At 46.5% G+C, this 72,089-nt stretch overlaps 1 protein-coding gene across 1 annotated transcript; it reads left to right on the top strand.

Annotated features, from left to right (window-relative positions):
* The first annotated feature begins 61,643 nt into the window (after positions 1-61,643).
* LOC125533762 (probable methyltransferase At1g27930) lies at positions 61,644-62,993 on the top strand. The gene has a single exon (XM_048697120.1). The coding sequence runs from the start codon at positions 61,796-61,798 to the stop codon at positions 62,681-62,683; it is 888 nt and encodes a 295-aa protein (XP_048553077.1). The 5' UTR covers positions 61,644-61,795; the 3' UTR covers positions 62,684-62,993.
* The last annotated feature ends 9,096 nt before the right edge of the window (positions 62,994-72,089 follow it).

Below are 72,089 nucleotides of genomic sequence, written 5' to 3'. Positions count from 1 at the left end.
CATGATTACTTGCAACATGATTTCTCCCGTGACCTCAAGAACAAAAGTAACTACTCAGAAATGATAAAAATGTTCATGATCATAGGAGTATTAAATAGCATAATGGATCTGAACATATAACCTTCCACCAAACAAACCATATAGTAATCAACTACAACATGTAATCAACACTACTAGTCACCCACAAGCACCAATCTATAGTTCGGTAACAAGATTGAACACAAGAGATGAACTAGGGTTTGCAAGGACATGGTGCTATTGAAGATGTTGATGGAGATTTCCCTCCCCAAGATGGAAGAGTTGTTGGTGATGATGATGACGATGATTTGCCCCTCCGGGAGGGAAGTTCCCCCGGCGGAATCACTCCGCCGAAGGGCAAAAGTGCTCCTGCCCAAGTTCCGCCTCGAGGCGGCGACACTTCATCCCAAAAGTCTCCCCATTATTTTTTCTAGGTCAAAATAACTTATATACCAGAAGATGGGCACCGGAGGTGGGCCGAGGAGGCCACAACCCACCAGGGCGCGCCTGGGGGGCCTGGCCCGCCCACGTGGGTTGTGCCGACCTGGTGCCCCTCCTCTGGTGTTTATTGGCTCCAGTATTTCTTAAATAATCCATAAAAAATCACCATGAAGTTTCAGCTCATTTGGAGTTGTGCAGAATAGGTGGCCCGACATAGCTTTTCCAGGTCTAGATTTCCAGCTGCCGGAATTCTCCCTCTTGGCGTGTTCCTTGCAAATTATGAGAGAAAAGGCATTAGAATTACTCCAAAAAGCATTATTATGGATAAAAACATTATAAATAACAGTAAGAAAACATGATGCAAAATGGACGTATCAACACCCGAGCGGCGAGCATGCATTTTCGAAACTAAATTAGGAACATTTAGCTGACCAATTAAACGACTCCGTTTTAATAATATCAGATTCATATTTGAACAACTAAGCTAGTTTAGCTTGATGGGTGGAGCAGTGCTATTATGACACGAAGCACGTATGTTGATCATATATTGATCATAAAAGTGGGAAACTCTAAGAATTTTTTTGAGCAAAAGAGGGTTTCCCCTCCGATTTCTATTAAACAAACCACCACGGAACCAACATGATCAATTAAACCCTAAGCATGATCAATCAAACCCTATTATTATTGTGCCATGGAAGATTTAAAGATGTAAACTGGAGAAATGCTATTTAGCATCTATTGTTTGCTTCGAACTTTAAGAACTATATTGTAAGAGCTGAAAAGAAAGTACAGTAACCAAGTTACGATCTATTTTCTGGTTGAGATCAAGAAGTTGAGGATATATGAAGTACCACCTCTCTTGCGGCGCCGTGTATCCATCGGGGGTGCGATGGCTGTCGGTAGCGTTGAAGCAGATCTGCGATGGTAGACGGGTGCATCGGGGGATAAGTCCCGTTGCGGTGGAAGAGAAGGTCGTGTGAGCGGCCCCGGCAAAGAGAACGACAGCGCCGATGAAGTGAGAGGACGCGATGCAAGGCTCTTGGTCCGTCACCGTGGATGAGAAACGTCCATCTCTAGCTGTGGACGACGCGGTCTTGGTAGGCGCTGTGGCATGGTGGAGGACGGTGGCGATGGATGAGGTGGAGCACGGCGGCAATGGATGGGGTGGCGGACGGAGGAGGCTGGTGTGGGGATGGTGTTCTAGCACGGACGGTGTATGAATGGGAAAATGGAGGGAGAGGTATGGGGAACCATGTTTTTGGGACGCGCCTGTCTGAAATATGGGAAAGTTACGAACATAGCCCCGTTTAAAATTTGGACGTCTCGTCGGTTGGGTATAGGACGGTAATCTCGCATCTCGCCAATATTTTTCTAGAGCGATTTCAGGCAAGGAGAGGGTGTTTTGGTGCCCATGGTTGGCGCCCACAGTGTATGAACGAGGCTGACAGGTAGGGAGGTTGTGTCACGTCCGAGTGAAGTTAACCTGCCCCTATTGAAAATATTTGCCTACATCGATTTCGGCCGAGTCGAGTTTGTTTTCCTGCCCACCGTGTATGAATGGGGAAATGGAGGGAGAAACAGAGGTATTTCGGACGAGCTTGAATCAAATGTGTTTTGCTGCCCATGTTTGGCGCCCACCGTGTAGGAATGGGCTCAGAGGTGGTCGTGTCACGTCTAATTGATGTTACTAACCTATCCCTATTGAAAGCAGTGGAAATCGGACTAATGGATTGTCCGCGTAAGGGGTAAATAGTAATTTCTGTCTCCCAAACACTTGGCTTCGGGCAGCCGATGTGGGAGTGGACATTTTGCTGCTTCTTTCGAATTTTGGGACAATAAGCATCAATGTTTACCCTGGCAACTAAATTCAAATCCATTTTGTATTCCTATACGAATCTTTATAAATCATTCTATGTGTTTTTATATATCTTCAAAATCATGACAAAGATGTATTCCACTGTCATATATGGATATGATTTACAAATGCTGATACTCAAATTCAGAAGCTAGAATCCAGTTTAAGGTGAATTCGAATATTTGGAAAACTTTATGTCCAACTCAAATGTCACACGCGGCATAATGTGTACTCCCACTTAGATATGTACACAAGCGATGTATCAAGATTCAAATACCGAGTCAATCAACCAAGAATGTACATAACTAACATACATATAAACACTTATAGATTATATGGATCAATAATATCAACTAACATACATAAGCCAGGCCGTTGTAATTTTTTTTGCTAGAAGATCATCCTTTTTTTTAGCGAAGCTAGTACAACATCTTGTCCCTTTCCGATGCATGCCACTTAAGGTCCATCTATACTACTATTATTATTGTTGAATGCAGATTCAGCCCGATTGGCATATTTGTAGGTCTGGCACAACAATCAAAATGAAATGTCTCCTAGTCTTATCAATTAATACAGACTTGTGCTCAAATAAAATTACAAACCAAAAAACAAAAAACAATTATTACATGATCTCTAAAACAAATGGTTTGATCGATTACATGAACAAACAACATAAAGGTTATTCAACGATGGAAAGAACATTTCACCTATGATTTACCAAGTGGGAATTTAATTTCCTTTTTTCCTTCAGGGGTTTAACAATGCGGTCAGTCTCAGCTTGCTTCGTTTTGAAATCCACCAAATATTTAATGGTTGTCTTGAGGACTGCTTGTGATTGTGCTGTTTGCTTCCTCAACATGTCAACTTCATCTCTAAGTACAGAAGCAGAATCTCTTTCTACCACTACTTTAGCCTCTAGAGCATCAGCGGTTGGCAATTCAGGATGCATGATTGGGCCGGTGCCACTGCTGTGGGATGATACAACATCCATGGGGACCTCGTTCTTTGATCTTGGGCTAACCTATTTTTCCATTAAAGTTCCGATTGGATTCTGAAAAAGTTGAAGTTAGCAAAACATCTCAACTGGGAGTTTTCACGGCAAACCAATTAAATTAACAAGGAATTAAAGAGTTTCAATTGGATGCTGAAAAGTAGTTATTAACATCATTGTAACCGGTTGTTGCAGCAGCAAAGCAGTTAAACAAACAAGTTTTGCAAAAGGTACCTGTTGTGGCATTGGAGTTTCTCTTGGATCCTGAAAATTTGAGTAGCCAGTAACATGATTAGAGCAACCGGTTGCAGCAGCAAAGAAGTTAAACAAACAAGTTTTGCAAAAGGAACCTATTGTGGCATTGGAGTTTCTGTTGGATCCTAAAAAGTTTAGTCAGTAACTTGATTAGAGCAACAAGTTACAACAGCAAACCTGTTACACAAATATATTTTTGAAAATGTACCTTTTGTGCAATTGGACTTCCAATTGGATCCTGAAAACTTGAAGTTGGTAAGATGATTACAGCAACAAGTTACAGCAGCAAACCAGGTAAACAAGGAAGTTTCTGAAAACATACCTGTTGTTCCAACAGAGTTTCAGTTGGGTCCTACAAACTTGAATGTTAGCAATCAATAAATAAAGTTTTGCAAGAGCCATAAGAAACTAACATCAAACTAGTAAAACTAACCAGTTTTGGCAACGTATTTAATTACACACGAACTAGTAAAGCTAACAAGTTCTTGGCAACGTATTAAAGTAAAAAGTCGGTACCGTTTACCAGCAACACAGACATCTGTAAATTTCTTTAATGTAAGCAAAATGATTCCAACACATATATAAGTTAAAAAGACGGTGTCCCTCATATAAACCTAACCGTTGTCTATCTATGAACATCCAAACATTATTAGTGCTACAAGTGATACCAGCAAATCATTTAAACAAACAAGGTATCAGAAGTAAATTACACGTGAATTCTGCTGCACCCTAGAAGTACATATGACAAGCTATCTACGTGCTTAAGTAGCTATTTAAGTTCAGGCAAACAGGTAATTCTTAACAGTAAGTATCAAACACATAGATAGGCACAAGCTATAATAGGATTAACAGGCTATGGTATTATGTAATCAGTAGAAAACTAAATTAAGCCAAGCAACGTAATTGATTTTTTTTGCAATAAGTGGCTAACTGAAATTCCGAGAAGCAGGTAACTGAACTTACGCTAGCTCTTTGTACAGGCACGCTGCAACTTCTTTCTCGCTTACAAGTTTCTACGAAGGAGTCCACGACATCAATTGCTTGGATACGCAGTCCTAATACTTCTTTCTTCCCACACTGCATTCGTAAGTCGAATGGTTAATCTGGTAAGATGGTGCGTCCTTGATATGTTATATGAGGATGTGTAGTTAGACTAGTTGTAGCCACACACATCAAACTGGCTTTTACTGTATATTTCATGCGATTACATTTGGCATATCGAATCTAAGCAATCTATAATAGGATGAAAAGACTGGCATCCTTCACATTATTGGCGAACTCAGTTCATAGAAACAAGCAATTCAACCATTCTGTGGGTAAATCAAAAGCGCCACTGGAATATTTTTCACTACCCCAATCATACACGCAAAAAGGGGCGACGCCACCGTAGGGGCTGGTATGGGCAGCCCCCACGGGTGGCTGGAAAGTGTGCACCTAGTTTGAGTCGTCCAGATTGGCCCATGCTAGTTTTGTTCATCCCAACGCACGAGCAGGAAATGTAAAAAATGAAGAAAAACATTTCAATTTGGATGGGCCAATAACGTAAGTGCAAGGCAGGCCCTATAGCAGGCTCGCGGCCCAAACGAGCGCCTCCCATATTGATCGATAGCAGGAAAAATCCCAATTCTTTCACTCCAGCCTCTAGTCTGGTTCGCTCCTAACCAAGCCGCCGCTGGACAGACCGACACAACACTTCCTCGTGCCCTCGTTGGAAGGCGGTTGCCGGGCTTCAAGCGAATGGAAGGACAAGAAGATGAAGATCCAACCCTGTGTGTAGCCTGTGTGGGAGGCAGTGGCGGCAGCACGGGCATGGCATCGAGCTTGCGCAAACGGATAGTCGCAGCTTGCAAGAGCAGCATGCGCAATGAGCAGGTACATCACATCCCTGATTATATGTAATTCAATTGTTCAATTTTTGGCCAATAGTTAAACCTGGCGGTGTTGTAAAAATGCTTGTATGTAGGGAATCTATGAGAAAATGAAACCAACTTCTGCTTATTTTATAACTCCCCCAATCAATACTGAATTGACTAAATCTGATGTATCTAATCAAGTTTCCGGTGCAAACATACAAGCTCATGTTGTTCTTGAGCCTGAAGTGTCTAATGAACAGACTGCTAATGAAGGATTTGATGCACACATTTTACATGCTCCTGGTGATGAACATATAGTGTCTGATGAGCGATCTAATGCAAGCATTTTGCAAGCTCCCATTGAAGGATTTAGTGTCTAATGATGATCTGCTATGTTGAGAGAGACATAGAGATTTGCAGGCATTGATGACAAGCAAATTATAGTACATTTTCATGGCTTGAGGAAACATCGAGGCCATCTACCAGAAAATCCTCGTATCATGACAATGTAGCATAAATACTTTTCTAATATGTTGTTTGAAACTATTAGCATACTTGTGCAGGATAGATATATTGATATGCAGTTTGCGCACTAGTTATAGGTGCAATTACACTTCGATATTTTCAGCCAGAGAACGAATAATTCAAGCGGGTATAGACCATGTTAGTAGTCCTTGTACACCATGTTGCATTTTGTGTTTTTTGGTGCTTGCATCATTTAGTGTTTTATAATCTGAACTACTTTGGTTCATTAGCTAGTTTTCAAAGTGCATGTAGCTTCAGATTTCTCAAGTTATGTTGATTTCTAGAGTGCAAGTGCCGTCGTATTTTTTAAGTAAATGTTCGCCCCCGTTAACTTGAATTCGTGGATTCGCCACTGCACACAAATCATACACGCAGGCCAGTACAAATTAAATGAAATGCAGGGACTTATGCTAGCTCGTTGTACAGGCTCACTGCAGCTCTGCTTGCACTTGGGATGTTCCATTTACAAGTCCATGTTACCACTTGCTTGGATGTGAAGGCCTTGTGCTCCTTGCACCCCCTCTGCATTTTTGACACAGCGAATGGTTGATCAAATAAGAGGAATTGACCTTGCTATTGTACCAGAGGACAGATACTTACAAGGTTTTACGGGTGTGCAGGATGTGTACCAGATCCCGTAGAGCCGTCATGTTTCGCTAAAAAATGGTTTTGCTTGTTTCAGATGATATCTCTAGAAGAAATAAGAGTTAAAGTCAGATTTGCATAGGCGTGTAAGCTAAGAGAGCAGTGAAAGGATATCCAAACATCGTCGGAACAGTGCACAAGGGAGTGATGTGTGGATACCTAGTTCGGGCCAGCGTTTGGGCATGCTTGCCTAGCTAGAGTGTGGGTCACTTTAGAGCCGTTGAGGGTGATCCACTAGCGTTTGCTGGCCGCGCACGGATGCAGATCTTGAGTGGCAGCGGAGTGCTATGATGCGGTGGACGAGACCGTTGGTGAAGCCCCAACTGCCTTGGGGCGGAGGTGTGGCAATGTGCTCGGTGATGTAGCCCCGGTGAGGTGGGAGACGATGTTGGTGAAGCGCACCTGATGCGGTGGAAGTCAGTGTCTGTGAGGCACATCGGTTGCGGCGGTCGACGTTGTCGGTGGACCACCCGGTGCGGTGGATGAGGGCATAGATGAGGTAGCTCCGGTGCGGTGGTGAAGCGCGACCGTTGTCTTCGTCGTCGTCGTCCAGCACGGAGGTGGGGAAAGAGACGAGACGAGGGGTGATTCAAACTTTTCTTGGGTTGGCGGCAAATTAGGGATTTGAGCAATCTGGGCGCGGAAGGGGATGGTGGAGAAGGAAGATTTTGCATGGCAGGAATTGGGGCCGCCAGATATTTCAATCTGAAACATGGAAGCGTGAACTTATTTTGTCATCGTTCTTTGGGGGGGAGGGGAGGGAGGGGGACTATGCATTGGTGCCTTACGGCACCTGCCTTTGTGTCTATGACATGTGGGCCCAACAGGTGGCTAGCCCACATGTCAGTGACCAAAAGGCAGGTGCCTTTAAGGCACCGAAGCTGCATCCAGAGGGGGGTGGGTGGCGGTGTCAAAACCGCCAGATCTCGGGTAGGGGGTCCTGAACTGTGCGTCTAAGGATCGATGGTAACAGGAGACAGGGGACACGATGTTTACCCAGGTTCGGGCCCTCACTATGGAGGTAATACCCTACATCCTGCTTGATTGATATTGATGAATATGAGTATTACAAGAGTTGATCTACCTCGAGATCGTAATGGCTAAACCCTAGAGGTCTAGCTTGTATGGTAATGAATCTCCCTATCGACTAGCCTGGCCTTGGCTTATATAATGCACCAGAGGCCTAGGATAACAAGAGTCCTACCCGAATACATTGGTGGAGAGGAGTCCTTGTCTTGATCACCAAGTCTTGTGGAATACTCCTTGTATGCGGCATGGGCTGCCCGAAGTGGCCCATGAATGAACCGCCGTGGGGGTCCTCGGCCCGATCCAGCTGGTCGGGTGACGACGTGGTGCGTACCCCCTAGTCCATGACACCATCAGTAGACCCCTGAACCGGTCTTCAAGTTGGGGACGTTCCTCAATTCTTCCGAACTGTTCTTCATCTTCGGTCGTCGGTCTTGAAAACTAGTTCAACAAATATTCTCATCTTCGATCTTGAGGATTGCCGAAGTGCATCTGAAGAGTTTACACATCGGGTATCCGAGGAGCCCCTTTAAGTTTCCCGCCTTTATCAATGCCTTGTTATTTTTATGCCACACCTCGGGTTTGAAGTTTTTCCCGGGCGGCGGTTGTCCTCTTGCGTCTGAGCTCCAACGCTGAAGTGCATCCGAGCTCCAATGCCGAAGTGCATCCGAGCTCTAGCACCGGACTGTATCCGATCTCCAACGTCGGACTATGTCCAAGCTCCAACGCCGAGCTATATGCGAGGTGTCATAAATCACCTTGGTTCAAAATTTTTGAAGGAGTTTAGCCAAGCTTAATGCCAGAAATGCCCTCTATGGAGCCAGCCACTAGCGTCCGAGATTTATGCCGGACTGCTTCTGAGGTGGTGCACCACCCCGACCGCGGGCCGATTTTTTGTCAATATTTTTGATTGGTGCAATTTATTCTCTGCCGAGATATATAGCCAGTAGCCCTCAAGGTGTGTATCGGTCTAAAACCCGAGATGCACCTGAAGGATGACATAAGACCGCTGATCCCAGTAGCCCATGAGACTCAGGTTGATTCACAAAATCGGCCTGAGGATCAACTCCTAGCTCGGCAGAATACTTCGGGACACAAAAAGCGGTGTGCAAATTCCTCGAGATTCAGGTTGGGTGCGGTCGATCAACCTGAGGATCATAATCTCCTCGAAAGCTATATTGCACTTTAAATTTTCTGCATTGGATTGTCAATGCAGTAGCCCCCGAGACACTGGTCGGGTGGCAACACCAGATCATGGGATCGATGTGCCCCTTTAATATTTGTAAATAATAAGCACGAAGCCCAGTAGCCCCCGAGCCTTAATGTGGGCACTGGTGGCCTTATTAAGGATCGGTATCCGTTTGACAGAAAATTTTGTCGTGTTTAACACACACTTCTCAGAATGAGAATAAAGATCTCAAAAAGGAGTTAGAGCTAACAAAAGCTGAGCTCGCCAAGTTCGGCCTTAAGGGGCTTAATAGATAGGAAATCAATGCCAATAGAGAACTATGAGAGCGTTATGTCAGCTGCTTGGTTGTCTCAGAGACTGTGCCATTGACTCTTTAAAAGATTGGCTCTAGAAAAATTGATTTTTTTTCTCACAATTTATGTGTAATAACTCTGTATACCCAAGTACTTTACATCATTAATGCTCGGATCCGCATTGTACAAAACTTTGTTGACCGACCATCGGCTTCAACCTCTTCGGCCAGTAGCTGAGGAGTGTTTCCCTACTTTATAAAGTCGTTATAAGGGCAAAGATTTATGGAAAACAAGGCAATCTAGCCATACGGTTTTATAAACAAAGGTACACGGATAGATACATTATATTACGTTTTAATGTAAGAAACATCTTCCAAAGGAAATAGTCCCGCTATCGGTTCCTTTATTTGGGTCGTCATGCTTATCATGATCATTAAACCTCACCTTCGATCAATGTGGGAGGAAAATATTGAGGATTTAGTTCGGGGAAAGTTCCCGAACTCTATGCTATTAAGGAACCAAAAAATTTACTTCCGTCGTTGCCGACCAATGTGATACTTTAAGATCGCTAGCTTTTGGCTTCACCCAGTCTGAGGTACTAACTCGGATGACCCGGTAGTAACAATCACAGAGGTGCTCCCTTTACCGCCTAGCCGAACAATCGGGAATGTAGAGGTAAGCACAGGAGCCAGGCAACCCAGCTTGGCAAAAATCGTAAGTCAAATTGATGCATATTTATGGCTTTATAATGATGATTACGGAAGGTAGCCCTTGTATATTAAATACAAATGACGATGATATGTTTATTTTGACTCCGTTGCGATCGTTTATCAGTTGAAAGTGGCCCATCGTCGGCTTCTACCCCTTTGTAGATACTACGCAGGGTGTCTCCGCAATAACAAGACAACCCTTAGCCAACGTCTCGGTGCCCGAAGGCGGTTGTGTTAGCAGAAACGAGGCAATTAGATATGCGGGCTTTATAACTTTCACTTAGTCATAGGAGCTTTAAAGTGGGGAAACTAGCTATGAGCCCCCAGTTAGTGTTCGGCGACATCCGAGGTCAAGCCGTAAACATTTCGACCAATGTTATGAATGGCCCGTCATTCAACACAGTCATAGATCACTGGCCAGTTTACGCTTATTGTGACAGTCAGTTTTCGGCTTTCTCCACTAAGGTGCTTAACCATGTGAGCTGGAAGCACAATCGCAGTGGTTCTCCCTTTGCACACCTAGCCGAACAAAGCGGAACGAATGAGGAAAGCGCAGGAGCCGGGTAACCCAGCTATTGACCGAAGACACAATTCGAAACCGATGCATGTTTAGCAATATCCGAGAATGTTTTTGCCGAATCTCTAAAGGTGTCCGGCGTTGCACTACGAGACTTGTGCTGAAAACACACAAATAGTTTAAAAGTGCCATAAGCTTGGAAAACCAAAAAAGTCAATAAAAACTTGACGTCCGAACAAGGTCAAGTGTTCGGTACCAATCCGAAAATTGGAAGAAAGAAAAAAAATTGTGCTTCTGCCATGCTTTAACATGACACACCCGATCTCAACACTTCAAGTGGGCCAACCTACGGCTTCGAGCTCCTTATCCCAAAGGCGGAGTACTTCTTCGAGGCCAGTTTAGCGAACTAAACTCGAGTGGCTTTTTAGTGAGAAGACAGGTTATCCGGCTATTTACCATACACTCGAGTCGAAAAAGGAGCGGTAGAAAAAGACTTTGCAACGACCAAAAATAAAACACATTTACTATAAAACAGCTCATATAAATTTTAAGAGCCCCCAAGTGACTTGGGTAAAAGAATTTTATGTATAATGATTGTATGTACCGATGTACTTATATCATATCTGTGTTCACCCGAACTTTAAACGCATCTTAACCGACCGTCGGCTTCTCTCTCTTCTGTCAAGGACCGAAAAGTGTCATGTACTCCACCTATTGAAAGCATCGACGGTGTTTCCGATAACCAGGCAATCAGGCCATAAGGCTGTAACAGACAAAGCGCGCTCAGGGAACTTATGCTATATTACTGACGAAGTGTAAGAAGCATCTTCGAAGAAAATAGTACCTCCACCGATACCTTTCTTTGGTTGCTCATTATTAGTATGAGACTTGTGCAATAGATTTTTTGTACTCATGAGTTCCGTTGTGTGCCGACCATTATTGAAAACAATAAGAGCGCTAGCTTTCGGCTTCACCCAGTCTGAGGTACTAACTCGATGACCCGGTAGTAACAATCGCAGAGGTGCTCCCTTTACCGCCTAGCCTAACAATCAGGAACGTAGGGGTAAGCACAAGAGGCAGGGAACCCAGCTTGCAAAACACTTAAGTTAACATGGTGCATATTGTGGCGTAATACACGAACAAGGAACAAAGCCGTACAAGTATAATCATATGTAAGAGGAAAGGCTTGATAAAGGAAGCCCCCAGGTAAACGGGGTATTTGAATTTGCTTGCAACAAACAAGGTTTTGACAAAGAAAGTTTTTCACAAATGACTTTTTTCAAAAAAGCATAATGCTTGGTCGAACCGAACAAAATTTAAAACTGAAGGTATTTAAGCATGGAAGCGACTTAGCTGCTTAATGTGCTCGGTGTCGATGCACGGCCCGAGCTTACGGCGGGACAAGGTCCCAGCCCCAAGCAGGTCCTTAGGTGGCGGAGCGAAGAGCTCGGCACTCCGAAGTGGCGACATAGCACGGCCAATGCAGGCCGGCAGTGTGACACCGAAGTCCCCGGCGTGGCTTAATGAAGTAATGACAAAGCCCTCGGTCCAGCCGAGGTGACGTGGTACGTCGGTACGCCGAGGTGACAGCACTGCCCGACCTAGATCCTTTACCTGTGCACAGAAAATAGTGCAAGCCAGAGATAATAGGAATGATAATTAAAAAATATGTTGCATAATTAAAAATTTACGCAAAGTGAATAATAAAAGAAATATGGCCAGTGTGCCGAACACTCGATGAGGTAGAGCTCTCTCAGCGATGCCGAAGTCCTCGAGGCAACAAAACATGTCGGTATGGCGATTCGACCAACAAGGTGATCACGCGAGCCGATTGGGACAACGAAGTCGGCTTGCCAAAGTGACCGCGTCACTCAGTCGAAGTCGATCACCTACACACTTAAAATAGTGCGGTCCAAAAAGGATAATTGCTTTTCGCAAAAATAATTTATTGAAAGAGATATGGCCTGGCGCCGAAGTCATGTCAATGCAGGGCGTCGGCGTAATGCGGTGAAGGCATGGCCAAGCCTGAATTCGCAGGGCGGTCTGAGTTCCAGATGCAGCATTCGCCGAACTGTATACGCAAACTGACCGAACCACCACGCGACCGTTGTTAATGCGGTCACCATTTGATAGACCTGTGTACAGATGATGAAACAGACCAGAGTAATAATTCCTTGGGAAAAATAAACCCAAGCAAGAAAAAATATTAGGATTAATAGGACCTGGTTTATCTATTATAGCAATTTGAAGAAAGGTTACTCTCAAAATTGGGACTCGATCCGCACACCCATTGCCCGATGGGCAATAAAGCGATGGCATGGCGATGCTGGAAAAGGTGGGCTCGCCGAGGCAAAGCCCCCGGTCCAGCTAACGTGACGAAGCTGGTCGGCTGGTGATGCCGAAGTCACCAGAGTATGTTGATGAAGAAATAGCAAAGTCCCCGGTCTAGCCGAGATGGCGGAGTGGGTCAGTAAGGAGACGTTGCAGCTGCCATGTCAGCCGTGGTGTTGAAGCAGTTCGCAGTTCGGCGTGATGGACATCGGCTTGAAAGAGCAACAATGCGGTCATGTCGACGCTGGTCATAACTTGTGACGCAGTTAATGCCGGCTTGGTGAAGTGACTGAGAGGCGATGTCAACGCGCCTGACCCGTGCAATCCGTGGGGCGATGGTGTTGGTGATGATTTTATCCTTCGCGATGCTGAACTCTTGTTCGGCTTGCCGAGCTGATGATCCAATAAGGTTAGGCTTGGCTCAATGAAGCGATGATCTGTCTAGCGCAGGTCGGCAGACGTGGAGCAATGTTACCGGACTAGTGTGACACCAGCGCGATGATGAAGAGTGCCTCAAAGATGCTTAAAATTTTATGGGCCCGTGTTAAAAAACAACGCACAATACCATAGAAGAAATTTCCTTTAAAAAGGTTGTCCAATATCATGTTCATAAAGAAACATGAATTCTAGTCGGATCCGTATTCGCGCAGAAAACAGATCCGAAAAGTGATGCACTAATCGGAAGGTTCCTGGAGTTTGGACGGTCGGATCGAGCTGGAATTTTGAGGGGTGGTAGATATAAGAATTCTGCAGCCGATCAACGGTTCGATCTTCCAAAGGACGTCCGAGCTAGGTGCTGGAGACCACGCCCTAAACTCGTCCAGATTCCCGTCCAGATTTGACAGGGCTCCGGTATATCGTAGATTGCCAGAGATTCCTCCATCGGAACTTGATGAAATTTTGCATGGTTGTTGTAGACTCAATTCCGCACAATTTCACCAAAGAAATCGTTAAAACGACATGCGAGGAGGCGGTGGCAGCGGATACAAGTTCGTTGTCCACAAAAAACAGCACGGTCGCCCGAGGGCAATGTTGACGTTGAGCCCCCGAGCTCCATGGATGATTCTTCCATGATCTTGATAGATATCGGAGTTGATGTTGATGAAGGCCATCGTCCGAACATGACGATCGGAGATGGAGCGCGATCCTCGGTCGAGCCAAGGTGACCAGTCGAGCCGGCGATGAAGATGCCGACATCACAGTTGATCTGCGGGGGAGCCATTGATCATTTGCCGATCACACAGCGGAGCTCTCTATGAAAGCACCATTGTCAGTGTGAAAACCCGCAGATCTCGGGTAGGGGGTCCTGAACTGTGCGTCTAAGGATCGATGGTAACAGGAGACAGGGGACACCATGTTTACCCAGGTTCGGGCCCTCACTATGGAGGTAATACCCTATGTCCTGCTTGATTGATATTGATGAATATGAATATTACAAGAGTTGATTTACCTCGAGATCGTAATGGCTAAACCCTAGAGGTCTAGCTTGTATGGTAATAAATCTCCTTGTCGACTAGAATGGCCTTGGCTTATATAATGCATCAGAGGCCTAGGATAACAAGAGTCCTACTCGAATACGTTGGTGGAGAGGAGTCCTTGTCTTGATCACCAAGTCTTGTGGAATACTCCTTGTATGCGGCATGGGCTGCCCGAAGTGGCCCATGAATGAACCGCCGTGGGGGTCCTCGGCCCGATCCAGCTGGTCGGGTGACGGCGTGGTGAGTATCCCCTAGTCCATGACATCGTCACTTGGTGCTAAGCAGCCGTACGACACACGCGACCACCATGACACGACCCTGGTCTTCCTAGTGCACCTACATTTGAGAATGCAAATGAATCTTCTTTCATTTGCAAACGAATTTGTATATATTACCATGCCCGTGTTTTCCTTACAAATAATTAGTCATTCGAAACGAGATACTATAAATTAATTAATGAGGAGTTATTTGAAAAAAAATTGAAATGGTATCCATGGATTAGAGTGTGCGTCACATAATTAGTTATTTGAATTAGAGTGTGTGTCACATAGCGATCTCCAATTCTAATGTGGATTTCGCATTTCATGGTATCCACGCTACTTTTTGTCACAACCCTAGATTATTGCTTGTATTAGTTGCATCATAGAGCACTCATGCATCATGTCTAAATTTCTGAAACTTGGAATTGAGGAAAGTGGAAGCCTCAAAAACTTAAATAAAAGCAGGGCAAAGAACCCTGGAAATCTCATTCTTTGCTTCCAAGATGTCCTTTTGCAATGTTTGAGAATTTTGGCAAGAGCTATATATCAAACCAGAATTTAGGAACATTTTTAAGCATTTATTTTTGGGACTCTGAATTTAAACCCTCGCTCCTCTTCCTCACTCTCTACTCTCTCCCTCGCCCTCTAGTCCTTTCCCCGAGCTCATCGAACGCACCCAAGGCCGCCGACGAGCACCGCCGGGGCCATAGCCGACCCCGTGCCTCTCCGCGTCGTCCCCGCCGTCCGCCTCAATGCTGTGAAGCTTCCCCCTCAACAAGCGCAAGCCCGGATGGCCTGCACCATCGACTATGCCATCGTCATCGTCCTCGGCATTCGACGACCGCCGCCATCGATTCGCCATCTCTACCGCCTCCTCGACCCAGCTGAGCTTCGCCTCAACCCTACGGTGAGCTCCGCCATTTTTCCGCCGTCATGCTTCATCACCGCCGCGGCGAGAGCCATTTATGACCGCAACCGAGCACTGCAACATGCTGAGAACGTCGTCAAGAGCCTAGAACACTCATCTGTTGCTCCTTCCATGCGCTGTAGCATCGTTTCCGCCGACGCCCGATCTCCGGCCGCCGCCCCGATGCTCGCCGTCGTCTACTCCGGGCACCTCGTGACCTGCCGCTGCCTCCGCTGGAGGCGCGGGAGTGTGGGCTTCCTCCTGGTGCCCTCAGCGCACCTAGCCACTGCCCCTGGCGCCACTCCGGCGAGCCACCGCCGCTCTGGGTCGTCGCCGTCGTCTAACCGCCGGCGCAATCCGACGTGGCCGCGTGTTTAGCGCTAATGACGCCTAACTAATCCCCTAGCTCACTAACACCTGGGCCCCACTTCCTAATTAACCTGGGTTTTATTTGTGCTTAGACTAAACTAATCCCACGGGCCCCACAGGTCAGTTTGACCCGGCCACGTCACACGTTGACCGACCCCACACGTCAGTGTTGACTTGCTGACGTGTCTGTTGACCCGGCCCCACCTGTCAGCGACACTGACCAGCACTGTGTCACTGACCAGTGGACCCCACTGGTCAGGTTTGACCCGAGGCAGCCCTGTTGACCTGCTGACACAAGCATGACGCAATGCTGACGCAGTTAATCATTTTCTGGATTTAAAATAATTCAGAAATTCCAGAAAATGCCCAAAACTTCTAAAAACATAGAAATTAAACCATAACTCCAAATGAAATAATTTTTATATGAAAAATTATCAGAAAAATATGAAGAATCTGTTTATGCCATGTTCATGCATGTTTGAGCAAGTTAACATCACCAACTAGGACAATTCATGTTTATGGAACATATGGTATGTAGTTTTGGAGTTGGAATTTGCTATATATTTGAATTCCACTTCAATTAATATGACTAACTCTTGCATTAGGTGAATTCAGTACCTTAACATGCCATGATCATACATCATGTTTGTTGCATTGCATTGATTGTGTTCCCTCTCGTTTGCCGGTGGTTGTCCCCTCTCAGTAGACGTGGTTTGGACGATGTGATCGATGACACCGATGAAGAGCTATATCATCTTCAGAAGTGCCAGGCAAGCAAAACCCCCTTGTTCATTCCGATACAATCCCACTCTCTCGTTCCTGCTCTCTTTTACTGCATTAAGACAACAACAATTCAACTGTTACATGTTGCGGTAGTTGAACCACTTTCCTCTACATGACCTGTCATTGCCACAGTAAATAGATGAAACCCACTAGCATGAGTAGGAGTTGTTTGAGCCCTGATGTGCCTAGCTTGTTTGTCATGCCAGCTACTGCTTAGAGTTGAGTCAGGTCTGATTCATCGGGGATGAATTGGAATGGTGATGAACATGTCCTACTGTGTGTGGGCTAAGTGTGTGAACACGATTTGGTAAAGGTAGTGGTGAGAGGCCATGTAGGAGTACATGGTGGGTTGTCCCATTGAAACCGTTCTTAGGAACTGAGTTCTGTGTTTGTGATTCATGAACAGCTACTACCACTCATTGGGATCCTTAATTGACCCTCTCGACTTATTAACTTCCCTAGTCCTCTGTCCAGGAGTTGCAACTAGTTTCTGGCGTTTATAGGAAAAGTGTTGGTGGCCATGCGTAGCACTGACCCTAGGGGTGGGCTATGATGCGGTAGATACACCGTGGCACGGTGTACCGGGCGCCCGTTTGGTGTCTCGGGAACCCTGCACACATCGTTTGGGGCTGTGAGCGAAATTCCGGCCGGATCTCCTCGCGGATGGAACCCGAATAGGCGATAAACCTGGACTAGAGACTTGTGTGGTTAGTCAGGTCATGGCCGAATCCCTCGCCAAGCTTCCGCTTGAAGGTTGCCGAGATACATGACGTGTACATGGTGGTAAGTGGCGAGAGCGTGTGTGAAGATGTACACCCCGGTAGGGTTATAAGTGATCTATTCGAATAGCCGTGTCCGCGGTAAAGGACTTCTGGGTTGCCTGTACAGTTCATAGACAAGTGAAAGTGGATACTCTAAAATGCACAAGATAAGCGTGAGTGCTATGGATGGCGTTCTCGTAGGGAGACGGGAGCGGATCCATAGTGGTCTATTGATATGGTGAATATGTGGACTCGTGTGCGCCACCTCAAAAGAGTTACTTGCACTCGTAGTTTAAGATAGCCACCGAGTCAAAGCTGGCTTGCTGTAGTTAAACTCCACCACCCCCTTTGTTGATACCGAGGCATATGTTGTTAGTTCTGATGTAAGTCTTGCTGGGTACATTTGTACTCACGTTTGCCTATTTTATGTTTTGTAGAGAGACGTCAGTCTCGCTAGTAGTTCCGTGTGGACTTCGACGTTTAGCTTGATACCTCCGCTACGATCTTGTGCCCTCGGCAGGGTCTTGTAGATAGTCAGGCTTCTCAGCCTTTTTCATTTGTAGATGTCTGTACCCAGACATGTTAAGCTTCCGCATGTGCTTTGATTTGTATGCTATGATTGTTGGGTCATGAGACCCATGTTTGTAATATCTCGCTCCTCTGAGCCTATTGAATAAATACTTTGAGTCATAGAGTTTTGTTGTGATGTCATGTTGTATTTACACATATCGAGCATATTGTGTGTATGATTGAAATGCTTGGTATGTGTGGGATCCGACAACCTAGTTGTTTATCCTTGGTAGCCTCTCTTATGGGTAAATGTAGTCTTGTGCTTCCATGAGCCATAGTAGTCCGCTACAGCCCGGTTCACCGGAGTCCTGCTAGCCGAGCACTACTGCTCCGGAACACTTGACTGGCCGGCATGTGATTCACTTCGTTCCTGTGTCTGTCCCTTCGGGGAAATGTCACGCGGTGACATCCGGAGTCCTGCCTAGCCTGCTACAGCCCGGCTCACCGGAGTCCTGTTAGCCCAGTGCTACAGCCCGGATTCGCACGCTGCTGACCGACATGCTCGATGTTGATTCATGTATGTATGTCCCCGTAAGTTAGTGCCACTTTGGGTTCACGACTCGTCATGTCGGCCCAGGTTCTCTGTCACATGGATGCTAGCGACACTATCATATACATGAGCCAAAAGGCGCAAATGGTCTAGGGCCATGGTAAGGTGACACCCGTGGGAATACCATGCATGAGGCTGCAAAGTGATATGAGGTGTTACCGGCTAGATCGATGTGACTTGGAATCGGGGTCCTGACACTTCTTTAATACAAATTCATATGTATATGATGAACACCATGGTAGTGAGAAAACTTTTGGATGGATTCAAACATATGACCTACAAAATAGCACAACAATCAAGTCAATATCAACTTCTCCAAACCTAGTATGGTACGAATTCGAAATAATTACCCGTATGCATGTTCCTCAGTCCAAATCTTATAATGTACACCGAATTGAAACGTCGATATTAAGTCTCATACTATTTACATTCAAATGTTGTTTTTAGCCCCCCCCCCTCGGCACACATGCTACATACTTCCTGTATCGGTCAATCTTCCTCTCCTAACCACCTTAGGAAGCTATCGGTTTCCTACACACGTTCATTCTTTCTCTCCATGTTTCGATCTCTAACTCTTTCAACTACACAACCCCATTTTCCCACTCTGTTACCAAATGTATTTACCTCACACACCCTCCATTGCACCCCATGCCGAGCTCTCTCTCTCTCTCCCTCCCACCCTCTCTTGCTAGATACATGCATTGCCTATCTAGCTCCCCAACCTCTCGTGCGCACGCACGCACGTTGTCTATCTAGGTCACTCCCTCGAGACTGTCTCACTCTTTCTTCCGCACGGCGGGCCACACTTGCTCAATCTCGCTCTCTTTATCTGAGTCTCGATTAACCTCGTTTTCTTTACACACACAAATGATATATCTCCTTGTTCGGGCCTCGATCGACACACTCTATACTCTCTCACGCAAATTGTCTATCTAGGTCAGTCCATCCAAGCCGCCCCCACTCTTTCGACCTCATGGCGGGCCACGCTCGCTCAATTCCTCTCTCTCTCTTTCCCCCCCTCTCTCTCTTTGTATGTATCAATTGACCTCGCTGTTTCTTGGACATAAATGATATATCTTCATGTTTGTGCCCAATTCGATATATTCATATTGTATACTCTCTCACACACATTGTCTATCTAGGTCACTCTCTCCAACTCGTCTCACTCTTTCGATCACACGATGACCCACACTCGCTCAATCTCTCTCCCTTTACATATGTAATCGATTGACCTTACTTCCTCCCACACACAAAATATATCTACATGTCTATGACTGGATCATCTCTCATGCTCTACCTTACAGCCCTCACCCTTCCCAAAAGCTCAATCGGACAATATATCTCCAGAGCATATATATATATATATAGTGTTACTATTCATCACCTAGGGTGCAGAATAAGTTATTCTTCACCCGAGGTAATCTTATGATCATTTCATAATTAAATTACGTTTTGAATTCAAATAGTTACATTCCTATTGATTCACTACGTAAAATTTGACATAAAAATAAAAATATAGGTCATAAGACAAGAAAATTTACAGTTTATGTGTATTTTAGACTATGTTTTTATGTTTGTAATTTTACATAACATAAAATATTTTTTACGGTGATTATATATTTTCTTACGGTCCCTTTTTGCGTCGGAAATAAGACAAAACTTACGGAACTTAAAATTACGATGCATTGATGGTAAAATAGAGGGGGGGTGAAGAATAACTATTCCTCACCCAGGGTGACGAATAGCGTGACCCTATATATATATATATATATATATATATATATATATCTTTTCAATGAATGTCGGACCATACGCACTTTGTCTCTCTATCTATATGTCTCTCGATTGACCTCGTTTTTTCACGCAGTATCCTCCACACATTGAAGCTACCTCTCCATCCCTCGCAAAGCCAGAGCTATTTACATTGCGAGGGGGACTCCAACCTTGGATTAATTTGTGTAGGCATTTATTCCAGTGGGTATAGATTATATTTTCGTAGCATTCGGCCCACAACTAGTCCAAGCACCGTTGCAACCCCCGCACCTCCCCCAACTGATTTCCCTCTGGCTCGGTCATCGCTCTCTCGCACGTCCTTTATCGCCTTCAACGTCGCACCATGGTATTATTGCAAAAAACTCTGTTGTTCTCTTTAATTATTACAAATAAACTACAAAACTACACACCAATAGTCCACCTGGAATGGAACAAATTTCGACCCACAAATTAAAGTGCTACAAACTACACACCGAGGGGCCCACCTGTCATGAAACAAATTTGGACCCATATACAAATAAAAAAAGGACGAGGATCGGACATGCGACCAGAGCCTTCAAGCCGCATGTCAATAGGAAACATGCGTAGAACAACAATGTTTGTTGTACCCCCTTTTGTTCATATAATGTTTTTATATTACCACAGCTTATTTAATGGATAACATGTAATATTATTTTTAGTACATTAGTGGGACCGGCTCGTTAGCATGTACTATTCGCCTTCACTTACTAGTGGGTTCCATGTGTGATCTCTCTCTCTCCTCGCCTTCCGCGTTTAGACGCACGGGCAAACATGAAGAACTCGCGGGCGATGTTGCCGTTGACCATATCTGGACGCGTTCACAAGTTATGGCACCAGTTTCACGTACTAGTAGTACTAGTCAATGTGTGCGTGCAATGCACGTTAATTTGGAAGTATATTAAGTGCATGCGGATATTAAGGTGGTGTTTGGTTCTCTAGTCCTATGAATCTTTCTAGTCCCAACTAAAAAGTCCCTAGTCCCTAAAAAGTCCCTCCCTATTTATTTTCAGAGACTAAAAAGTCCCTAGTCCCTTCCTAGAGGTTATTAAATAACCATGTTGCCCCTAGTATATAGAAAAATAATAATCAAACAACACCATAGGGTGGCGGGCCAATGGGTGCATGGAGGGGCATTGTTAGAAAAGTCCCAAAAAAGTCCCAAAAAGACTCTCCTTGAGAGTCTTCTTAATTTAGTCCCAAATGCTTAGTTTAGTCCCTAAAAAGTCCCTCCCGTTTGGTAAAAAAGTCTCTAAGAGGGACTTTTTCTAGTTCCTACACAAAAAAGTCCATGGAAACAAACACCCCCTAAGTAGGATCACATTTGCGTGTTATTATGTGATTAGCACTATTTTTGGCATGACATTAACTGCACGCTAAACGTGTTGAGCGCTCGACATTGAAGCGGTCTAGGTCGTTGGATGAGAAAGATTACATGTGGCTTGATGACTTTTTATATTAAATTTGATACGGCTCTAGTAGAACATTCAATCGATCAAACCATAGATTTTATTCAGTCTAACTTCGACTTTACATTCATACGACGATTGATCCAAAATAAATGGAAATGATAAATGTTTGAATTTTAAGCATGGCAATCCAAACGTTTTTCATGGCAAATTTAGATTATGAGGCAGCGGCGGGGGTGTCTTGCGGTGGGAAGCGGCTCCTCTGCCGTGCTCTGTGTGTCGTCGGGCCACTGACCGACGGCGATGGCGGCATCTTGCGCCGTTGTTCGCGTACTCCTGGATGTTGGCCCTAGCTTCAAGGAAGGCCACAATGTTTTGGACTTTGGTCTCCAAGAGCGAGTCTACTGGCGGGAGGAGGCGACTTGCGTTGGTGCAAGGAAGCGGTCGATGGTGGCCATCCATGCCGCTGAGGGGGACGCTGGCACCCGTGCGAGGACATGCGCTGGCAACGGCGTGGCAGAGACATTCGTGTGCACGGGCACTGGCACCGGAGCGCACGTCAGTGCATGCACAGGCGCATGCGCTTGCAGGTGCACGGGTACCGGCACGGGCGTGCATGTTAGTGCACGTGTAGGCGCATGCGCTGGCAGGTGCACGGGCGTGTGAAAGTCGGCGGGGACCTCATGGAACCCCGTGGCATCAAGCTCGGCTACAATGTGCGGCTCCCAACCCATCAATGCCACGGGGATGGGGGTTGGTGCAGTCGGGGTGACGGGAGCCGGAACGGGAGCAGGGACAGGCACGGCGTCTTCCCGCAAGGCCGGTTCAAGCTCGTCCCAAAGCGCCTTATGTTCTTGAGACTCCGGCTAGGTGTCTTCCTCAGAAAACTGGAAGACTAAGGGCAGACCATCATGATGTGGCATGGCATACGGTTAGGTCAGGCTGGTTGGAGGTAGACGAGAGGAGAATTGGAGAGGAAGAGACAAGATTGTAGCGATACTGGGTAGTGCGGGGTTGATTTTAAACTGTGGCGCCGGCGATATTAAAAGCGGGAGCAGTTGGAATGAAGGTGGGCGGCAGAGCCTGGTTAAAGGGCTCGCCTCCCGGTGAGCCTGTGCAGCGGTCTGCTCGCACGCCTCCATGTCAGCCGGCGCAGCTGTCTGCTCGCACGCCTCTCGTCGACTCACACGCTTGCTCGGACGGCACATGCCGATGAGAAGCGGGACTCGTGGCGGCACGTAAACGCCCACGGTTTCAATAGTGAAAGCGTTCGCCTTAATGTGACAGGTCTTTGTTCCAAAATACATTGGCTCTTCATTTGTGCAACTTCTCATAAGCAGGTTGTCTCAAATTCAAGAAAAAATCACGTAGGAATATTTGTGCCATATCACGTGACCATGCTCAGTTTCATGAATTTCTGGTCACTTTTGGATTTTCTGAAATTTAAAATCCAGGATTCGAAACAATATCATAACTTGCGTCATGCAATAAATTTTCAAGCGATACATCTTTCATGTTGTATTTCTTAAGAAAGGATTTGGTCAAACATTTTGCTTACTTAGACTTCAGACAAGTTATATATGCAGAGTAAAAGGATAATCCCTCTGTACTAGTGCATTTCCTGATATATTAAGTCAAGTACTTGGCACGAACAAAGGGGCTCAATTCTGTGCTCATCCTGGTGGTGTAGTAGTAGTAGTAGTAGTAGTACAAGGCATGCAGTTGACGGGTGACCTTGGGGAGCGGTGATACGTCTCCAACGTATCTATAATTTTTGATTGTTCCATGCTATTATATTATCTATTTTGGATGATAATGCGCTTTATTTTACACTTTTATATTATTTTGGGACTAACCTATTAACCGGAGGCCCAGCCCAAATTGCTGTTTTTTTTTGCCTATTTTAGTGTTTCGTAGAAAAGGAATATCAAACGGAGTCCAAACGGAATGAAACCTTCGGAAACGTGATTTTTGGAACAAATCTGATCCAGAGGACTTGGAGTGGACGTCAAGAAACCAACAAGGCGGCCACGAGGCAGGGGGCGCGCCTACCCCCTGGGCGCGCCCTCCACCCTCGTGGGCCCCTCGTTGCTCCACCGACCTACTTCTTCCTCCTATATATATCTACATACCCCAAAAACATACACGAGCACCACGAAACCCTATTTCCACTGCCGCAACCATCCGTACCCAAGACATCCCATCTTGGGGCCTTTTCAGGAGCTCCGCGGGAGGGGGCATCGATCACGGAGGGCTTCTACACCAACACCATAGCCTCTCCGATGATGTGTGAGTAGTTTACCTCAGACCTTCGGGTCCATAGTTATTAGCTAGATGGCTTCTTCTCTCTCTTTGGATCTCAATACAATGTTCTCCTCGATCTTCTTGGAGATCTATTTGATATAACTCTTTTTGCGGTGTGTTTGTTGAGATCCGATGAATTGTGGGTTTATGATCAAGTCTATCTATGAACAATATTTGATTCTTCTCTGAAATCTCTTATGTATAATTGGTTATCTTTGCAAGTCTCTTCGAATTATCAGTTTGGTTTGGCCTACTAGATTGATCTTTCTTGCAATGGGAGAAGTGCTTAGCTTTGGGTTCAATCTCGTGGTGTCCTTCCCTAGCGACAGCAGGGGCAGCAAGGCACGTATTGTATTGTTGCCATCGAGGATAAAAAGATGGGGTTTATATCATACTTCTTGAGTTTATCCCTCTACATCATGTCATCTTGCCTAATGCATTACTCTGTTCTTATGAACTTAATACTCTAGATGCATGCTAGATAGCGGTCGATGTGTGGAGTAGTAGTAGTAGATGCAGAATCGTTTCGGTCTACTTGTCGCGAACGTGATGCCTATATACATGATCATGCCTAGATATTCTCATAATTATTCACTTTTCTATCAATTGCTCGACAGTAATTTGTTCACCCACCGTAATACTTATGCTATCTTGAGAGAAGTCACTAGTGAAACCTATGGCCCCCGGGTCTACCTTTTATCATATAAGTTTCCAATCTATTTTATTTTGCAATCTTTACTTTCAATGTATATCATAAAAATACCGAAAACATTTATCTTATTATTATTATCACTATGAGATCTCACTCTCGTAAGTGACCATGAAGGGATTGACAGCCCCTTTATCGCGTTGGTTGCGAGGTTCTTATTTGTTTGTGTAGGTACGAGGGACTAGCGTGTAGTCTCCTACTGGATTGATACCTTTGTTCTCAAAACTGAGGGAAATACTTACGCTACTTTACTACATCACCCTTTCCTCTTCAAGGGAAAACTAACGCAGTGCTCAAGAGGTAGCACGCTGCAGCCCCACTCCAGCCAGGGGCGGCACACTGGGGGATGCATGGAAGGGGCCCGGAGCAAGGCCCTCCCCCATGTCGTGCGGGGCAGGGCGTCACCTGGAGGTAGGTCCTCTCCCGGGGAGGCGCCGTCGAGCCCTTCCCCCGGCAGAGGCCCGTGGTCGCCGAGGGCGCCGCTAGCGTCCCCTCTGCCCCTTGGCCTCGTCCTGGTTTCCGGACGCCCCAACGGTAGTTGAGGGTGGCGCAAGACGGGGCCCTCGTCTGGCGATATGAAGCAAGGCTCGCGTGTGTGAAGGTATTCGCCCGTGACACTCTCACGTAATAATGAGTGGGGCTATACACGCCCCGGAATCTTCGGAGAGCCGCCCTCGGGCCTCGGGGGCTCCCGCCCACGTCCTAGTGGAAGCACCATGCTCAGCGCTGGCCGTCGACACTGTCCCCCAATGACTAAGCTCACGGCCAGCAAAGGCACTAGGCTCCGCGTTGGTGAGAAGACAAGAAGACTAGCTAGGTGTCGGACGCGGCCTGTAGCTTTCAACCCCTTTCTTTGTAGCTCGGTTTGTCGCCTTTTGGATTTGAACTTGCAGTCATATTTTCATTGGCAAAGCATGGGGCATCTTTTCTCATTCGTGTTGATTTCTTGGGTTTTCCAGCTCCGTGCCTTGTTTCGAGACTAGCGCCTGCTGCCCCTTCCTCACGAGCGGGGGTTGGGCATGGTATGCACGCGCATTTCACCATGGCTAACGCCCATCTCTCGCAAGGCCCTCTCAAGCGGACCAGCGGGCTCCGCAGAAGCCCGAAACCTTGCAAGTCCGCGGAGGACTCCCCTCAGGAGGACTACACATCGACAACTACAAGGCCAGTCTGGGGCCTGCCCAAACTAAGGTAAGTTACTGTGGCGAGCTCATGGAGGAATTTGAGAACTCGCTAAAGCACGCCTTAAGTCTGGCTCAGGGGGCCATGTCCAAGCTTTTTGCGCGATGGTTCAGAACAAGCAGCGTGGACTCAATCGGACATGTCGCTTGCAACATCTTCCAAATCGCTCCCGGACATGCTACCGGCATCGTCTTCACCATCATGGACCACGCCGCCTTCATCCATCGTGACCACCACCACATCATCATCAGAAGTGAAAGCTCTAACCAGAGCATCCACATTATTATCATTCACCTAGAGTGCTAGGTCGCCCCGAATAGCCCCTGGCACTAGGGCGATGGCGGCGTCGAATCGGAGTTGGGGTCGGCATTCTAAAGATGGCTGAAGACACGGGAAAACATGCGCCCGAGGAGGCCGCGGCTCTTTTCGTGAATGAGCTCGCGAGCCCTCTCAGCCCTGTCCTCCAGGCGCGTCATGATGTCGGTGAAGAAGCAAAGGTGGACGGCATAGTCTTCTGCATGAGGATGAGGGCCATATTCATCGCAGATGATGCCCAACGCTCGGTTGGCACTCACCCTGAGGTCATGGAACACGGGGGCATGTTCGCGCTGTAGTGTCTATCGGCAGATCGCCTCCTCCCTGCTCTGCTACGCGAGGGACTCGACGGCGGTAGCTCGCTGCTGAAGTGGAAGCAGTTCAGCACGGGGCAGGCTAACTCAACCTGCACAGAGATCAAAGCAGATGCATCGGCGTTCTTGCGCTGCTCCGTCTCAGTCAACCTCGACCTGAGGGCGGAGGTCCTGCCCTCAACTTCGGCTTCCATGAGCTTTAGCTTCAGGTCGTACCTCTTGGCAAGGTCAGCGCGAGCCTTCTCCGCCCGACGGTCCACTTCCTCCTGGATCCTGGCCTCGCGCACGCTGACGGCATCTTCCACCTGAGCATCCTGACGCTCCCTCGTCTCCAACCGCTCATACTCGAGGCTGCGCTCTGTGGACTCCAGCATTAGCACTTCCTCGCACTTCAAGACCTCCTCCTCGTCGGATGGCCTTCATCGACGCCAAGGCAGCACTACGCGCATCCGCCTGCTGCTCCAGGAGGGCATTCAGGGCCTGAAGCTCCTACCTGCGCTTCTCGGCAGTCTCGCGGCCGTGGTCTGCCTCCTAGGCCTCCTCCAAGGCTCGGGTGCTGGCCTCACGCGAGGTTGCAAGGGATTCCAAGGCATCCGCATTGGCACGCTCACGCAGGAGGCGCCCGAGGTTGATGGCCACCTTCAATTGACGTCATTCATCCACCAGCCGAAGACCCTCAGTTTCGAGGTGAGCGTCCATATCCACAAGCTCCTCCTCAAGCCGGCTCAACGCACTCATAGCTTCCTGGAAGAGCTTGTGATGGACGGCACCCCGCCTACGTGCAAGCTCGTATGCACAACCGGGTCCGTCCTCCACGCTGGGACTCGTTGAAGGGGTTCGAGGTGGCTCGCCTCCTCCTAGCTGGGGGCTAGAGGCTGGCACCTTTCTAGTCGCCCTTCAGGCCCCGGCGGGAGCCCGGAGGGGCGGAGGCTCATTACCCGAAGGGGAGGCCTAAGCCGAGGCCACCCAACTGCGATCAACAACCAGAGGAGGAGCCCCCAGCACACCCCACGCAAGGCCACGAAGAGCGTACAGTAGGAATGCGAGGTGGAGAAGCCAAGCCGGTGTGCTTGCCTCTCCGACCAACCTCGTGCCAAGTGCCGCAGGCTGGCTTGGGGCGCTCAAGGTCAGCAGAGGACTCGAGGCAAGAGGAGGTCACTTCTCGGGAGGCTTCCTCGCCTTTGCAGAAGGGCCCCTGAGGAACCGCGATTAGGAGGAGAACCGACACTCTAGAAATTACAAAGATAAGGTACTCACTTGTCAATAGCAATGTACTTCCTCTGCTTCAATGGCCGGAAGGTGTCACCAATGCAGCTTGGAGACCCCCTCCTCTTGCGGAGCACCGTGAAGTTCAGTCGGAGCCGACCGAAGCCCGGGGCGCGGTCACTAAGGCCAGCCGCGGATGGTGCGACCCCTGAGGAGGCGACCTCAGGGGTACCGGACCGTGCTGAGACTTTGGTGCTCGCCTCATGGAGGTTCACCGAGGCCTAGGGGGCTCCGGCCTCGGGAGCATCGGGCCGCGTTGTCCCCCAGGATGCCTCCTCAGGACAACTCTCCAGGGCCCCGGGGGACGGCACCTCAGGAGCCTCGAGTGGCGTCGATTCCTCAGCAGCAGTGTCACCATCGCCCGACAGCAACCGCCCCTGCGTCTGCTCCCGGGGCGAGCGTCGCGCTCACGACGGGAAGGGGGGCCACGAAGCTAGGGCTCTCGCGAGGCCCTTCAAGGCCAACCGGGCGTGGTCCCCATTCGTCGAAGAGGGGCATCTGCTTCACGAACTCCACCCTGTTCGAGCAGCAGTACAGAAGATAGCCCTCCTCCGGCAGGTTGGCTGGCATCGGGTCGTCCGTCAGGAGCTCGAGCATCGTGTGCCGCGCCTCAGGAGGAAGAGCCGGAGCCTGAAGCCTCATACGGTCCCCGTAGCCAGAGAAGGTCCACATTTGCCGAGAGTGGTGCTGGAGCGGAGCGATGCGACACCACATGAACTCCTTCACCACCATGGGCGCTGTCACGCCGAGGTCCTTCAACCTGGCAAACCGGAGCCAAACATGGGCGAGCTACCGATCGGTGAGCTTCGCATGGCCCCAACAGGGGCTCGGAGCAGCTGGGACCCGGGGGAGCAGCAGCAGGGGGCTGCGCACGCCAACGTCCATGAACACCCACCTCTTCCTAAAGCCTCCGACGACTGGCGAGAGCTTGAAGTCAATCCCCGAACCAGCCGTCGCCGCGACGGCCTGAAAGGATAGAAACCCACAGTGCTTGAGAGGGTCTGTCAGGTGCAGCGAGAAGAAGTGGCGAAGCAGAGCCACGAAAGGGGCAATGCCTACCATGGCTTCGCAAACAAAGGCGAAGAAAGCAAGAAGGATGATGGATTGGGGATTGAGATGCATCGCGTTAATCATTGAACAAATTAGAGAAGGGGGGATCAAGCCTGCCTAGAGGATGTGGAGATGGATGGGGACCAAGGTGGCCGTCCTGTCCACTTCGACGTGGGAAGCAGGTCAGGCCACCGTCGCCCCCACTCATTGAAATCAGCGAAGAGCGCTAGACGCACCTTGCCCATCGCCTATTGGTTGAGCACCACCGACCGCTCGATGCGGGCTCGAGGACCAGCGTCACAGGGGCCAAGGTACGGGACTCCTTCTTTCCCTTCTTCTTCCGGCTTGGTGCCATGGAGGCGGGAGGAGTTGGTGTCAGATTGGGCCGAGGAAACAGATTTGCAGCCTTCTGGGAGATGAGGGAGCGGCGGAGAGTGGTGCCTGTAAGGGAGGAGGAGCTATGAAGATGACAGTAGTTGCCTAGCCAGGCGGAAATCAAGGTTGCGTGGGGAAGTGGAGGCGCCCACGTCCCGTCAGTCGCCACACGTCAATCAAGGCCGCAGGCTATTGGGGCCCGCGGCGCTCCACGCTTGACCCTTGGCTTCGCCACGAAGCCAAGCACGAGCGTGCCTTGGGCCCGGGGGATACTGTTGGTGTCCTGGGAATGGGGGTACCCAGAGTTGCCTTCCTGCGGCCCAAGGCGTGGCTCCACCAGTGGCCTGGTATGGCCCATTTTCATCAATCAACACTCAAGACCCTCGCGAGGTGGATGACAAAAGACCTCCTCAGGGGCATCCTCACTAGTATGGCTCGTGAGGAGCGGAGAGATCAAGGCGAGGGGCACCTCATGAGGTTTCCATGACGTGAGCCATGACGACCAAGGCCAGGCGGGCGCCAGCGGGCGCAGAGTGCCAGTTTCCTCTTTGGTGCTAACGAGGCAGGCACATGCGAGGAGTCTTGAGGCATCAGGTAAAGGTTTCCATATCGGTGCAACGAGAGCAAGACCAATAGGACGGCAAGATGTAGGTCACCACAGAGCCCACGACGGCGTCACCCCGAGCGCCTTTGGTAGGCTAAGACCACCTTTTGTCAAGATAACTTGTACCCGTTGTCCCCCTTCGAATTGGCCGTTGTGGGATCCCTTCCCGCCTAATATTTGGGGAGAGGACCCGGGCCTCTATAAATAGGGCTAGCCACCACCGTAGGAGGGGGTCCTCGAAGAGGATCATCGAGAGACGGATCATTCAGATCATCCCCAGCCACACAAGCTCATCGAGCTCAAGAACACCTCTCCTCGGGAGGCTATTCTTCCCTTGTACTTGGTCATCCCCAGCCTACAAGGCAATCCACCACACCACACTAGAGTAGGGTATTACACCGCAATGGTGGCCCGAACCAGTATAAACTCTTGTGTCCCTTGTTCCTCGGGTTCGGCGAGCTAGACTGTGAGATCGTTGCGAGAGCGTGAGCTAGGAGGAGAGAGATCTTCGTGCGCACCCCAGTGTTTGAACCTCAAGGGTTTGCCGAAACCCGTAATCCGACAATTGGCCACCTCGATGCTCAGCTCGTGGAGCTGCAAGAGCTCAGCAGGGTCGGGGGTGCCATCGTAGCACGGAGGTAGGTCGGGCTTGAACTTGTCGGGCTAGACAACACCGCGCAGCTCGGGGGTGAAGGCGCGGCAACCCGCCGTGGTCACTGGAGCCCGTCGTGGAGGTGGAGCCTGGTTTGATATTCGTGTGCCGCCACGCGATCTTGACGTGGTGGCGCAAGGAGTGCAGGAGCATCTCCTTGCGGCCGCGGGACTTCCTGGCAGCTACCTTCTTCACGCGCGGGCACCTTACATGGTGTGTCGCACCGCAGGGCCACGCGTCTTGGTGCAAGGGTGACGTCTTGATGTGGAGGTGGTGGAGGTGCTCCATGGGCTATGTCGCCCGCAGCAGGGGGCGGATGAAGCAGCGAAAGGGACTGTGCAGGAGAGCCCCCAGCGGCGCTGACGAGCTCGGCAATGCGGTCAAGCCAGTCCTCGTAGAGGTTGTCGACGGGGCGGTAACGCAGAAGCTCGCGCGCCATGAGCAGCGCTGCCTGCGCGTCCGCGGGCCTGCGGCGAGCATGGGACGACGAGCCAGCCGGAGTCAACGACGGGGTGGCGGTGCGTCCGTCCCTCCGCACAGAGGAGTGCAGCACCGAAGCTTGTTGCTTGTTTCTCGCGGGGCCAGTGGTGGCATTGGCAGCAAGTGATGGAGAGCGACGGGGAGGTCCGCGGACGAGCGCCATCTAGGCGACGTGAGCGGCAAGGGCGGCCCGGTGCTCAGCACGGGCCCGGTGAGTGTCAGCCATGGATGCGGTGGAGCAGCAGTGCGTCGATCGACGGAAGAAAGACTTCAGCGCACCCCTACCTGGCACGCCAAATGTCGGATTACGGGTTCCGGAAAACCCTTGTGAGGTTTGAACTCTGGGGTGCGCACGAAGAACACTCTCTACCTGATTCGCACGCTCAATGATTCCACGGCCTAGCTCGACGGACCCAAAGAACAAGAGACACGAGTGTTTATACTGGTTCGGGCCACCTTGCAGTGTAATACCCTACTCCAGTGTGTGGTGGATTTCCTCGAGGGGCTAAGGATGAACTAGTACAATGGAGGAACAGCCTCGGGAGGTGAGGTGTTCTTGAGCTAGATGAACTGGTGAGCTGGTCAGGGTGGAATGGATCTGATCCCCGATCCCCTCTCTATGGTGGTGGCTAAGTCCTATTTATAGTGGCCTTGGTCCTCTTCCCAAATGTACAAGCTATCCTGACAAAATGTGGTCTTCGCCTGCTAAAGGCTCTGGTGGTGATGCTGCTGTGGGCTCTGCGATGACCTCCGTCCTGCTGTCCTGGCGGTCTTGGTCTTGTTGCACCGATATGGAAACCTTTGCCTGATGCCTCGGGACCCCCGCCTAAGCTTGCCTCCTTAGCACCAAAGAGGAAACTGGTACACTACGCCCGCTGGCGCCTGCCTGGCCTTAGTCGTCATGGCTGACGTCACGTGAACCTCGCGAGGTGCCCCTTGCATAGATATCTCCGCTCCTCGGGAGCGGGCCTAGTGAGGCCACCCCCAGGGAGGTCTTGGTGTCGTCCGCCTCATGAAGTTTGGCCCCTCGCAAGGGTCTTGGGTGGTTGCTGTTGAAGATGGGCCGTACCAGGCCGTTGGTGGAGCCACGCTCACGGGCTGCAGGCAGGCAAGTCTGGGCACCCTCGGTCCCAAAACGCCGACAGGTTCATCACGTAGGTCGGTGGGAAAAAATAGTCTATGGAGTTTAATTAATGCAACTTTGCTTGTTTGTAATAAGTACTATTGTTCAATACTTGATTTGTGTTTGTGAACTCTGTATTGTTTAGTACTACCGCTTTTGTTGTGTGGTGAGTCCTGAGAACAGTCTATGTTAATGTTTGTCCACTCAATTCAGTCTGTATATTTTGAAGTATCCAGATCATCTTTTCTGTGAGGATGGTTTATCAATTATGGTTACACTCCAATATCTGTATGCATTGCAGGGTTTATCGCACCCACCAGGATTTCCAGTCCCATGGATGTTCGGTCCATACGATTTGGCACAACCTTTGGACTGTTCTGCTTGTGGGAGTAGGCGGGGGCCCTGCATGCCACGCGTAGTTGGATGATCAATCTTCTGTTTAGTACTTCAACATAGTTATTTCCTCGTAAGGATTTACTCGTGTCACATCAAGTAAATCTTATTGATTTACTGTCTAAATCTTATTGATTTATGTCATGTTTTCTTTCTTTTGTTGCAATTTTACGATGCAGGTTTTGCCATGTGACATTCATCACAGAATAAACCGTTTGGTTTGCTCAACGATGGCCATTTTTGCAGGTTTCACTTCTTATGTCGTGTTAGTAACAAAGGCATTGTCCATCACTTATATTACTGGAAAAATTGGATCAGTCTGTTGTCTGAGTACAAGTTGAATCCCTGTGATGAACTGCAGTTTGGTTTAACAAACACGCCACAATTAGTCCTTCTCACGTTTAAAAGAAATGAAGAAAAAGACTGGATCAAGGTCACGGAGCCTAGTCAAGTTAGAAAGCTGATCATAGCAGACCAGACACAATCGCCGCTGTCTCGCACATCGGTACCACCTTCAGCAACGGATCGAGCACCGGCATTTACTCTAGCACTGATAGCAGCAGCAACTCAGTCTGATCCAGCTGAGGATTGGGCACCGACCGCGTCAGCGGATTAGGCTGATCTACCGGAGGATCGAGCATCGACACCTGCACCTGCTCCGACACTAGCACCAGCTCTACAAGGAGCACCATCTCCGGCAGCAGCGGCACTACCAGTCGCACTGGCACGGGCACCAGCAACGGCTTCAGCACCTGTACCAACACTTGCACTTGCATCTTCTCCGGCCCGTGCAATGGCAACGGAACCAGCAGTTGCATCGGCAATAGACTGGGCTGCAGTTTGCACTTCATATACCAATGTCCTTTCAGAAACTGACATGTCCACCTTCTTGGTAAGCATTGGCTGCCCAAGTGCTTCGTTCTTTTTTTGTTTCCATGTTCTTTCACAAGATTCACTGTGTTGATCTAACTGTTTGTGTATGTCTTCTTGTTTGCAAATAGAGAATTCCTAGAGCAACGAGGGAGTCGTTCAACAATCCGGGCGACCGTGGCCAAGTTTCTCTTACCATGCGCAGCCTTGGTGTGAATGAACCTGTTCAATATACCGTAAGTACAAAGGATGGTTGCATGATGATTGATGCTAAAGGATGGTCAAGGTTCAAATCTAAATCTTATCTTGCGGTAGGGGATGATGTCAAAATCAAACTTTCTCGGCAAGGAGAGCTAGTCCAAATCAACATTGAAATTCTTCAGTAGTAGCACGCAACTGCCGAACTGATCTATCCTCCGAGAGATTTTGATGTAATAATTTGGCATGGTGAAACAAGTGTCCTATGTGTATAAGTATTACGATAGTTTTATTTATCACATGGTATATCGTTGATAGAATTTCAACTCTGATTGGTGGTTAGGAACTGTTGTTCGATTTCATCCCAACAACTGTCGTGCTTTATTCAATTTTGTGTATTTGCCTTGCGACAGCATCTAAAACCAGCGCCGTACCGATCTCTTGCAATATGAAAAGCGCTAAGGTAGAACACATGGGCCCCCAAACATGCAGGGTCACCGGACTGTGGCCAAAGTCCAGAACTGTGAGCTTGTCTGAGTATTATATTCTTAGCTGAACCCCCATAATGCCCGTGCGTTGCACGTAACATCAAGATGCATTTGTATGAGTATTTTATCTTGTGAGAGAAAAGGATGAACGAGGGAAAGCCTTATTTGCGAATCTGGAGAGGTGTGTGGGTACCTTTTTGCAAAATTGCCATAGTTTCCTTCCTATCCGTCAGATATAAATCGGACGGCCTATATTGCAGGATGGCAGGCACACCATCATCACCATCTCGTCTATACTGTGTTAAAAAATAGTTTTTTATAATTATATATGTTATATATATTCCCCTTGATTTTTTATGCATAAAGTTGTGATATAAAATATTTTTATATTTCTTTACAGAGGGAGCATCTCTCTATCAAAAATATATTTATGTGTAACTAGTTACTCATGTATTTCTAATTCCTTTCACTGATATGTGGGGCATCCCGCAACGGGGTCCATGTGCCATATGCACCAAATTAGAGTGCACAACTGCACGGTAGACACACGCCGGTCGTAGCGCCGTAGTAATGCCCAATGAGCCTTCAAATCATAAAAAAAACACCTTTCTAGCTTTAGTTGTAAGCTGGACGGATGAAGCGGCAATATTTCACTGGGCCTGAATCCCCTTCTCCCTCATCTGCTTGTTCAGAGAAAACCCCCTCTCGGCGATTGCATAGGGTTTTCTCATGGAGAACCAAGTATGAATTCTTCATCCATCCCCGATAAATCCAAGTCCCTTGGTCGCGGGTAATCCTAGGATGGCAGCCGCCACCATTGATGCATTTTTCTTCCTACTGAATCTAGTGTGTTTCATTTGGAGTGCCCAAAGTGCGAGGACCCTATAGGTTTCTGCACCCTTGGTGAGATGCCACACTTGTTCCTTCTCATCCTAAAATAGGATTTTAAAACGTGCACAGTATGTTCCTAGAATCCTCTTTTCTATCCGGGAGGGTGGGATTTTTTGAACATGCTGTCAACTAATTTGGAAATTTGGATTGCTATATTTGGATGAAAGGTACTAGTACCATGGTCAATAGTGACGTGAAGGAGGAAATTATTTCTAGATTTGGATAGGGAATACATTGTGTTCTTATATTATTTTTCCTACAGTGCATTACTTGCTCTGCCAGAACACATGTACTCAAGATGCTCGACCTTGCCATAACTGAATACACCAGTTTAATGGTCACAGTGAAGACAAGCCATGGATATAAGTTCCGCGTTGGGTTCATCAACCAAGAAGATCGCTACTTTTTTTATGGCTGAACTTGGATAAACTTTCTCACGTGTTACGGACTGAAAGTTGGCGCACGAATGTTGATGGAAGTAGCAGAACCTGGTCTCATCTTCACTGCGATCTTCCACCCCAACGTCGTTCCAATTGCTCATCCATGTTATTTTTGTATCTGGTTCTTTCTTGTTGCCTCGATTACTTCTTAATCCACCTATTCTGTCTAACTAATCATAATTTACCTTTAGAAGTAGCAACGAATCTCTCACAAAGATGCTACTTCTAACTAATATTTTCTTATAATTGGTGGCACGTGTAGGTTTTTTCAGAGTTAAGCAGGCTACTCGTTTGTTATTCTGTAAGAACTCGGCTGTTACTGATGGCACTGAAGTTGACTGGGATGACATCCACAAGTTCCTACACTTTATTAATCCTCTTGAGGTCCATGTGGGGCGTTTCAATGGTAGAAGGCCACGTGGGATATGTGTGCCACTGCTGCACTCGTTGAACATGTCCAACTGTGTCGAGAAACTTATGGTACGAGTTGTTTTCTGTTATATATGTTGTTCGTAAACTATTGCTTATACACAGTTTTACAGTTGTGATCTTCTTGAAACAGAAACTGCCCAGTTATATTGTCACTATACAGATGCCTGACCATGGTCGGGTCAGACTTGCGTTTGGTCACAACATGATGTTTATGTCGACCTACTCCATTCCCCTTGGAGGTGAAAAGATACTTATTCATGGGTGATACGTCTCCAACGTATCTATAATTTTTTATTGTTCCATGCTATTATATTACCCATTTTGGATGTTTATGGGCTTTATTATACACTTTTACATTATTTTTGGGACTAACCTATTAACCGGAGGCCCAGCCCAAAATGTTGTTTTATTGCCTATTTCAGTGTTTCGAAGAAAAGGAATATCAAATGGAGTCCAAACAGAATGAAACCTTTGGGAGAGTTATTTTTGGAACAAAAGCAACCCAGGAGACTTGGAGTAGATGTCAGGGAAGCTTCGAGGAAGCCACGAGGCAGGGAGGCGTGCCCTACCCCCATAGGCGCGACCCCCACCCTCATGGGCTCCTCGTGGCTCCCCTGACCGACTTCTTTCGCCTATATATGTCCATATACCCTAAAAACATCGAGGAGCAGAATAGATCGGGAGTTCCGCCGCCAGAAGCCTCCGTAGCCACCAAAAACCAATGTAGACCCGTTCCGGCACCCTGCCGGAGGGGGGAATCCCTCTCCGTTGGCCATCTTCATCATCCCGGCACTCTCCATGACGAGGAGGGAGTAGTTCACCCTAGGGGCTGAGGGTATGTACCAGTAGCTATGTGTTTGATCTCTCTCTCTCTCTCTCGTGTTCTTGAGGTGGTACGATCGTGATGTATCGCGAGCTTTGCTATTATAGTTGGATCTTATGATGTTTCTCCCCCTCTACTCTCTTGTAATGGATTGAGTTTTCCCTTTGAAGTTATCTTATCGGATTGAGTCTTTAAGGATTTGAGAACACATGATGTATGTCTTGCATGTGCTTATCTGTGGTGACAATGGGATATCACGTGATCCACTTGATGTATGTTTTGGTGATCAACTTGCGTGTTCCGTGACCTCGTGAACTTATGCATAGGGGTTGGCACATGTTTTTGTCTTGACTCTCCGGTAGAAACTTTGGGGCACTCTTTGAAGTTCTTTGTGTTGGTTGAATAGATGAATCTGAGATTGCGTGATGCATATCGTATAATCATACCCACGGATACTTGAGGTGACATTGGAGTATCTAGGTGACATTAGAGTTTTGGTTGATTTGTGTCTTAAGGTGTTATTCTAGTACGAACTCTTTAATAGATCGATTAGAAAGAATAACTTTGAGGTGGTTTCATACCCTTCCATAATCTCTTCGTTTGTTCTCCGCTATTAGTGACTCTTTGTTGCATGTTGAGGGATAGTTATATGATCCAATTATGTTATTATTGTTGAAGGAACTTGCACTAGTGAAAGTATGAACCCTAGGCCTTGTTTCAACGCATTGCAATACCGTTTGTGCTCATTTTTATCATTAGTTACCTTGCTTATTTTATATTTTCAGATTACAAAAACCATTATCTACTTTCCATATTGCACTTGTATCACCATTTCTTCGCCGAACTAGTGCACTTACACAATTTACCATTGTATTGGGTGTTTTGGGGACACAAGAGACTCTTTGTTATTTGGTTGCGGGGTTGCTTGAGAGAGACCATCTTCATCCTACACCTCCCACGGATTGATAAACCTTAGGTCATCCACTTGAGGGAAATTTGCTACTGTCCTACAAACCTCTGCACTTGGAGGCCCAACAACGTCTACAAGAAGAAGGTTGTGTAGTAGACATCAAGCTCTTTTCTGGCACCGTTGCCGGGGAGGTGAGTGCTTGAAGGTATATCTTTAGATCTTGCAATCGAATCTTTTAGTTTCTTGTTTTATCACTAGTTTAGTTTATAAAAGAAAATTACAAAAAAATGGAATTGAGTTTGCCTCATACGCTTCATCTTTTTAATATTTTTCGTGAGAATGAGGGAAAGGAAAATTGTGCTCAAGTTCTAGAAGAAGAAGTCTATAAAATGTTTGGCACTAAATCTTTGAATGATGAGCATGATTGCAATGTTGTTAGTATGAACTCTTTGAATATTCATAATACTAATGACGATTGCACTAGTCATGATGAAAATGTCTCTTATAAGAATGTCAACTTTTGTGGAATATATAGAGCCTGCAAGTACACACCAATTAGGGAAAATAGCTTTTGCAAGAGGCATATGTATTTGGAAACTAAATGGACATGGTCATTTAAATCTCAAATGCAAATTGTTTCATGATCGTATCGTGTCCAAAAATTGTGATGATTTGATTTCCCTTGCACATCATAATGAACTTAGTTTGCTTTTGGGTTATGAAGAAATGAAACGTATAACTAATCATATTCCAGAATATAACCTTGAGAAATTCCTCGATATTGATCTAGAAGAATTTTTTATGTATTGTGCGGTGAATTGCATTGAAAATCCTTATATTGCCAATTACATAAAGAAAAGAAAACAAATAGAAGATGAAGAGAATACTAACGAAAGGGAAGATACTTCCCAATATCCTCCTATTATTTCTTATGATGAATCAGGTAACGAGGAGGAGCCTCCTATTCAACCAATCTCATTAATAAGGAGCTCCAAAAAGAGGATAAAACCCACACATGATGTGAAGAAGAAAAAGAAAAGACAGAGAAGCAAAGGTAAAAATGTATCCCTCCCAAATAATGTTGCTCCTATTACTCATTGTGATGATGATAATTGTTATACTATTGGTGCTATACATACTATTAATGATGAGAGTGATTATGCTTATGATATGAAAAGGCCCAAGCTTGGGGATGCTATGTTTGATGAGAATGACATGTTTGAGAATGTATTTGCTGCAATTAATGTTTGTCCCAAGCTTGGGGATGCTATGTTTAATGAAGATGATATTTCTAGCCTCCCAAGTCTTGATATGCAAATTTGTTATGATGATAGCATGCCTCCTACTTATGATGATTACATTGATGAAAGTGGGTTTGGAAGAGTGTCAACTTTAGGAAGTAACGATCCCACTATTTTGGAGGATGTTGAATCTTATTGTGATAATTATGAAAGTGGATTTGGGGAGGTCATGACTTTATTTAGTAATGATTCCACTATCTTGGAAGAGGTTTCAATCGATTATGATGAGAACAAAGTTGCTACTTATGATGATTATTGTGATGATACTTATGCTATAAAAAGTAGTGATGATTATATTTATAAAACTTGTCATGATTATGATTACCCTTTTTCTGAACATTACTCCTTTAATGTGGAAACAATTTATAGTACTCGAGTTTCTTATGATACTCCCACTATTCCGAATGAGAAGAATTTTGCTTATGTGGAGAGTAATAAAATTTCTATGCTTGTAGATCATGAAAAGAATGCTTTATGTGATGGTTATATTGTTGAATTCATTCATTATGCTACTGAAAATTATTATGAGGGAGGAATATATGCTTGTAGGAATTGCAATAATATCAAGTTTCCTCTCTATGTGCTTAAAGTTTTAAAGTTATGCTTGTTTTGCCTTCCTATGCAAGTTAATTCTTGTTCCCACAAGTTGTTTGCTCACAAAATCCCTATGCATAGGAAGTGGGTTAGACTTAAATGTGCTAGTCATATTCTTCATGATGCTCTCTTTATGTTACAATTCTTATCTTTTATGTGAGCATCATTGAAATCATCATGCCTAGCTAGGGGCGTTAAACGTTAGCGCTTGTTGGGAGGCAACCCAAATTTATTTTTGTTCATTGCTTTTTGTTACTGTTTAGTAATAAATAATTCATCTAGCCTCTGTTATGACTGAGTTTTTATGCTTTTAATTAGTGTTTGTGCCAAGTAGAACCTTTGGGAAGACTTGGGGAAAGTCTTTGCGATCTTGCTGTAAAAAATAGAAACTTTAGCGCTCACGAGATTTGCTGCCATTTTTTAATGGAGAGTGCTATTTAGTTAATTATTTTTTAAGATTATTAATAGATAAATTCCTCACTTGAATTTATTTTAGAATTTTGGGTGTTCCAGAAGTATACGTTTGATCCAGATTACTACAGACTATTCTGTTTTTGACAGATTTTGTTTTCTATGTGTTGTCTGCTTATTTTGATGAATCTATGAGTAGTATCGGAGGGTATGAACCATAGATGAGTTGGAATATAATAGATATTACACCAATATGAATTTATAATGAGTTCACGACAGTATCTAAGTGGTGATTTATTTTCTTATACTAACGGAGCTTATGAGTTTTCTGTTAAGTTTTGTGTTGTGAAGTTTTCAAGTTTTGGGTAAAGATTCGATGGACTATGGGATAAGGAGTGGCAAGAGACTAAGATTGGGGATGCCCAAGGCACCCCAAGGTAATATTCAAGGACAACCAAGAGCCTAAGCTTCGGGATGCCCCGGAAGGCATCCCCTCTTTCGTCTTTGTTCATCGGTGACTTTACTTGGAGCTATATTTTTATTCACCACGTGACATGTGTTTTGCTTGGAGCGTCATTTTATTTTCTTTTGTTTTTCTTGCTGTTTGAATAAAATACCAAGATCTGAAATTATTAAATGTTAGAGAGTCTTCACATAGTTGCATAATTATTCGACTACTCATTGATCTTCACTTATATCTTTCGGAGTAGTTTGTCAATTGCTCTAGTGCTTCACTTATATCTTTTTAGAGCACGATGGTGGTTTTATTTTGAAGAAATAGATGGACTCTCATGTTTCACTTATATTATTTTGAGAGTCCTAAATAGGATGGTAATTTGCTTTGGTTATGAAACTAGTCCTAATATGATGGGCATCCAAGATGGGTATAATAAAAACTTTCATATAAAGTGCATTGAATACTATGAGAAGTTTGATACTTGATGATTGTTTTGAGATATGAAGATGGTGATATTAGAGTCATGCTAGTTGAGTGGTTGTAAATTTGAGAGATACTTGCGTTAAAGTTTGTGATTCCCATAGCATGCACGTATGGTGAACCGTTATGTGATGAAGTCGGAGCATGATTTATTTATTGAGTGTCTTCCTTATGAGTGGCGGTCGGGGACGAGCGATGGTCTTTTCCTACCAATCTATCCCCCTATGAGCATGCGCGTAGTACTTTGTTTCGATAACTAATAGATTTTTGCAATAAGTATGTGAGTTCTTTATGACTAATGTTGAGTCCATGGATTATACGCACTCTCACCCTTCCACCATTGATATCCTCTCTAGTACCGCGCAACTTTCGCCGGTACCATAAACCCACCATTTACCTTCCTCAAAACAGCCACCATACCTACCTATTATGGCATTTCCATAGCCATTCCGAGATATATTGCCACGCAACTTTCCACCGTACCGGTTATTATGGCACGCTCCATCATTGTCATATCGCTTTGCACGATCATGTAGTTGACATCGTATGTGTGGCAAAGCCACCGTTCATAATTCTTTCATACATGTCACTCTTGATTCATTGCATATCCTGGTACACCACCAGAGGCATTCACATAGAGTCATATTTTGTTTTAAGTATCAAGTTGTAATTCTTGAGTTGTAAGTAAATAAAAGTGTGATGATCATCATTATTAGAGCATTGTCCCAGTGAGGAAAGGATGATGGAGACTATGATTCCCCCACAATTCAGGATGAGACTCCGGATGAAAAATTAAAAAAATAGAAAAAGAGGCCATAAAAAAAGAGAAGGCCCAAAAAAACAAAAAAAAAACAAAAAATGAGAGAAAAAGAGAGAAGGGGCAATGCTACTATCCTTTTACCACACTTGTGCTTCAAAGTAGCACCATGATCTTCATGATAAAGAGTCTCCTGTGTTGTCACTTTCATATACTAGTGGTAATCATTCATTATAGAACTTGGCTTGTATATTCCAATGATGGGCTTCCTCAAAATGCCCTAGGTCTTCGTGAGCAAGTGAGTTGGATGCACACCCACTAGTTTCTTTTGTTGAGCTTGCATCCGTTGCATGGAAATCCCTACTCACTCATATTGATATCTATTGATCGACATCTCCATAGCCCGTTGATATGCCTAGTTGATGTGAGACTATCTTCCTCCTTTTTGTCTTCTCCACAACCACCATTCTATTCCACCTATAGTGCTATATCCATTGGTCACGCTCATGTATTGCGTAAAGATTGAAAAGGTTTGAGAACATCAAAAGTATGAAACAATTGCTTGGCTTGTCATCAGGGTTGTGCATGATTTAAATATTTTGTGTGATGAAGATAGAGCATAGCCAGACTATATGATTTTGTAGGGATAGCTTTCTTTGTCCATGTTATTTTGAGAAGACATGATTACTTTGTTAGTATGCTTGAAGTATTATTATTTTTATGTCAATATTAAACTTTTGTCTTGAATCTTATGGATCTCAATATTCTTTCCACAATAGAGAAGATTACATTGATAAATATGTTAGGTAGCATTCCACATCAAAAATTCTGTTTTTATCATTTACCTACTCGAGGACGAGCAGGAATTAAGCATGGGGATGCTGGTACGTCTCCAACGTATCTATAATTTTTTATTGTTCCATTCTATTACATTACCCATTTTGGATGTTTATGGGCTTTATTATACACTTTTATATTATTTTTGGGACTAACCTATTAACCGGAGGCCCAACCCAAAATGTTGTTTTATTGCCTATTTGAGTGTTTCGAAGAAAAGGAATATCAAATGGAGTCCAAACGGAATGAAACCTTCAGGAGAGTTATTTTTGGAATGGAAGCAACCCAGGAGACTTGGAGTAGACGTCAGGGAAGCTTCGAGGAAGCCACGAGGCAGGGAGGCGCGCCCCCCACCCTCGTGCCCCCCTCGTGGCTCCCCTGACCGACTTCTTTCGCCTATATATGTCCGTATACCCTAAAAACATCGAGGAGCAGAATAGATCGGGAGTTCCGCCGCCATAAGCCTCCGTAGCCACCGAAAACCAATCTAGACCCGTTCTGGCACCCTGCCGGAGGGGGGCAATCCCTCTCCGGTGTTCATCTTCATCATCCTGACGCTCTCCATGACGAGGAGGGAGTAGTTCACCCTCACGGCTGAGGGTATATACCAGTAGCTATGTGTTTGATCTCTCTCTCTCGTGTTCTTGAGGTGGTACGATCTTGATGTATCGCGAGCTTTGCTATTATAGTTGGATCTTATGATGTTTCTCCCCCTCTACTCTCTTGTAATGGATTGAGTTTTCCCTTTGAAGTTATCTTATTGGATTGAGTCTTTAAGGATTTGAGAACACTTGATGTATGTCTTGCATGTGCTTATGTGTGGTGACAATGGGATATCACGTGATCCACTTAATGTGTGTTTTGGCGATCAACTTGCGAGTCCCGTGACCTCGTGAACTTATGCATAGGGGTTGGCACACGTTTTCATCTTGACTCTTCGGTAGAAACTTTGGGGCACTCTTTGAAGTTCTTTGTGTTGGTTGAATAGATGAATCTGAGATTGTGTGATGCATATCGTATAATCATACCCACGGGTACTTGAGGTGACATTGGAGTATCTAGGTGACATTAGGGTTTTGGTTGATTATAGTACGAACTCTTTAATAGATCGATCAGAAAGAATAACTTTGAGGTGGTTTCGTACCCTACCATAATCTGTTCGTTTGTTCTCCGCTATTAGTGACTTTGGAGTGACTCTTTGTTGCATGTTGAGGGATAGTTATATGATCCAATTATGTTATTATTGTTGAGGGAACTTGCACTAGTGAAAGTATGAACCCTGGGCCTTGTTTCAACGCATTGCAATACTATTTGTGCTCACTTTTATCATTAGTTACCTTGCTGTTTTTATTATTTCAGATTACAAAAACTATTATCTACCATCCATATACCACTTGTATCACCATCTCTTCGCCGAAGTAGTGCACCTATACAATTTACCATTGTATTGGGTGTGTTTGGGACACAAGAGACTCTTTGTTATTTGGTTGCAGGGTTGCTTGAGAGAGACCATCTTCATCCTACGCCTCCCACGGATTGATAAACCTTAGGTCATCCACTTGAGGGAAATTTGCTACTGTCCTACAAACCTCTGCACTTGGAGGCCCAACAACATCTACAAGAAGAAGGTTGTGTAGTAGACATCAATGGGTGGTCTCAAATAATGAAGGCCCGTCCATCTTGGAGAATAGGACAGAAGATTATGTTCCTGCTTTTCCATGGCTCTAAAGTGAATATCCTATTTATTGACCACATTGCGAGATGCAGCCACTTTCAGAAGGTTGTGGATGCGCGGGGTGGTGCCTGGGCCTTGTCCTGGGGCTTGGCGGCCTCACCCTTGGTTAACTATAGGCAAAGTAGCACTGTTCGAGGCGTGCTTTTTACGGTTGAACATGTATAAGTACTCATACTGCTTTCAACTATGGTTGTTAAGTGCCCCTACTGGTTTCAGTTAAGGTTGTTAAGTACTCCTGATGCTTTTACAGTCTGTCGTGTTTCTTCAGTACTGTCTTCCTCCATCCGCCAAAACCAAACCAGCGCCGGCGGGGCCGCTTGCTTCCGCCTCCCATGGCTGACTGCGCCTCAGCGCATGCATCGCCGCCCCACCGTCTCCTAAATCATTACCGCCGACATCCTCCACACGCTTTTCTGTGCTTGCCGCGGCGCCGCCCTCTCGCGTTGTCAACATGGTCAACAAACAACAGGAATCAGTAGAAGTACGTGGAGAGGATGATAGTAGGGGCCCAGCATGTCAACGTATGGAAAAAGAAAATGCTTCCTCCTAGTGGTTTCCTAACATCTGGGACCCACGACATTGTCAGCGTATATAGTCAATAGACAAGAGAACAACACAAGATCAGCTGGCACCTGGGACGTAGTTGCTCGAGCAGTATTTTTTTTGTTATTGTTGAGACGGAGCAGGGTTTCAACTAGGCTGTGGCCCGTCTAGCCTAGGCTTATATTTTATGTTCACCATATGACCAGCCCAGCTATTATTTCTTTGTGAAAATGAGCCCAGTCTATTTTTTCTGAAAATGAGCCCAGCTACTTATTTTTCTACGCCCTGATGGGCTGCAACTATTTCAAGACACCTGCAAATCTTGAAAGTGATATGAAATGGGTTGTAAATATTAAAGCGGATGACAAATTGGCAATTACTTTATAATTTCTAAACTTTTTCACATTTTTAGATTCCTATTTCACTGGGCTTTAACCTAATTTAAATATATCTTCAGAGTACTTTAAATCTGGCTCGGCATTTTGGTATTAAAAATAGTTTGGAACCCACAGAAATAAGCAAACTTTCGTTTAAAGTTTTAGCCCTAGCCCTGGCTAACAAAAAATCGGACTGCAATAAATTGCATAAGAAGTTGAAATGAGCTATATATAAATTATTAAAAAAATAGGGAATGGTCTGACTTGTGGTCCTACTAAGTTGACGCGTACTTATTATATACGTCAACAAATGATTCTAGCAGACGTAACCCTTGGATGTCAATCCAACGGCCGTCGTGTTTCTTCAATCTCTGATCTTCTTGCTCTAGCTGCCAAATCCAGCACCGGCGGGGCTGCTTGCTCCCTCCTCCCATGGCCGGTTCTGTTGCCGCGCAGGCCTCACCGCCCCCTACTACTCCCAACGCTAGCTAGGCCATCCCTCTACTCACCAACATCCCTCCACTGTTGTGGCTTCGCCGCCTCCGGGTCATTCCCTTCCTGGGTCTCGCCGTCGTCCATCGCGCTGGTGTTCTCGGCACGGCGTGGTCAACGTTGTCAACAAACGACAACATCGGAAGAGGGATGTACATGGAGAGGCTGACAGTTTGGACCCACATGGTCCATGGCCACACGCAATCAAGTACCTCCTTATTATGCCAAAAAGAATGAATACTCCCGCTGACAGCTCAGACCCACCAGCTATATCTTCACACGCAAGGAAGTGCCTCCTTATTAAGCACAAAAAAATGAATACTCCCCTGCTAGCTGGGGCCCACCATAGTGGGAGGCTGACTTGTGGGCCTACTAAGTTGACGCAGATGGAGGGCTTTGTCAACTTAGTCAACAAACGATTCTATCACCAGTGACCATCAGATTGTTAACATCCAACGGTCGTCCTGCTTCTTCAATCTCTGATTTTCTTGCTCCAACTGTCCAAACCACCGCGTGCTCTTGCCTCCCATGGCAGGTTGTGCTGCCGTGGAGGCCTCACCGTCCCCTACTACTCTCACCACTGGCCAAGCCCTGCGGCGACAGCAGCCTCAAATAGCAGCCGAACCAGTGAACCCTCATACTCCTCTCCGTGTGGGCATCCACTGCCGCGTCTTCCCTAGCTCCGTGTCGCCCCCTTCCTAGGCCTTGCCGTTGTCCACCGCCCTGGTGCTCTCGGCGCGGCGTGGTCAACGTGGTCAAGGAACGACTTCCATCAGAAGACTATTGTACGTGGAGACGCTGATAGCTGGGTCCATGACCGTGCGTCCTTATTATGCGGAAGATAATGATTCCTCCACCTGACAGCAGGGACTCATCGGACGGGCCATCGTATTTCACGAAAATACGTTTCCTCCCTGACTACTGGGACCTACCAGCTACATCTTCGCACGCAAGGAAGTGCGTCCATATTATGGGCAAAAGAAATGATTCGCCCCCTGACTGCTGGGACCCACGAGCTACATCTTCACACACAAGGAAGTTCCTGATAGTCGGGACCCACATGGTCGAAGCGTACGTAGCGTTGTCTTTCTGGTCATGAACGTGTACGTACATACTGGTCGATCGGTCTGTCTGTAGGTTGCATGGATGAACCGTGGTCGTGTAAGGAAGGGCACATGTCGTAGTAGAGGAGCGCACGTGTCATAGTAGAGGCACGCACGTAGCATGTACATGTACATACAGTGGCCAGGGTGCAAGAAAGTAAATACGGCCATGTACGTACATACGAGCGGGGTCTCGAATGCCTACTCGCGCATACGCACGGCCAGGGCTCGTGTACATGGCTGGGTCGGAACGGAGAAACTGTGTCGTCGTCGTGTTCATGGGGAGGCAACGGAATGTGTTGTGTTCATCGGTAGGCAATGAAATACGTGGTGTTCATAGGGATCCAACCAGCTTAGATAGAACAGCCGATCGAAACGAGGCCTAGCGTACCGCAGAACGGAGGAAATGGCCTTGTGTTCGACCGGCCACGGTCGAAACAGGATCCTGTTCATCGGGAGGGGTCTGGCATACCGCAAAATGGAGGAAACGGACTTCTCTTGGACCTCCTACGGTCGAAACGGGGTCCTGTTGACCGGGAGGGGTGTGGCGTACTGCAAAACGAAGGAAACGGACTTGTGTTGGAGCGCTATGGTCGAAATAGGGGTCCTGTTCATCGGTGGGTGTGGCGTACCGCAAAACGGGACTCCACGGGATACTGTTCATCTCCACCGTCGACCTCCTCCAGCCTCCACGGGCTACTGTTCATCCACCGTCGACCTCCTCCAGCCTCCACCTGCGACTATTCATCCACCGGCTCTTGTTCATCCAGCCTCCATCGCTCCTCCACCGGCTACTGTTCAACCAGCCCTCTCCACGGGGTCCTATTCAATCACCCCTCCACAGGCTACTGTTCATCCAGCCCTCCACCGGCTACTGTTCAACCAGCCCTCCATGGGGTCCTCTTCATCCAGCCCTCCACGGGGTCCTATTTATCCACCCCCAACCGGTTCGATCGGGGTCCTATTCATCCAGAAGCAACGGCCTCTACTACCACGGGGTCCTGTTCATCGAACCCCCCATCGGGAACTGTTTGTCCAACCCCCCCCCCCCAACAACACTCACTATTCATCCAAAGGCAGCATTGATCGGCTTCAGTTAGCATCAGTAGCGAAGGAATCACTTGGGTTCAGTTAACAGCAAGGGATCGATCGCTCGGGTTCAGTTAGAGCCCAATGCCTCGCTTAGGTTCAGTTAGAGCGCAATGCCACGCACACATGCGCGTACGTACGAGAGAAACGCGCATCGCTCGACCACGGACCACCCACCGTAACGGGGAACTCCCCCGATATTTTCCTCGCCCTCGCTTCTACCACGGTTTTTTCCGTCATGGACGGCCCAAAGAATGTCATGCAGCTGCATCTCCGGCCCGCCCAGGACGAAAAGCCCATTTTCTGTCATGATTTTTTGTCAGAGAAGTAGGAGCCCACCATATCTATGATGATACCGGGTTTTGTCACAATTATCGTCATAAAAGTGTTATAAGCATGACAGGAAAAAAATCGTTCGGCCCAAAGTGTCACGGATATGTCTTTTTTGTAGTGGAAAGAGGGGAAGAGAGAAAGGAAGGGGAGGGATTCGGCCTCCCCCTTCCTTCTCCCCTCCCTCCTCCTTCCTTCCCCCTCCGGATGAATATGGAAGGGGGAGGCCGAATTGGGAGGCGCCCAAGTAGGAATCCTCCTACTTGGGGCGCCCCTTTGGCTGCCTCTCCTCCCCTCCAACCTATATATATGAGGGGAGGGCACCGCTAGAACATGCAACATTGGTTCCTAGCCGTGTGCGGTGCCCCCCTCCACAGTTTACGCCTCCGGTCATATTCACGTAGTGCTTAGGCGAAACCTTGCGCGGATCACTTCACCATCACCATCACCACGCCGTCGTGCTGACGGAACTCTCCCTCAACAATTTGCTGGATCAAGAGTTCGAGGGACGTCATTGAGCTGAACATGTGCAGAACTCGCTGGTGTCGTGCGTTCGGTGCTTGATCGGTCAAAACAAGAAGAAGTTTGACTACATAAACCGCATTGTCAAATGCTTTCGCTTTCGGTCTACGAGGGTACGTGGACACACTCTCCCCCTCTCGTTGCTATGCATCTCCTATATAGATCTTGCGTGAGCGTAGGAATTTTTTTGAAATTGCATGCTACGTTTCCCAATAATTAGTTCCTTTGGTTATCCGATAATGGATAGCAGAAAGATTCCCAACCTCTTTCCACAAGGAGTGACTTTGAGTTATTGAATCCAAGAGAGGGAGTGCACTTGTGACAAGGGTTTCTACCAAGCTTTGTGAGATAATTAAATTCTAGTTTTTAGACCAGATAGCAATCAAGTTGCAATAGAACACAATTATAATAAAAAGAGCCAGGGGTATGAGGACTTGATTCTTACAACCATATATTTGTGATCGGGATCATCATCATCTTAATTTGTGCTCCAAAAGACAAACGTTAAGATGTGCTTGCAACATATCAAAGTGGGGGGTGTGTCCAAATTATGTCTTGACCAGAATGCGCCCTACATCAAGAGTGAGTTGTCCAACCATAGGCCCTTCCCTTCTAGAATGGGAAGCTTCAAGGATGATCTCTTCATGATGCTCCACTTGAACTTGCACATGGCAATCTTGATGACAATCACCACTTGATGTCACCCTCCATGGGTTGTATGGCATCTTCCTATTGACGCAAACCCATGTAAACATACCTAACCCCACATAGAACTCTCACGTAGACCATGGGTTAGGACACAAAGCGTAATGGACAAAACTTACCATACCGTGGGATACATCTTCTATGCTTTGTGTGCTGATCAACTTGAATCACTCTCTGTACTTAGTCTTGATCAAGCTTGAATCTTTCCAACTCTCTTCATTTGGATGATGTCTTGAAGGTAAACATGAATGATCACACAATCTTCTTCTTCAAGACATGCTTGCAATAAGCCCAACTTTGACATGACCAATCATTGTTATACATCTCCTAGATAGATCTTGCGTGAGCATAGGAATTTTTTTGAAATTGCATGCCACGTTTCCGAATAGTGGCATCCGAGCCAGGTCTATGTGTAGATGATATGCACGAGTAGAACACAAAGAGTTGTGGGCGGTGATCGTCATACTGCTTACCACCAATGTCTTATTTTGATTCCGTGGTATTGTTGGATGAAGCGGCCCGAACCAACCTTACATGACCACGTTCATGAGACCGTTTCCACCGACAGACATGGAACTAGTTGGTAAATTTGACTGTTTCTCCAACTTTATTCGAATCAAATTTGACTGCGGCTGGTCCTTGTTGAAGGTTAAAACAACAAACTTGATAAATCACCTTGTTGTTTTTATGCGTAGGTAAGAACGGTTCTTGCTAGAAGCCCGTAGCGGCCACGTAAAACTTGCAACAACAAACTAGAGGACATCTAACTTGTTTTTGCAGGTCATGTTGTGATGTGATATGGTCAAGACAAGATGTGATATACGTTATTGTATGAGATGATCATGTTTGTAGAAGTTATCGGCAACTGGCAGGAGCCTTATGGTTTTCGCTTTATTGTATGAAATGCAAACGCCATGTAATTTCTTTACTTTATCACTATGTGTTAGCGATAGTTGTAGAAGCAATAGTTGGCGAGACGACCATGATGCTACAATGGAGATTAAGGTGTCAAGCCGATGATGATGGAGATCATGACGGTGCTTTGGAGAAGGAGATCAAAGGCACACGATGATGATGGCCATATCATATCACATATTTTGATTGCATGTGATGTTTATCTTTTATACATCTTATTTTGCTTAGTACGATAGTAGCATTATAAGATTATCCCTTACTAAAATTTCAAGGTATAAGTGTTCGCCCTCAGTATGCACCATTGCAATAGTTCATCGTGCTGAGACACCACGTGATGATCGAGTGTGATAAGCTCTATGTTCACATACAACGGGTGCAAGACAGTTTTGCACACGTGGAATACTCGGGTTAAACTTGACGAGCCTAGCATGTACAGACATGGCCTCAGAACACTGGAGACCGAAAGGTCGAACGTGAATAATATAGTAGATATGATCAACATAGAGATGTTCACCATTGAAGACTACTCCATCTCACGTGATGATCGGACATGGTTTAGTTGATATGGATCATGTAATCATTTAGATGACTCAAGGGATGTCTATCTAAGTGGGAGTTCTTAAGTAATATGATTAATTAAACTTAATTTATCATGAACTTAGTCCTGATAGTATTTGCATATCTATGTTGTAGATCAATAGCTCGCGTATAGCTCCCCTGTTTTATTATTGATATGTTCCTAGAGAAAACTAAGTTAAAAGATGATAGTAGCAATGATGCGGATTAGGTTCGTGATCTGAGGATTATCCTCACTGCTACACAGAAGAAGTATGTCCTTGATACACCACTAGGTGACGAACCTGTTGTAGGAGTAGATGCAGATGTTATGAACATTTTACAAGCTCAGTATGATGACTACTTGATAGTTTAGTGCACCATGCTTTACGGCTTAGAACCAGGACTTCAAAAATGTTTTGAATGCCATGGAGCATATGAGATGTTCCAAGAAGCTAAAAATGATATTTCAGACTCATGCCCGTGTTAAGAGGTATGAGACCTCTAACAAGTACTTTGCCTACAAGATGGAGGAGAATAGCTCAACTAGTGAGCATGTGCTTAGAATGTCTGGGTACTGCAATCGCTTGAATCAAGTGGGAGTCAATCTTCCAGATAAGATAGTGATTGACAGAGTTCTCTAGTCACTATCACCAAGTTACTAGAACTTCGTGATGATCTATAATATGCAAGGGATGATGAAAACGATTCCCAAAATCTTCACGATGTTGAAATCATCGAAGGTAGAAATCAAGAAATAGCATCAAGTGTGGATGGTTAACAAGACCACTAGTTTCAAGAAAAAGGGCAAGGGAAAGAAAAGGAAACTTACAAAATAATGGCAAGAAAGTTGCCACTCCCATGAAGAAACCCAAAGCTAGACCCAAGCCTGAAACTGAGTGCTTCTACTGCAAAGGAAATGTTCACTGGAAGTGGAACTTCCCTAGATACTTGGCGGATAAGAATGATGGCAAAGTGAACAAAGGTATATTTGATATACATGTTATTGATGTGTAGTTTACTAGTGTTTATAGCAACCCATCGGTATTTGATACTGGTTCAGTTGCTAAGAGTAGTAACTCGAAACAGGAGTTGCAAAATAAACAGAGACTAGTTAAGGACGAGGTGACGATGTGTGTTGGAAGTAATTCCAAGGTTGATACGATCACCATTGCACACTCCCTCTACCTTCGGGATTAGAATTGAACCTTAATAAATGTTATTTGGTGTTTGTGTTGAGCATTAATATGATTAGATCATGTTTATTGCAATACGGTTATTCATTTAAGTCAGAGAATAATTATTGTTCTGTTTATATGAGTAAAACCTTCTATGGTCATAAACCCAATGTGAATGGTTTGTTGAATCTCTATCATGGTGATACACATATTCATAATATTTATGCCAAAATATGCAAAGTTGATAATGATAGTGCAACATATTTGTGGCACTGCCGTTTAGGTCAAATTGGTGTAAAGCTCATGAAGAAACTCCATGAGGATGGACTTTTGGAATCACCTGATTATGAATCATTTGATGCTTGCGAACCATGCCTCATGGGCAAGATGACTAAAACTCCGTTCTTCGAAACAATGGAGCGAGCCACTGACTTATTGGAAATAATACATGCCGGTGTATGCGGTCCGATGAGTGTTGAGGCTCGCGGCGGGTATCGTTATTTTTGACCTTCACAGATGATGTGAGCAGATATGGGTATATATACTTAATGAAACACAAGTCTAACACATTTCAAAAGTTCAAAGAATTTGAGAGTGAAGTGGAGAATCACCGTAACAAGAAAATAAAGTTTCTATGATCTGATCGCGAGGCGAATATTTGAGTTACGCATTTGGCGTTCATTTAAAACACTGTGGAATAGTTTCACAACTCACGCCACCTGGAACACCACAGCGTAATGGTGTGTCCGAACGTCGTAACCGTACTTTATTAGATATGGTGCGAAATATGATGTCTCTTGCCGATTTACCACTATCATTTTGGGGTTATGCATTAGAGACAGCTGCATTCACGTTAAATAGGGCACCATCTAAATCCGTTGAGACGACACCGTATGAACTATGGTTTGGCAAGAAACCTAAGCTGTCGTTTCTTAAAGTTTGGGGTTGCGATGCTTATGTGAAAAAGCTTCAGCCTGATAAGCTCAAACCCAAATCGGAGAAGTGCGTCTTCATAGGATACTCAAAAGAAACTATCGGGCACACCTTCTATCATAGATCTGAAGGCAAGATCTTTGTTGCTAAGAATGCATCCTTTCTAGAGAAGGAGTTTCTCTCGAAAGAAGTGAGTGGGAGTAAAGTAGAACTTGATGAGGTAATTGTACCTTCTATCAAATTGGAAAGTAGCTCATCACAGAAAACCGATCCCGTGATGCCTACACCAACTAGAGAGGAAGCTAATGATAATGATTATGAAACTTCAGATCAAGTCACTACCAAACCTCGTAGGTCAACCAGAGCACGTTCCCCACTAGAGTGGTACGGTAATCCTGTCCTGGAAGTCATGTTACTAGACCATGACGAACCTACGAACTATAAGGAAGTGATGATGAGCCTAGATTCCGATAAATGGCTTGAGGCCATGAAATCTGAGATAGGATCCATATATAAGAACAAAGTGTGGACTTCGGTGGACTTGCCCGATGATTGGCAAGCCATTGAGAATAAATGGATCTTCAAGAGGAAGAAGGACGCTAATAGTAGTGTTACTATCTACAAAGCTCGACTTGTCGAAAAAGGTTTTTGACAAGTTCAAGGTGTTGACTACGATGAGATTTTCTAACTTGTATCGATGCTTAAGGCTGTCCAAATCATGTTGGCAATTGCCACATTTTATGAAATTTGGCAAATGGATGTCAAAACTACATTCCTTAATGGATTTATTAAAGAAGAGTTGTATATGACGCAACCAGAAGGTTTTTTCAATCCTAAACGTGCTAACAAAATGTGCAAGCTCCAGCGATCCATCTATGGACTGGTGCAAGCATCTCGGAGTTGGAATATACACTTTGATGAGTTTATCAAAGCATATAGTTTTATACAGACTTGCGGTGAAGCCTGTGTTTACAAGAAAGTGAGTGGGAGCACTACATCCATTCTGATAAGTATATGTGAATGACATATTGTTGACCGGAAATGATGTAGAATTTTCTGGAAAGCATAAAGGAGTGTTTGAAAGGAGTTTTTCAAAGAAAGACCTCGGTGAAGCTACTTACATATTGGGCATTAAGATCTATAGAGATAGATCAAGATGTTTGATAAGATCTTTCAATGAGTACATACCTTGACAAGATTTTGAAGTAGTTCAAAATGGAACAGTCGAAGAAGGAGTTCTTTCTTGTATTGCAAGGTGTAAAGTTGAGTAAGACTCAAAACCCGACCACGACAGAAAATAGAAAGAGAATGAAAGTCATTCCCTATGCCTCAGCCATAGGTTCTATAAAGTATGCTATGATGTGTACCAAACCCATTGTGTACCTTGCCATGAGTTTGGCACGGGGGTACGATAGTGATCTAGGAGTGGATCACTGGACAGCGGTCAAAGTTATCCTTAGTTACCTAAGAGGACTAAGGAAATATTTCTCGGTTATGGAGGTAATAAAGAGTTCGTCGTAAAGAGTTACGTCGATGCAAGCTTTTACACCGATCCGGATGACTTTGAGTCTCAATCTGGATACATATTTATAGTGGGAGCAATTAGCTAGAGTAGCTCCATGCAGAGCATTGTAGACATAGAAATTTTGCAAAATACATACGGCTCTCAATGTGACAGTCTCGTTGACTAAACTTCTCTCACAAGCAAAGCATGATCACACCTTAGTACTCTTTGGGTGTTAATCACATAGCGATGTGAACTAGATTATTGACTCTAGTAAACCCTTTGGGTGTTAGTCACATGGCGATGTGAACTAATCACATAAAGATGTGAACTATTGGTATTAAATCACATGACGATGTGAACTAGATTATTGACTCTAGTGCAAGTGGGAGACTGAAGGAAATATGCCTTAGAGGCAATAATAAAGTTGTTATTTATATTTCCTTATATCATGATAAATGTTTATTATTCATGCTAGAATTGTATTAACCGGAAAATTGATACATGTATGGATACATAGATAAAACACAGTGTCCCTAGTAAGCCTCTACTAGACTAGCTCGTTAATCAAAGATGGTTAAGTTTCCTAACCATAGACATGTGTTGTCATTTGATGAACGAGATCACATCATTAGGAGAATGATGTGATGGACAAGACCCATCCGTTAGCTTAGCATAATGATCATTAAGTTTTATTGCTATTGCTTCCTTCATGGCATATACATATTCCTTTGACTATGAGATTATGCAACTCCCGGATATCAGAGGAATACCTCGTGTGATATCAAACGTCACAACGTAAATGGGTCATTATAAATATGCTCTACAGGTATCTCCGAAGGTGTTTGTTGGGTTGGCATAGATTGAGATTGGGATTTGTCACTCCGAGTATCGGAGAGGTATCTCTGGGCCCTCTTGGTAATACACATCATAAGAAGCATTGCAAGCAATGTGACTAATGAGTTAGTTGCGGGATGATGTATTACAGAATGAGTAAAGTGACTTGCCGGTAACGAGATTGAACTAGGTATGAAGATACCTAGGAGCGAATCTCGGGCAAGTGACATACCGATGACAAAGGGAATAACGTATGTTGTCATTACGATACGCCCGATATAGATCTTCGTAGAATATGTAGGAACTAATATGAACATCTAGGTTCCGCTGTTGGTTATTGACCAGAGAGGTGTCTCGGTCATGTCTACATAGTTCTCGAACCCGTAGGGTCCGCACGCTTAACATTCAATGACGATTTTGTATTATGTGAGTTATGTGATTTGGTGACCGAATATTGTTTGGAGTCTCGGATAAGATCAAGAACATGACGAGGAGTCTCGAAATGGTCGAGAGGTAAAGATTCATATATAGGATGATAATATTCGGACACCGGAAGTGTTCCGGGGGTACTGGGTACATATCGGGTCATAGAAGGGGTTCTGGGCATTCCCCCGGCAACTACATGGGCCTAATGGGCCAAGAAGGGGACAAACCAGCCCCTAGGGGGCAGGTCGCCCCATGTAGGCCAAAATAAGGAGGAAGGAAAGAGGGGAAGAGAGAAAGGAAGGGGAGGGATTCGGGCTCCCCCTTCCTTCTCTCCTCCCTCCTTCCCCCTCCGGATGAATATGGAAGGGGGGAGGCCGAATTGGGAGGCGCCCAAGTAAGATTCCTCCTACTTGGGGCGCCCCCTTGGCTGCCTATCCTCCCATCCAACCTATATATATGAGGGGAGGGCACCACTAGAACATACAACATTAATTCCTAGCCATGTGCGGCGCCCCCCTCCATAGTTTACGCCTCCGGTCATATTCACGCAGTGCTTAGGCGAAGCCCTGTGCGAATCACTTCACCATCACCGTCACCACGCCGTTGTGCTGACGGAACTCTCGCTCGACACTTTGCTGGATCAAGAGTTTGAGGGACGTCATCGATCTGAACATGTGCAGAACTCGGAGGTGTCGTATGTTCGGTGCTTGATCGGTCAGAACAAGAAGAAGTTCGACTACATCAACCACGCTGTCAAACGCTTCCGCTTTTGGTCTATGAGGGTATGTGGACACACTCTCTCCCTCTCGTTGCTATGCATCTCCTAGATAGATCTTGCGTGAGCGTAGGAATTTTTTTGAAATTGCATACTACGTTTCCCAACAATTAGTTCCTTCGGTTATCCGGTAATGGATAGCAGAAAGATTCCCAACCTCTTTCCGCAAGGAGTGACTTTGAGTTATCAAACCCAAGAGAGGGTGTGCACTTGTGACAAGGGTTTCTACCAAGCTTTGTGACAGAATTAAATTCCAGTTTTTAGACCAGATAGCAATCAAGTTGCAATAGAACACAATTATAATAAAAGAGCCATGGGTATGAGGACTTGATTCTTACAACCATATATTTGTGATCGGGATCATCATGATCTTAATTTGTGCTCCAAAAGACAAACATTAAGATGTGCTTGCAACATATCAAAGTGGGGGATGTGTCCAAATTACGTATTGACCAGAATGCGCCCTACATCAAGAGTGAGTTGTCCAATCATAGGCCCTTCCCTTCTAGAATGGCAAGCTTCAAGGATGATATCTTCGTGATGCTCCACTTGAACTTGCACACGGCAATCTTGATGACGATCACCACTTGATGTCACCCTCCATGGGTTGTATGGTATCTTCCTATTGACGCAAACCCATGGAAACATACCTAACCCCACATAGAACTCTCACGTAGACCGTGGGTTAGTACACAAAGCGTAATGGACAAAACTTACCAAACCGTGGGATCACATGATCCCACTCAGTACATCTTCTACGCTTTGTGTGTTGATCAACTTTAATCACTCTTTGTACTTAGTCTTGATCAAATTTGAATCTTTCCAACTCTCTTCATTTGGATGATGTCTTGAAGGTTAACATGAATGATCACACAATCTTCTTAAAGACATGCTTGCAATAAGCTCAACTCCGACATGACCAATCTTTGGATAATTCCTTGAAAAGCACCTTGGCCAACACATAAACTCCTTGAAACCAACAAATGGACTTCAAGAAAAGACTATGAACAAAACCTACGAATATAACTCAAGGCAACCATTACTCCATAGAGATTGTCATCAATTACCAAAACCAAACATGGGGGCACCGCATGTCCTTTCAAAAGTGCATCTTCATAGGATACCCTAAAGAGACCATTGGCTATACCTTCTATCAGTGATCCAACGGCAAGATCTTTGTTGCCAAGAATGGGTCCTTTGTAGAGAAGGAGTTTCTCTCGAAAGAAATGAGTGGGAGGAAAGTAGAACTTGATGAGCCAATTGTACCTTCTCCTGAATTGGAAAGTAGCACATCACAGAAAGTAGTTCCAATGATGCTACACTAGCAAGAGAGGAATATAATGATGATAATCATGAAACTTTGGATCAAGTTACTACTGAACTTCATAGGTCAACCATGACACGTTCCACACCAGAGTGGTACGGTAATACCGTCCCCGAAGTCATGTTATTAGATAACGACGAACCTACAAACTATGAAGAAGCAATGATGAGCCCGGATTCCGACAAATGGCTTGAGGCTATGAAATCCGAGATAGGATGCATGTATGAGAACAAAGTATGGACTTTGGTGGACTTGCCCAATGATCGACAAGGCCATTAAGAATAAATGGATCTTTAATAAGAAGACATATATTGATGGTAATGTCGCTGTCTATAAAGCTTGACTTGTCCCAAAAGGTTTTTGACAAATTCAAGGAGTTGACTACGATAAGGCTTTCTCACCCATAGTGATGCTTAAGTCTCTTAGAATTATGTTAGAAATTGTCGCATTTTATGATTAGGAAATCTGGCAGATGGATGTGAAAACCGGTTTCCTTGAGGAAGAGTTGTATATGATGCAGCCAAAGGTTTTGTGGATCCTATGGATGCTAAAAGGTAGGCAAGCTCCAGGGATCCATCTATCGACTGGTGCAAGCATCTCGGAGTTGGAATATACGCTTTGATGAGGTGATCAAAGTTTTTGGTTTTATACAAACTTACGGAGAAGCTTGTATTTACAAGAAAGTGAGTGGGAGTTCTATAGCTTTTCTGATAAGTATATGTGGATGACATATTGTTCATTGGAAATGATGTAGAATTTCTAGAAAGTGTAAAGGGTTATTTGTAAGTAGTTTTTCAAAGGAAGACCTGGGTAAAGTTGCTTACATATTGGGCTTCAAGATCTATAGAGATAGATCAAGACACGTGATAAGACTTTCACAAAGAGCATACCTAGACAATATTTTGAAGGAGTTCAAAATGGATCTGTCAGAGAAGGAGTTCTTGCCTGAGTTGTAAGGTGTGAGGTTGAGTAAGACTCAAAGCTTGACCAAGGCAGAAGAAGAAGAAAGGATGAAGGTCGTCCCCTATGCCTTAGCCATAGGCTCTATGGTGTGTGCCATGTTGTGTACCAGATCTTTTCAGCACCTTGCCATGCGTCTGGCAAGGGGGTACTAGAGTGATCCAGGAGTAGATCATTGGACAGGGGTCAAAATTATCCTTAACTACCTAAAGAGTACTAAGGAAATGTTTCTCGTTTATGGAGGTGATAAAGAGTTCGTCGTAAAGGGTTACGTCAATGCAAGCTTTGACACCGATCCGAATAACTATGAGTTGAAAACGGACACGTATAGTGGAGCAGCCTTTTCGAATAGCTCCAAGTGGAGCGTGGTAGCAACATCTGTATGACATAGAGACTTGCAAAGTACACACAAATCTAAATGTAGCAGACCCGTTGATTAAAACCTCTCTCACAAGCAAAACATGATCAAACCCATAACTCATTGGTGTAATCACATGGCGATGTGAAGTAGATTATTGACACCGGTGCAAGTGGGAGACTATTGGAAATATGCCCTAGAGGCAATAATAAAATGGTTATTATCATATTTTCCAGTCATGATAAATGTTTATTATTCATGCTAGAATTGTATTGACCGAAAACTTAAATACATGTGTGAATACATAAACTACACCGTGTCCCTAGTAAGCCTGTACTAGACTAGCTCGTTGATAAAAGATGGTTAAGGTTTCCCAATCATAGACATGAGTTGTCATTTGATAATGGTATCACGTCATTAGGAGAATGATGTGATGGACAGACCCAATCGTAAGCTTAATCAGATCGTTTAGTTATTTGCTACAACTTTCTTCATGTCAAGTATTTGTTCCTTCGACCATGAGATCATGCTACTCCCGGATACTGGAGGAATGCCTTGTGCGCTATAAAACGTCACTTCATAACTAGGTGATCATAAAGGTGCTCTACAAGTATCTCCGAAGGTGTCTATTGGGTTGCATGGATCGAGACTAGGATTTGTCACTTCATGTGACGGAGAGATAACTCTAGGCCCTCTCGGTAATACAACATCATAAGAAGCTTCATGTGACTAATGAGTTTAGTCACGTGATCTTGTATTACGGAACGAGTAAAGAGACTTGTCGGTGACGAGATTAAACTAGGTATGGAGATACCAAGGATCAAATCTCGAGCAAGTAACTTATCGCCGGACAAAGGGAATTGCATACGGGATTGACTGGATCCTTGACATCGTGGTTCAACCGATAAAGATCTTTGTTGAATATGTAGGAATCAATATGGGCATCCAGGTCCCGCTATTGGTTATTGATCGAAGAGGAGTCTCAATCATGCCTGCATGATTCTCGAACTCGTAGGGTCGAACACTTAACGTTTGGTAGTGCTAGGGTAGTATTGAGATATTAATAGTGGAAAGTCGGAAGATTGTTCGGAGCCCCAGATGGGATCCGGGGACATCATGAGGAGTTCCTAAATGGTCCGGAGATAAATATTTATATAAAAAAGTTGTTGTCGGCGTTCCAGGAAAAAGATCGGTTTTTTCAGTGTTGTGTCGGGAAGCCACCGGAAGGTTCCAGAGGGTTCCGGAGGGGTCCATAAGTCCTCGGAGGATTCCACCACGTCCCATATAGTAACATGGGATATAGGGGCACCCTAGCCTTAATAGGCCAGGGGCACCAGCCCCTACAAGGTCCATGCGCTTGGGGAGGGGAAACTCTAAGGGGGAGGGCCTCCACTTGGCTTGGAGGGCACTCCCCCCCCCCTGGCCGCTGCCCCCTGCCTTGGGAAGGGGGTTAGGGTAGCCACGCCCCTCCCTCAACCCTATATATGATGGCGAGGCGTAGGGGGCATCCAACCCTTCTACGCTTGCCCCGTCTCCCTCCCGTTACTCCTCTTCCAGGTTCCGTCAGTGCTTGGCGAAGACCTGCCGGAATTCCACTACCACCACCACCACGCCGTCGTGTTGGTTCAGATCTCATCTACCTCCTCTTCCTCGCTTGCTGGATCAAGAAGGAGAGGACGCCGCCGAGCCGTATGTGTGCTAAACTCGGAGGTGTCGTCCGTTCGGCACTAGATTGGATTGGATCGCGACGAGTACGAATACATCAACCACGTTACAACGCTAACGCTTTCGGTCTACAAAGGTATGTAGACACAGTCCCCCGTCGTTGCTATACATCTCCTAGATTGGATCTTGGGTGTTTCGTAGGAATTTTTTGGTTTTTCATGCTTCGTTCCCCATGAAGCGGTTGCGGGGTCAGGAATTGGGCGGAGGCGCGCTAGGAAACAACCATGGTTAGCTCCGAGCAGAGGAAGGCGACGAGGGTCGCCAAGGGCAGCAGGCCCGCGTCGACGGCTACCACCATCGTCGCTCAACATCCTTACGCCGCGGCAAGGGTCGGCACGGCAGCAGGCCCGCACCAGCGTCCACCACCACCACCGGCGCTATGGAGACTGGTGGCGCCATGCTCCACCGCGCCACCTCCACCCGCCCCTTGCATACGTCGAGCGTCGAGGGATTCTCCTTGCCGCGTTCCCCGGCGAGCCGCCGCAGCTCCTCCCCGCCACCCCGCCACCATTCCACTCCCTGCCACGGCTCCTCCCCACCGCATGTGCTCCTCCCCACCGCGCGCACTCCTCCTTTGCCGCGGCTCCTCTTCGCCGTTGCCGCTGCCGCCATTCATCTCTCCTCTGGATCCAGCAGTGAACGGTGAAAGCAATTCAGCTCAAAAGTTTTCGCTGTTGACCTTGTAAGATGATGCGCGCAGAGATTTGTGCTGCTGATCAGACGACTACAAGGACGTTCGGGCGTCCAGCCCAGGTACCTGACATGAGGTACTTATCATTTGGATTATTATATTTTGAGACTCCGAATAAACAAGCAACGAATTCCATCTAAAAAAGAACACAAGAATAATCCTACATACTTCGTTCCAAATTACTCGTTGAAGAAATAGATGTATCTAGAACTAAAATACATCTAGATACATCCATATATGTGTAAAGTAATTCGGAACGGAGGGAGTACCAAATAAACCCACTGATGGGCCACTTGGCCATATGCATCAATGTAGGTAGAGATTCCCTAATGCTAAAAGAAAGAAAATTGCGATAAAGTCGTTGCCTCGTCGGCGGGGTAGTACTACGACATTGGGACGGAAAAAGAAAGCAAGGTGCGGTATCGTGCAGCGAAGGGGATGCCACGTCGTGCTCCGCTGCTCGCGCTAAATATGGAGTATTGTCCAATCCCCACCTCACACAGCACACACGCACTGCGCGCCGGCGAGCCACGCAATGAAGCCCCCCGGCCGCCTCGCCACTGCCGCTGCAGCGGCATTGCTCGTCGCCACGTCGCTGCTGGTCGCCACCCTCCTCACCTCGCCGCTGCCGCTGCTGCCGTTGCTCCCGTGCCTGCCCGGCGTCCTAGCCCCCTCGGGCGTCGGGTACGAGCCTTCAGGCCTCGCCGCGCTCGCCGACGCCGCCGTGTACTACGCCAGCACGCGCACCGTCCCGCAGCAGTCGCGCGCCGAGATCTCCCTCTCTCTCGACGTGCTGCGCCGCCGCGCGCCGATCCGGCTGCTGGTGTTCGGCCTCGGCCACGACTCGCGGCTTTGGCACGCGCTCAACCCCGGCGGCGTCACGGTCTTCCTGGAGGAGGACCCGGAGTGGTACCGCATCGTGCGCGCTAAGTCGCCGTTCCTGCGCGCCCATCTGGTCACCTACCGCACGCGGATGGAGCACGCCGACCTCCTCTTCGACTCCTACAAGAACTTCTCCTCCTGCGTCCCGGGCGCCGGGGCCGAGGCCGCCGACGCCCCCGTGCAGGTCCGCGACAACGCGGCGTGCCCGCTGGCGCTGCACAACCTGCCGCCGGAGGTGTACGAGAACGAGTGGGACATGCTCATGCTGGACGCGCCCAAGGGGTACTTCGCGTCGGCGCCTGGCAGGATGGCGGCGATTTGGACGGCGGCGGCAATGGCGCGGGCGAGGCGCGGCGAGGGGGACACTGACGTGTTCCTGCACGACGTGGACCGCAAGGTGGAGAAGAAGTACGCCGAGGAGTTCCTCTGCGACATGTTCCGGGTGGGAAGGGCCGGCCGGCTCTGGCATTTCAGCATCCCGCCGGTGTCACGGCGGGGGAACACGACGGCGTCCGGCGGTGGCAAGAGGCCTTTTTGCTGACGATGCAAATTCCCGAGCGGTTTGAAAATGGCATTGTTGCTGTTCAGTCATGTTCGTCTTGTGTGTTGAGCACAGCACATGTCACATGTGTGCTTAGTTTTGCCTGTTGCGCAATAAGGAACCTCACACGTGCTTCGCTTGTGGGGAGGTGCGTCGCAGAAGTGGGCCGCATGGACAAGATCTTGTCGTGGGATGGCATGACAGATACAGATCGTGGCATAAATGGGTCATGTTAGTGGTTGTTTGGAAGCTAATGAGGATTTGTAGAAAAATGAGTTGATTTTTAGACAGACCGGTTTTATCAAATTTATTTAGTGATTTTTGTAAAAAAAAAGTGAAACAATCAGTTATATGGAAATTATGTTTGGGGTTAAAAAGCGCAAAACTAGTCCACCGAGTTCGATGTTTGGATTTTTTGACGTTGTAGCATGACGCTATCTCACACCCAGGACCGTCTGTCCGAACGATGACGCAAGATGGTAACTATTCGGTCAACTCCTGCTACGGGGCGCTGTTCTTCGGTTCCACCTTGGCACCGCACGGGCACCAGATCTGGAAAACATAAGGTGTCACTCTGGATCAAGTTCTTTGTGTGGCCGACGAACCTTGACTGGTGCTGGACTTCGATAAGATCGACTCATCATGGGTTGCCTCACGCCGACTCATGCGCCCTTCGCGGCCAGGAGCGGGAGACCACGCATCACCTCCTTATTGGGTGTCCCTTCTTTCGACAGGTTTAGCATGACCGTTCCTGCACTGATCGGAGATGTGGACTTTCTACTCTACCGGGCTTCCATTACTTCCACATCGCTTGTCGGCCATTAAAAGTGCCTAGCGTCATTGGTGATTCTCATGGCATGGTCCATGTGGTGCTTCCAGAACATGTGTTTGTTCGACAATGCGCGCCCCCTCGCCCTGCAACTCATGTTGGCGATCTAGGAAGAAGCGAAGGCTTGGGCTCTCGCAGGTGCCCACGGGTTATTGTTAATCACTTAGTGCCATCCTTGCGCAGGGTTGGGCAACACAGGTCTCTACTCTCATGCTCTAGGTTATGTCGTTCACGGGTACAATGATTGTGAGATGTTCCCATATGACCTTCACTTTCTATCCATCATTGAAATGATACTCAAGTCTTGCGTATTAGTGAAAAATGTTTGGATTTTCTGAACAGCAAAAAATGCTCCATGTTTGGATTCAGATTCAACCTATTCTGTTGTCTCGTCACCATCTCGACACTTTCCCCATTTTGTCAATTAATTGACACATCCCAAAGATGCAACATTCTACCCCTCATCGTCGATAGATCATGCAGCCACCCCAACTTCTCGGCAGATCACCCCCACTTGTCTACTATTCATTCGTCTTCACTGGTCCCCGCACAGGCTCTTGTCGACAAGCTCAGTCCAAAAGCCTGGAGCCCTTCAACACTGGCCATCAAGATGAACCTGGGATGACATGTGCCCAATACCGTGGACCAGGCTGTTCAAATATAGTTTTACACTCTGCAGGAGTTCTACACTTTCCCACGCCATGGACTTATCCAATGAATTCGTCTATCACACAATACCATTATCATGTCACTGACATACCCCCAAGAAGTGATATCATGGAGAACAAATTCTAGGCCTTAGGGCCTACCAAAGGCTTTACCACCAAGGTGGTCCCAAATATTCCACTTGGGATCATTTTATTTATAATGTGTGAACCATGTCGTTCCTAGGAGCTCGGAATTAGACCCGGTTATCGGGCCAGTGTTGCACACCCTTCTAATTCTTCCAACTATTGTGACACTAATAGGAGTGTGTGCATATACTAAGTTAAGGCCTTCCCAGATCAGGCAAATGTGGTTGCATGTGGAAAGTTCGACTCGGTGGCACCATGACTGGACCAAGATAATGAAGTATTTGGTTAATAAGTTCTTTGTGAAACATATGCTTAATCAAGTCATACTCAAATGAGTAAAGCTGCACAACTATCTTAAAGTACTAATATTCATGTTATTACTCAAATACTTATGTGGTACATTTTTATTAACATGAATGATATGATCATGCATCAATGCAATTGTCTAAGCAAGGTATTCATCATGGAAGGACAGAAACATATGCATGCACAATAGAAAAATATAACCATAATAATTTAATGAAACAAATGCAAATATGCTCTAAAATGCACATATGAACTATATCTTCAACAAGTTAGCAAGCAATGGTAGTGTGGCTTGCCTTGGTGAAGGTGCGGCGAAGATACTCTGGATCTTCACTGCCAAGCTCTTCTTCCTTTGTGAAAATATATTTGGAAGCCATTTGTGAATACCACATAAAGCCAAATTGTAATGGGCTTGGACCCAATCGTGCAACCAACATGGACATGCATTTTTTATGTACGAGGAACAATGAACAAAACAAACAAAGCTAAGGACTAGCGGTCCGGTTGTACACCCAGTTGGGTGAGCTGCATGGCCAGGAGGGCCTGTTCGGTAGCTGAGTGCCCAGTGGCTCCAAAACTGTTGCTATTTTTGTTGTACACCGGCATGGACAGGGGGCCTTGTTTGGTAGTAGCTAGGTGACCCTAGTGGATCCAAAACTGTTGTTGATGTTGTTGTACACCGACATGGCTAGGGGCCCCCTGTTTGGCAGTAGCTGGGGCCCACTAGCGGCTCCAAAACTGTTGTTGTTGCTGCTGTACATCAGCAGTACCCTGCCTACGAGGAGGGCCAGGGGAGCATACAGCCGGGTGAGCCCAGCCCTGCACTAGTGGCAGCAGCAGGGGATGCACACCGCACATCCACGACCAACTCCTTTTCCAGCCTAGTGTGTTGGAGGCCTTATCGGGGGTTGTTGCTTCAAGGCTTACGACTTATGTTGCCACGGATGACACTCTTGTTAGTAATGTGTTATTTAAATTCAGTACTACCAAGAATCATCCAAAGAGGAAGGGGAGGAAATATAGAAGGAAGGTATGATGGAGAGATTGGAGGATGCTCGCATGAAAATTTTAGGTAAAAAAGGAGACACCTATCCGATGTTCGCCCGATGGAAAGCGACTTAGAATTTTCTTTTGAGAAAACTATGGATAGTTATGAGCGCATGCTATACGGTGATGTCAGCATTTCTTCTAAGAGAGTATGTGCGGGTAGAGTGGAAGCAGTGAAGGATGCTGATGGTGCTATCACACATGTAGCAAAGGAGATGGAGGAGAGGGACAGGGATTATGTGTAGTAGTGAGGGGAGTCGATTGGAGAAGAAAAGGGAGATAATGGCGCAATGGCGGCCTCCAAGGAGGAGGTTCGCCAGGCCAAATGAAAATCCTAGGCTGGAACTACCGTGGTTTGCTCTCCCCCACGGCAGTTCGTGAGCTCCTGGAGCTCCAAGAATGGGTGTGTCCAGAGTTAGTTTTTTTAATCTCAGTTGCCTAAATAAAATAAAGGTTGACGAGCTACGTTGTGTAAGTTAGGGTTTAGTTGAATGTTTTTATCTGAGAGTGATGGTAAGGCCGGTGGACTTGTATTCTATTATCAGAAAGAGAATAGAGTTGAGTTGAATTATCTATCTCTGTATTTTATTGATGTGATGTTTATGAATGAGAATAATGTGGATTGGCAATTTACGGGGTTTCATGGTCATCTGGCTTGGAATGAAACACACTTATCTTGGACAAACCTCCGCAATCTACATGCTCGTGCTTCTTAAACTTGGGTTGTTATTGGAGATTTCAATGAAATTATGCACTCTCATGAAAAGGATGGAGGTAATCCAAAACCAAATGCAATGAGGCAAGAGTTTTGGAATTGTTTGGGAGACTGTAGCTTACAAGATTTGGTATATATTAGCGACATTTTCACCTTGAGGAGAGGGGATATTAGGGAAATACTTGATAGGGTTGTATGTAATGTGGAATGGTCAAATAAATTCCCCAAAGCGACCATTATCAATGAGGAATATATGCATTCAGACCATCGCCCCTTGATCCTTGACACAAAATATTTTGATGGGAATATTTTCAATTGCCCAAAAGGCCGTGTGAAGCAATTTGAAGTGAGATGGCTCAAAGAAGAGACTGTTGGGGAAATTGTGTGCACGGCATGGGAAAAGGCTAAATTAGCGGACATTGGTCCTTTTCTCGCTACACGTACATGAGCGGTGCAGGATGACCTACACACATGGGACTGTGAGATTCTAAAAGGACCAAAACAAAGAATTAATAGATTAAAAAGGGAATGAGAGAAATTGAGGCATGGACCTATGAATGCGGAGTCTCACTCCAGCCAGAAGGAAGTTCTTGTTGGAAATATGCCCTAGAGGCAATAATAAAATGGTTATTATTATATTTCTTTGTTCATGATAATTGTCTATTGTTCATGCTATAATTGTGTTATCCGGAAATCGTAATACATGTGTGAATACATAGACCACAACACGTCCCTAGTGAGCCTCTAGTTGACTAGCTCGTTGATCAAAAGATAGTCATGGTTTCCTGACTATGGACATTGGATGTCATTGATAACGGGATCACATCATTAGGAGAATGATGTGATGGACAAGACCCAATCCTAAGCATAGCTCAAAGATCGTGTAGTTTGTTTGCTATAGCTTTTCCGAATGTCAAGTATCATTTCCTTAGACCATGATATTGTGCAACTCCCGGATACCGTAGGAGTGCTTTGGGTGTGCCAAACGTCACAACGTAACTGGGTGACTATAAAGGTACACTACAGGTATCTCCGGAAGTGTCTGTTGGGTTGGCACGAATCGAGACTGGGATTTGTCACTCCGTATGACGGAGAGGTATCTCTGGGCCCACTCAGTAATGCATCATCATAATGAGCTCAATGTGACCAAGTGGTTGATCACGGGATCATGCATTACGGTACGAGTAAAGTGACTTGCCGGTAACGAGATTGAACGAGGTATTGGGATACCGACGATCGAGTCTCGGGCAAGTAACATACCGATTGACAAAGGGAATTGTATATGGATTGATTGAATCCTTGACATCGTGGTTCATCCGATGAGATCATCGAGGAGCATGTGGGAGCAAACATGGGTATTGTCGGTGTCAAAACTGGCGGATCTCGGGTAGGGGGTCCCGAACTGTGCGTCTAGGCCGGATGGTAATAGGAGGCAAGGGACACGAAGTTTTACCCAGGTTCAGGCCCTCTTGACGGAGGTAAAACCCTACGTCCTGCTTGATTAATATTGATGATATGGGTAGTACAAGAGTAGATCTACCATGAGATCAAAAGAGGCTAAACCCTAGAAGCTAGCCTATGGTATGATTGTTAATCTGTATGTTGTCCTACAGACTAAAATCCTCCGGTTTATATAGACACCGGAGAGGGTTAGGGTTACACAAAGTCGGTTACAATGGTAGGAGATCTACATATCCGTATCGCCAAGCTTGCCCTCCACGCCAAGGAAAGTCCCTTCCGGACATGGGACGAAGTCTTCAATCTTGTATCTTCATAGTCCAGGAGTCCGGCCGAAGGTATAGTCCGGCTATCCGGACACCCCCTAATCTAGGACTCCCTTAGTAGCCCCTGAACCAGCCTTCAATGACGATGAGTCCGGCGCGCAGATTGTCTTCGGCATTGCAAGGTGGGTTCCTCCTCCAAGTACTTCATAGAAGATTTTGAACACAAAGACAGTGTTCGGCTCTACAAAATAAGTTTCCACATATTGCCATAGAGATAATAATATTTACACAAATCTAATCTGCTGACGTATTCCGTAGTGTGACACCCCACGGCCAAGCCTTTATCCGAATTGTTTTATTATCCCACCTCAGCGCGTCATGCGAGGCGGTTTCCTTGGCATGTCTTGTTAAAGCAAAGATCGTGTCCCCTTATTCCAGGATTCTCATCAATACGGGCGTGGGTTACCCAACCGCTTCTAGGACTCCTAGATTATAGGCAAGTCCAAACGGACACGAAGAGGACGCTTGATATTCACCCTCTTTATAAAGGGACAAGGCTTTTATTTTTTTCCTCCCGTGCTCAATCGAATCCTTCCCCAACCTCAAGCTCAAACGCCCAAAGTTCAGGTCAGGTGCTCCGAACCTTCAGTCATGTCCGGATCTAGCCTTCAAGGCCGATGGGTGCCTTCCTCCGTCACGGAAGAAGACATCAAAAAGTTGAGGGAGGCCAGATATCTGACCACCGAGATTTTGCATCGGCTGCCTCCCCGAGGGCAGGCCGCCCCCTCCCCGAACCCAACGAGAACGTCGTGTTCGTCTCCCACTTCCTCCGAGGTCTAGGCCTTTCTCTGGATCCTTTTGTCGGGGGTTTGATGTTTTATTACGGGCTAGACTTCCATGATCTAGCTCCGGACTCCTTTCTTCATATCACGACATTTATTGTCGTGTGCGAGGCCTTCCTCCGGGTTACCCCTCACTTTGGCCTATGGCTCAAGACCTTTGAAGTAAAGCCGAAGGTGATCGAGGGGCAACATGCAGCGTGCGGAGGTGCCTCAATACGCAAGATGACGGGAGCTCCGTGGCCCAAAGGTTCCATCCCAGAGGTGTTTGAATTGTGGCAACAGGAGTGGTTCTACATCACGGCTCCTAGAAGTGCCAAGTGGGCGGCCGCCCCTGTTTTCCGCTTGGGCCCTCCACCACAACTGATGTCATGGATCAACAGAGGTCTGAGCTGGGGTCCAGCCAAGGACGTGCCTATACTGCAAAGCCGCATTCGGGATCTCTTCAATGGAGATTTTAGTTTGGTTGCGGTAATACAAGTTATGCTGGTTCGGCAAGTCCAGCCTTGCAAACGCCGGCCCCTTCGCTTGTGGGAGTTCAATCCCGAGGGACCGCGTGTCATGCAAAATTTCCTCGGCCTGACGCATGAGGAGATGTACAAGTCGTTCTTCGGACCTCAGGTAGAGTGTCCGGAAGTCACCAAGGACGTGGGCCTGAGTAGTAACCGCGCCGCCGAACAGGTATGGAATCTTCCGGCCAAACATACTATCTCTCATTTGTTACGAAGTTATTTCTGAGAGTTCGCTTTTTGACCAGGACTGGCTAACAAAGGCGAAGTTGATTCGGTGTTCGGCCCCCCTCCCTGAGGGTTTGGAAAATTCGGTATTGGAAAAGATGCTCCAGATCGCACCTTGCCCGGAGCCCTTGAAGGAAGATACTGCGGAGGATAATACGGGTGGACGCGGGCCCCCAACGCTGCCCATTCAAACCGAGGGAGCGAGCGTCTCCATGAAGGAAGACGACCAGAAGAGGAAAAGGACTGCGCCCGGGGATTCGGAAGCCGAAGCATCCAAACGGGAGAAGAAGTCTCCCACAGAGGGTCCTACCTTGGGGGGTGCTATTGCCGCACAAAGTCCGCGGGGGGATCAATTCTCCCGTGAGTCGTAAGTGACCCGAAATACTTTGATAGTACAAATATGCCATTTTTTTCTGAAAAAATAACCACCGCATATATCTTTACAGTTCGGGCCTTAGCCCCTCTCAAATGAGCTCGTCTTTGGGGGATCTTCTTCCAGAGATGATGGAGAGCGAAACGCCTCCTCCGGACTGCTCCGCTCCGGAAGCGGGCGACCCTGAAGTGTCGTCGCGGAGGGCCTCTCTGAGTCCGGTGAGGCCAGAAGATAATCCCATTGACCCCCGAAGCTCCCAGTGTCCGGCTCCTGAAGAGAGCAGACAAAAGAGTCCGGCACCGTCTAGTGTGCGATCGGATGTTCTGAGGGAGTTGGTGGGGCGAGCGGCCATCTCAGATGAACACCATGTGCTGATGAATACGGTGATGAAGAGAATCTCATCTACCGAAAGCGGATTGCATGAAGCTTTTATGAGTCTACTGACAGGCTTTGAGGTACGTAAAAGAATGTATGATAGTCCTGCACATGCTAGGTGTGCCCTGTGTAGATAGTAGCCCCTAAGACTCTGGTTGTCGTCGGAGACGACGACGAATAGAGGATCATATTCCCAGGTAATAACCATACTGCCTCTATGTGCAGGTGATGGAAGCTCCGGTGGCTAGCCGGACAAGCGAGTTTGCCCATTTAAAACGGCAGTTGGATGCGGCAGACGCTGACATCGAGCTTGTTAACAAAAGGCTTGACGAGGCACAGGGTAAGTGTCATTATCTGGTAAACGCCACATAGGAAGAGCAGCATGATGCCAGTATCTTTAATATGTTGTGACTACAGATGGAGCTGCCACTGTTGAAGCCTTGCGAGCATGATACAAGTCATTCTTTGGACCTCAGGTGGAGTGTCCGGAAATCACCGAGGACGTGTGCCTGAGTAGTAACCGCGCCGCCGAACAGGTAAGGCATCTTCCGGCCGAACATACTATCTCTCCTTTGTTACGAAGTTATTTCTGAGAGTTCGCTTTTTGACCAGGACTGGCTAACAAAGGCGAAGTTGATTCGGTGTTCGGCCCCCCTTCCTGAGGGTTTGGAAAATCCGGTATTGGAAAAGATGCTCCAAACCGCACCTTGCCCGGAGCCCTTGAAGGAATATACTTTGGAGGATAATATGGGCGGACGCGGGTCCCCAACGCTGCCCATTCTGACCGAGGGAGCGAGCGTCTCCGTGAAGGAAGACGACCAGAACAGGAAAAGGACTGCGCCCGGGGATTCGGAAGCCGAAGCTTCCAAACGGGAGAAGAAGTCTCCACAGAGGGTCCTACCTTGGGGGGCGCTGTTGCCGCACAAAGTCCACGGGGGGATCAATTCTCCCGCGAGTCGTAAGTGACCCGAAATACTTTAATAGTACAGATATGCTATCTTTTTCTTCTGAGAAAATAACCACCGCATATATCTTTGTAGTTCGGGCCTTAGCCCCTCTCAAATGAGCTCATCTTCGGGGGATCTTCTTCCAGAGATGATGGAGAGTGAAACGCCTCCTCCGGACTCCTCCGCTTCGGAAGCGGGCGACCCTGAAGTGTCGTTGCGGAGGGCCTCTCCGAGTCCGGTGAGGCCAGAAGATAATCCCATTGACCCCCGAAGCTCCTAGTGTCCGACTCTAGAAGGGAGCAGATAAAAGAGTCCGGCACCGTCTGGTGTGCGATCGGATGTTCTGAGGGAGTTGGTGGGGCAAGCGGCCATCTCAGATGAACACCGTGTGCTGATGAATACGGTGATGGAGAGGATATCGTCCACCGAAAGCGGATTGCATGAAGCTTTTATGAGTCTACTGACAGGCTTTGAGGTACGTCAAAGAATGTATGATAGTCCTGCACATGCTAGGTGTGCCCTGTGTAGATAGTAGTCCCTGAGACTCTGGTTGTCGTCGGAAACGACGACGAACAGAGGATCATATTCCCAGGTAATAACCATACTGCCTCTATGTGCAGGTGATGGAAGCTCCGGTGGCTAGCCGGACTAGCGAGTTTGCCCATTTAGAACGGCAGTTGGATGCGGCAGACACCGACATCGAGCTTGTTAACAAAAGGC

The sequence above is a fragment of the Triticum urartu genome, chromosome 2 (genome assembly GCF_003073215.2).
Source record: "Triticum urartu cultivar G1812 chromosome 2, Tu2.1, whole genome shotgun sequence".
In the NCBI taxonomy this organism is placed as follows: domain Eukaryota; kingdom Viridiplantae; phylum Streptophyta; class Magnoliopsida; order Poales; family Poaceae; genus Triticum; species Triticum urartu.
The sequence above is the reverse complement of the archived record's forward strand: the minus strand, read 5'-3'. Positions and strand labels throughout refer to the sequence as shown.

Coding starts and splice junctions, on each gene's coding strand:
- LOC125533762 (XM_048697120.1), top strand. CDS start 61,796: ATGAAGCCCCCCGGCCGCCTCGCCACTGCCGCTGCAGCGGCATTGCTC.